This window comes from Electrophorus electricus, chromosome 4 (assembly GCF_013358815.1).
Source record: "Electrophorus electricus isolate fEleEle1 chromosome 4, fEleEle1.pri, whole genome shotgun sequence".
Taxonomy (NCBI): Eukaryota; Metazoa; Chordata; class Actinopteri; order Gymnotiformes; family Gymnotidae; genus Electrophorus; species Electrophorus electricus.
Genome location: NC_049538.1, coordinates 22,388,088 through 22,460,176, shown reverse-complemented (window position 1 = coordinate 22,460,176; position 72,089 = coordinate 22,388,088). Strand labels below are relative to the sequence as shown.

At 40.4% G+C, this 72,089-nt stretch overlaps 3 protein-coding genes across 6 annotated transcripts in view; all 3 read right to left on the bottom strand.

The window, feature by feature from the left end:
* The window catches only part of pclob (piccolo presynaptic cytomatrix protein b), a 59,768-nt gene extending 55,011 nt beyond the window's left edge, over positions 1–4,757 (bottom strand). For all 4 annotated transcript variants that reach the window (XM_035524975.1, XM_035524977.1, XM_035524976.1 and 1 more), the window contains exons 1-5: positions 4,683–4,757; positions 2,784–3,572; positions 1,641–2,552; positions 267–1,193; positions 1–175 (exon numbers count right to left, since the gene is read on the bottom strand). The exon at positions 1–175 is cut by the window's left edge and continues 542 nt beyond it. In XM_035524975.1, the coding sequence (XP_035380868.1) occupies positions 1–175; positions 267–1,193; positions 1,641–2,552; positions 2,784–3,572; positions 4,683–4,700 (2,821 nt within the window). In that variant the 5' untranslated portion in view covers positions 4,701–4,757. The remainder of the gene's footprint in view (positions 176–266; positions 1,194–1,640; positions 2,553–2,783; positions 3,573–4,682) is intronic.
* Positions 4,720–17,236, bottom strand: LOC118241220 (protein bassoon-like). Its single transcript, XM_035525442.1, has 5 exons — positions 17,098–17,236; positions 11,186–11,822; positions 9,102–9,953; positions 4,790–5,510; positions 4,720–4,730 (listed from the first exon to the last, which is right to left on the bottom strand). The coding sequence occupies exons 2-5, from the start codon at positions 11,621–11,623 to the stop codon at positions 4,720–4,722; spliced, it is 2,022 nt and encodes a 673-aa protein (XP_035381335.1). The 5' UTR covers positions 11,624–11,822; positions 17,098–17,236.
* An 8,455-nt stretch (positions 17,237–25,691) lies between these two features.
* Positions 25,692–57,418, bottom strand: sema3e (sema domain, immunoglobulin domain (Ig), short basic domain, secreted, (semaphorin) 3E). Its single transcript, XM_027009692.2, has 17 exons — positions 56,809–57,418; positions 44,153–44,313; positions 43,336–43,395; positions 43,054–43,173; positions 38,874–38,967; positions 37,998–38,114; positions 36,060–36,202; positions 35,732–35,846; positions 34,785–34,854; positions 34,479–34,623; positions 33,722–33,944; positions 33,540–33,631; positions 31,256–31,297; positions 30,889–31,055; positions 29,937–30,004; positions 29,633–29,760; positions 25,692–29,100 (listed from the first exon to the last, which is right to left on the bottom strand). The coding sequence occupies exons 1-17, from the start codon at positions 56,918–56,920 to the stop codon at positions 28,639–28,641; spliced, it is 2,319 nt and encodes a 772-aa protein (XP_026865493.2). The 5' UTR covers positions 56,921–57,418; the 3' UTR covers positions 25,692–28,638.
* Positions 57,419–72,089: the final 14,671 nt, after the last annotated feature.

Sequence of the window (72,089 nt, the reverse complement as noted above, 5' to 3'; positions counted from 1 at the left end):
GCTGTAGTGGAGATTTTAGGTCCTGCAACTGAGAGGGGCTTTGTACAGAACATTGACCTTGACCCTCCTCTTGTGGGGCTACTGGTGGAGGTACTTTGATAGGCTGTGGTTGCGTTAGCTGAGGAGGTCCTGATGCCCGCAGCATCTGGCATTGCAGACACAGCCATTGTTTTACCTAAAAAGAAAAAAAAAAAAAAGAGCAAACATTTAAATGATTTTTTTAACCTAATTTCTGATTAGATTTATTACCACATACATTTTCTTACCTCAGTGTGGTCAGGCATTGGGTTAAATCCACACAGGTCACAAACTGTGTTCTTGCACTCAATACAGATATTGTAGTTGGGAGGATCCTTCCTGAGCTCCATCTTGCAGAGTGGGCAGACTTTGGAGAGAGGCTGAATTGGTTCTGTTCCTTTGGTTGTATCTGATTCTGTGATATCCATTAAAATGGATAATGATGGTGCTCTAAGCTTTTCATCATCTGGTTTCTTCTCTTGTAAAGTTTTCTCTTGATTTTGTTCAGTTGGTGGTTTTGTTACATTTATAGGGTTCATCTTAGGAGAGTCCTGGGCAGATGCTTTTTGGGTAGTCAGTGGTGTGGTGGTGGATATATGTGAAACTTCAGATCCCTTACGTGACATGGGTGGTGTTGATAAAGACTTATCAGATGTTTGAGAAACTGTAGAACCCTTACGGGATGGTGGTGGAGTTGTAAAGGGCCCATCCTGAACAGCTGAAGATAACAGATTAGATGCTGAGCTGAGTATGGAGGATCCAAAACCTAAAACCTTCCCCGCAACAGCAGGCTGAGGGGATGTTGGCCGAGATCGTGTACCAAAACTAAAACCTAAAAAGCCTGTTTCCTCCTTTGAATGTGCAGATTTAGAAGGTTCAGATGTTTCATTTTTTGTCTGTTGATCTTTCTCAGGTAGCTCTTCCTTAGGGTGCTCTTTCTGAGTAGCCTGCTTTGTTGCAGGGCTTCCCAAGGGCTGTTTTTTCTCTGGATCATCTTTTTTGCCTTCTGGTTTCTCATTGGCAAGTGCTTTTTTATCTTTGTCTTTAGTTGTAGTGTCTTTCTTTTGCTTTGGAGACGATGGAGGATGTAATTTATTATCCTGTGGTTGATGCTCTACGGGAGAAGGATCTGGTGCTCGCTGCATTTGGCAATTCAAACACACCCATTCCTTTGCCTGTTGGACAATCACAAGTTATAAGTTCCTTTAGGGAGATTATTATATTATTATTATTATTATTACTACTTATATATATATATATATATATATATATGTGTGTGTGTGTGTGTGTGTGTGTGTGTATATGTATGCGTGTGTGTCTTTCTCAGACTCGAGGACACTTTACAGAGCGATATCAGCTTTTACAAACACATTATTTAATTAATTATTTTGTAAAGAAAGTGAATATATACAAGTTAACATTGCAATACATTTGTGCATTTTAGCTCTAGGTTGTAATGCAAGTTGTCTTTAATGTTTAATAAACAAACAACATGCAAATTATACTGCAATACTGTAATAGGTCTATTGAGCCCATATTTAAATAATCATATTATAATAAGTGACATGAATTTAGTATCATGAGAACCTGAAAAGTTGATATTACCAGCTTAGTCCTTTTACCTCTGTTTTGTGTGGAGTTGGATTGAATCCACAGCACAAGCATACAATTGTTTTGCATTCGGTGCATGTGCTGTAGTTGGCAGGGTCTTTTTTAATCTCCACCTTACAGAGTGGACAGTCTTTGGGAAGAGCATGAGGAGACTCCTTCTCTTTCAGTGGCTCTGGCTTGAAAGGGCCTTTTCCCTGATGTATTTTTGTATCTTTTTCCTCTTGTATTGTTTCTTTTTTATTCTGTTCACCCTGTGGTTTAATCTTTTCTGTTTGTCTTTTCTCAGAGTTTTCAGATACTTCAGATTTCTGAGGAACTGCTGAGCCTTTACGGGAGGAATGAGGTGGGGTGGTGATTTCAGTGCAACTTTGAGAGACCAATGAACTCTTCTGAGTGCTTGGTGGGGTGGTGGATGGCTCATCCAGAACAGTTGATGAGATGAGGTTTGATGCTGAGCTAAGGAAAGAGGAGCCAAAGTCTAGGACATTCCCAGCCACAGCAGAGGCAGCAGGCTGGGGGGATTGTGACTGAGTACACACACCACCAATGCCAAAAAAGCCTGAATTTTCTTGGGGGGTTTCATCCTTGAAAGTCTTTGAAGTCTGATTCTGGGACTTTTCAGTGTCTTCTTGAAGTCTAGGCTGCTGCTGAGTAATCTCATTTGCTGTGGGAGTAACAGTCACTTGCTTTTCCCCTGCTGGGATGGATGTGTCCTCTGGTTGTTTGACTGCATGAGCTGTCTGGCCTTTTTGAATGGTTTCATCAGGAATATCTTTCTCCTTCTGAGGATGTTCTGACACAGCACCATCCATTTTTTGAGAGGATGAGTTTGTGGAAATTTTGTTAGCTTGTGATTGAGACAGTACAGATGATGTGTCCGAAGCTCGCTGTGTATGGCAGCTTAGGCAGAGCCACTCCTGTATCTGCAATTAAATTAGCTCATTTAGTTAGAAGCCTTTTATGAACAAATAATGTTTACCTCAAACCATGATCACTTCAGGGATTTTAATGTATTTAACATAAATATTTAACAAAAAATGAAATGTCAGTGAAGAATTTGATACAGGCTGAGATCACAATTGTTATGTGAATTCAGTTATGTCAGCATGCAGCATTACCATGTACTCTACCTGAAATGTAGAAGTGTGTCTTACCTTTGTTTGATGAGGCATGGGATTGAATCCACAGAGGTTGCACACAGTATTTTTGCATTCAGTACAGGTGCTGTAGTTCGACAGGTCTTTTTTGATCTCTGTTTTGCAGAGTAAACAGGTTTGAGGAAGATGCTGGGATGATCTACCAACTGTTCCAGGTTTTATCACTTCCTGACCCCTCTTTGCTTGTGCAGGTGATTTAGGTGGATGTGATGTTTCCATTACATCATGGGAAGGTTCAAATGCTTTGTGGGAAGTAACCGGTGTGGTTGCTGCTGATTCAGTCTTGTGAGGTATATGTGAAACTGATGAACCCTTACGGGAAGTTGGTGGTGTGGTGGATGCATCATCCTGAACAGCAGCTGAGATCAGATTTGATGCACTACTGAGAAAAGAAGAGCCAAAGCCTAGAACCTTCTCTGACACAGCAGACATAGCAGGCTGAGGAGATGGGGATCGAGCTCGAGCACCACCAAAACCGAATCCAAAGAAACCTGAGTCATCCTTAATCTTTGATGCATCCACCTGAGGTTTCTCAGTTTCCTGCTGCTGTGGTTTGTGTACAGGGGGTGTCCCATTGGATGCCTTAGCTTGTTGGTCCTGCAGTTTCTGAATGTCCTTGGCTTTCTTATCTTTCTGTGGAGGTGTTGCTTTAGGAGAAGCTTTCTGTGGTGTTGAAAAGTCACTTTTTCCTGAATGATGCGGTTGCACAGAAGCTTTTTTGGGCAACACTGGAGAATGACCAACAGCCCTTTGTGTCTGACAATTTAGGCAAAGCCATTCTATCAACTGGGGAAAAAAGTTGAAATAGATGAGGAAATATGGTAAATAGCTTCTCATGTGGTTAAATTAACAAGTATTTAAATAAAAGTGAAGATAATTAATCAAAGGAAAATTTTGCACATTCAGCAGAATTTGAGCCCAACCAATAAAACCACAATATAAGATCACAACACCTTGTACTCTGGCTCACTGTGGTTACTGCAGTTGCAACTGTAATTGCTAAACAAAGGGATATTTGATCAATATAAATATTACATAAATGTTTTAAGGTATTTCTGTGTCGCTATTTCAGGATTGGTGGAGAAAATATAGTCCGGATGCAAATATATCTTTGACAAATTTTAATGCATTCCAATTTCTAATGTATTCAAGCATTGATCTCCACCAAAAAGGAATTAAAAATGGAGGGAAATGGAATAAAATCAATCATGACACCAATCAATAAAGAATAATGATTAGTTATTGTACTTTTAAAAAAAACTAAATTCAGCATAGGTTTCATCTCCCCTCTCTTCCACAGACTTTAGTTATATTTTGCACTGGGATTTGCAAACATACTAGTTAGCTCCCTAATTGCTGTGATGCCTTCTTGCCAAGGATTGGAAACATGAGTTAGCCAATGTCTTCCAATGCTGGGTCTAGGCAACCCAAAATATGACCCTTCGTATATCCTTTGAACCACCCATGGGGAGCCAATTATTACAGTAGTGACATCATCTATATGTTTTGTTTTTTTTTGTCTTCAAGGTGCCTAGACTGAGGCTCTGTTATCAGCCTGGTGACCTTAGATGGTACATAGTAGTTCGAAGAAGTTACATGGCATATTCTTATCTCTTTTGCCTAATATAGGATGAGAGAGGACAAGAAATATCTTAAATATGTTTCATGGTAAATCCATCATTCAAATATTCACACACCAAACTCTACTAATAATCATGCAAAATGTAATCACAATATTACTATAAAATAAGACCAGAAAATGTTTGGAATGAATGTGACATCAGGACCGTTTTCTCAAAATATGGTGTAAACAAAAGCATTAGCAAATTCTTGAATGCAGCTGTAAGGAATAACCAAAACATATTAATAGTAAACATAAAAACTGCATAATGTTACCTCTGTTTGATGGGGCATAGGATTGAATCCACAGAGGTTACAGACAGGCTTTTTGCATTCGGTGCAGATTTTGTAGTTGGGGGGATCCTTTTTGAACTCTGCTTTGCAGAGTGGGCAAGCTTTGGGAAGAGGCTGAGTATCCTTATCTAGTTTTGGCATATATAAGGAGAGTTCTGGCATCTTCGCTTCAGTTAAAGGTGTCTTGGGTTGCTGATCATTTTGCTGTCCCGGAATCTCTTCTTTCAGTGTAGTTGAGGGTTTGGTCTCTTTCCCAGCTCTTTGTGCTGCTGCGGATTCTTTGTGTGATGCAGGAGGTGTACTGGTTGCACTGGCAGAGTTTTGAGACACTGTGGAACCTTTACAAGAGGTTGATGGTGTGGTTGAAGGCTCATCTTGAACAGCTGATGAGATTAGATTAGATGCAGAGCTAAGGAAGGAGGAGCCAAAGCCTAAAACCCTCCCAGAAACAGCAGATACTGCAGGCTGAGGAGATGGGGATCGAGAACGTGCACCACCAAAGCCAAACCTAAAGAAACCTGAATCCTCTTGAGGTGGCACTCCCTTCTGTGGAGGCAGGTTACTTTTTGCTGTCTGATGAGTGGGCGGCTTTTGTTGAGCATTCTGGTTACGTGGGTCTTCTTTTGAGGTACTTGTCTTGTTGGTAGAAGTACTCTTTGATGGCTGGGCTGTGGTCTGTTTCTGTTTTGGACCTGCATCCTTCACTTGTGTTGGAGCATCTTGGGGCTGGGGCTGGGGCTTCAGTAAATGAGTTCCTTCTGATTGTAGTGCTCTTTGTGTCTGGCAGTTTAAACAAAGCCAATCTTTTCCCTGCAATGACACCACACACAGCACAGTTCAGTTCATGATTTTAAGGCAATGAATAAAAAAATTGTAGACAATGCCCTTTTTTCAGTGCATTTTATGCTTACCAAAAAATATTTTAAAAAGAAATACATCAGATGATGTAAAAGTACACTGGGCAAACGTTTAGGTGGGACTAATCACTCAAATATGTTTGTTTAGCTTGCAAAAATAGTAATATTTTGTGGTAGTAATATAGCAATTATCGAATGGAACCCATTTCTATTCCATTTAAGCCAAAACAGGCCTCTCAAAATGCATGTATCTGGGTTGAAGAACAAAACTAGCTAGAACCTTGCTTGATGTTATAGATATCCTGGTGTAGATTGTACATTTTTCTGTCAATGTGGACACACCACATCTTTCAGAGGAAAGTGATTGATCGCTTGATTAACTAAATAATTGATTTATTGGTTAATTGAGCTCAGTTATATTTATTCACAGAATATAACATTTTAAGTTGAATGGTAGAAATCACACAGTGATTGACACTTTTTTCTGTTTGGGGGCAATTATTTTCATATCCTCATCAACATATCTTTCTTCATTCCCATGGCATTTTTGAATGTAATGTTTTAACAATGAGGGTAAAAATCATCAATACCATTGTTTGACAGTACAGGAGATACTACAGAGCATCTTTTTGAAGTCCTCACTTTTGTTCAATTTTGATAGCAGCATCAATTGGTAAGCTGTGTCATATCATCAGCATTATATTATCCTTACATATGAAAAAAAAATCCAGAGCTGCAAAATCACCTGTCATAACATGCAATGTAATTTCTGCTTGCCCAGCGTGATGACACATCATAATGTCATCAAACATCTCTCACTTGACATAATATTTATGTCAGCTTGGCATCAAAGATGAAAAAAGCAGTTTTTATGACAGATGACACTTGTTGCAATAAGCATTTATGTTTTATATATATGTGTGTGTGTGTTAAGGTTTGAAGATTAAAAGCTGTGCTTTCTATTATCCCATATTTTTTTGAGCCATAGAGAAGCCCTAGATTATATGTTACTAGACTACCTCAATGAACCACTATGTTCCATGTTCTCACCGATCACCAGTGTGTGCATATGTGATCAGATAGCCTTGCAGTGTCCTTTATCTGGCTGCTCCCAAAGCATGAGAATTCAATGACAGCATCAGCATCAGGTGTCAACTCTTTAGTTATTGAGGCTCTCTAAAATATGAAACAACTATTTAAGGTCCAGCCCAACATTCTCCTGCATGCCAGGTGATGACCCTATGGGTGGTGGGCGCTGCCCTATAGTGGCTCCATCTCTACTGCACATTCTGCACTAATGCAAACCATGTGCTCTCTCAATTACCTAGCTTTTAATATCCACTGGAATTCAGAGATAAACACATCCATTTCACAATCAGGTTTTCAGTACTCAACAAAAGTCATCCTCATTAAAACTGAGGCACATTATTGTTTTGCCTTGACACTTCATCTTTTGAGAAGTTTTATTGTTATTTGCAGCCACAAAAGATTTAGACAACTATAAATAACTAAACTACTTACTTGAGCTAATATTAGTGGTAATGCTTGACTTGCTTTGCCTTGACTAGTAACAGTACTTTTGCGCAGATACTTTGTTTCGAAAAATTTGCACTATATGCTTTATCTGCTACAAAAACTTTAAACGGTATAATATTTGTACATATATTTTTAATTGAATGCAGATAAAGTATTACAAAATATAGAAAAGGCATAAGGAAATCTGCCAAATGAATATTATTAGAAAACGATATAAAGAAGAACACTTCATATTTTTCCGCAGTAGCTGAGTATTACTGGAACCATGCAGTTCTACTTAGTGACATCATGAGCTTTTCATCCTTAAAGGCTCAGCTAGTTCTCTGCCTCTTTGAGGGCTTGACTGTGAGCTCGGTGTGCTCAGTGGAACAAAGCTTTTGTTTCTTTGTTTCATTGTTTCTTTTCTTTCATGTCTGACCCACATGGAACTCTAGACAAACTGTGAGGAGCACTAGCCTCTATGGTTTTGGTAGTGACACTACAGAGAAATTTGGGAAAGGTAAGTATATGTTTCAAATACAAATTAATTCAAATACTAGAATTGTCATCTAGCAAGTCAAACAAGCACAGAGATAAAACCAATCATAACAGTATATTATTAATATATTATATTACTATCAAATTATGGAGGACACAAAAGTTGTGATGTGTGTGGATGTTTATTGAGTCTAGTTTAATAATTGCTCTCGCATTGTGTTGTATTCTATAGCATTTTATTGTATTGTGTTTCTCTTTCTAGGTTTCATACTGTAGTGTACTGAACTGTTTTACATCAAATGTACAAAAATTATACATGATGTATTACCCTGCAAATACCCCTTGCAGACCACACAAAATTAGAATTTCCCATTTTAAAGTACTTTTACAGTACAAATAAGAGAGCTGAAAATAACATTTCCGAATAAGAGAGTTGCAAATAACAATAACAGCAGGTCTATGAAAATGTAAACGTGAGGTTACAGATACAGAGTTAAATTTATGGCTGCTTTTTTTTTGCACCCAGCGCAAGTATAGAAAGAAGGCATAAGACCATAATACAGGCACATGTGGGCGAAGCAGAAATGCTGCCTGCTATTTTCAGGACCTGCAGCAGAGACACTAATACGGCACAGAGTGGCGCAGTTACAAATAGAGGTTTGGTTCAACTGAATATATGCTCAACAGGTGTGGTTACACGTCAGATTAACTCCTCTCATTCCCTTTAAATGCCAAGCGTGAGCCAGTGACACAGTGCAGTGACAATTTTGGCATGGTAGCAAGCATGTAGGAACTGCAATACCAAAAACAAAAATTAACAGATGATGAAATAGATATATTTGCCAGGGAAGTACAGATTTGACATGCCAAAATATATAGTACTCAATGATAATACGTATACAAATTATATATGTACATAACACATTATTATTATCATTATTATTATTATTATTATTATTATTATTATTATTATTATTAAAGTTATTGTTCACTCTGTTTAGAATAAAATTTATATTTACATAATAGTGATATGATTCCTTACTAAAATTATTTAATTTATATATGTGTTGTGTAATGACACAACAACTATCGGATTCACAGACAGTCCTTATGAAAAAAAAATTTACTAATTAAAACACTCATTGTATTTTATTAGTAAATGGGAGATCTGGTTTAGTGGTCTGTTGTTTTTGGTCAAAATCCTATTGTGAGAAATTGGACACCTCTTTATGTGCCTGCTTAAAGTGAGAAAAATACTGTTGCAGTTACATTTTGTGATAAAATCAGGTCCAAAGAAGTGATTGTACAAGTGTGATTTTAAGCCAGAATGGGTTCAAAACTAACTAAGTGGATTTTAAATGTCACAACCTCTCTTGTACCACTCCACCAACTTTGTCCCAGGCAAATTGGTTTCTTTCCACCAAATTAAAAAATGGTATTTGTGCCCTACAAAATTAGCAAAATGTGGCATTAGGTGGATTTAATGCCCCAGTGCAAACCACAAGACTAGAGCCTTATCTGCTTCACTTACCTCCGACTGATGAGGCATAGGGTTAAAGCCACACTGGGTGCACACAATGTTTTTACACTCAGTGCAGGTGTTGTAGTTAGGAGGATCCTTCTTGAGGTCCACCTTACAGATTGGGCAGGACTGTGGAAATGGTTTTGGACTGCTTCTATCTGCTTTTTGAGGCTGTGGAGAGGTTGGTTCATTTTTAGTTTGGGCTACAGTTGCTTTGGTTGGTTGTGTTTCTTCAGATTTCTTTTGCTCTGTTTTCTTCTCATCTGGTGCTTGGGATGCAAGGGGCTTAGTAGAGTCCTTAGAAGCTGTTGTGGATTTTTCATCCTGGACAGCTGATGAAATCAAATTAGATGCAGAACTGAAAAAGGAGGAACCAAAGCCTAGAACCTTCTCAGAAACTGCTGAAACAGGAGGCTGAGGGGAGGGGGATGTGGCTCGAGATTGACCGTGAGCACTTCCAAAGCCAAACCCAAAAAATCCTGATTGCTCCACAGGTGGATCTGTCTTAGTTGATAGTTTAGACTTTACAGGGGAAGGGGTTTCGTTTGCTGTCTGCTGCTGGGATGGTGTTTGTTGTAAAGCTGGAGCTGTGGTAGCACTGATTCGTTTTCCTATAGGTGAGCAAGACTGTCCTGATGGTTTCTGACTGTCAGATAGTTTGGTTTGCTGATTGGCAGATGACAACCCTTTACCAGGTGGAGTGTCTTTATTTGGTGCTGGGGACGGACTTCTTTTTCCAGATGGCTGAGATGGTGTGGAACCTTTGCTGGGCTGAGTTGGCAGTTTCTTTGTGGGGGGAGTAGGTGGTTCTACACCTCCAACGGCCCGCTGCATCTGGCAGTTGAGGCACAGCCACTCAGTCTGCACGAACAATACAAAGATGTCATCCAAATTCACATATCACCATTAAAACAAAACATGACATGGGTGACAGTAGCTAGATTTAACTATCAGTGTGTGGATATTCTATATGGTTACATATAATACATTTTGTTTATTTTAAGTAACCTCCTCCCCATTCTTATGCTTATGTTTTGTGTGTTTTTTAAGTGTCAGGATCCACTATCTGAATGCCATGATTAAAACAGAAAACTTTTATATTGTGTGATGCAGTACATCCTGCAAAGAAATGCCATTGGCTTCTATGAAAACAGATTCCATGTTTCTAAAGAGAATCACTTCAGTTTGAGGACTCAACATTTCTGTCTCAACATGCTCTACAAATGTTTTTCCATTAGCATTGATCACAGTGAATAATGCTATATAGGCATGAATAGACACATGCCAGTTTTGACTTAAGACTCACTGAATACTCTAAAACAATAAATTTAAGAAATCCCATAACATATGGAAATTCCCAGTAGCTAAATTTGTCGTTACATATAAATTTAGAAACCAAAATTACAATTTTTAGCAGATGGAAAACCTTGCTAGGATGGCCTCAACAAAATAAAATTGCTCGAATATGTGAAACCATGAATAGTAGCATAACCAATTAAAAGTAGGAATTCACCAACATGCATGTATGAGTTTGACTAAAACATAAACACTGGTAATGGCCCCAGGAAAGCTATAGAAGAGAGGAGGGAGACTCAGCTCTTTTTTCCAATGGCAAAATGTTACCATTACATCTTATACTATAAGCTTTTTTTTAAATTATCATTGAAGCTGCAAAAGTTATTCCACTGCTCTCATTTGAAATCTCATTTGAAAGGTTATGAATAAGGGCTTCATTAGGGATTCTCTTTATCCACTTTATTACAAGGGAATGTTAATAACTATAGACAGTTGGACAGGTGGAAAGTGTCTATATGTGCATATTGAACTGCTAAACAACCTTGTAGCCTTAGTATTCCATGCAGCTGTTGAACAATAGTTTAGAGAGTCAGACTTTTTTTTAATCACAGGCAGGCTTAAACTTAAGTTATTTGGCATCCATGGTTTGAAGCTTTGGGACCAGCCACTTAAACACTAAGTAAAAGGAAAGCTGTAACTTGCTTGCATCACAATAATGAATGTGTGCAATAATGTGCTAATGCATAGAAAGAGTATGACAGATAATGGTGAATGAGTGAGGAATAGGTATTACTCACAGCTGCATCTGGTGGACTAAACCCACACAAGCGGCAGACAGCTGATTTACACTGGGTGCAGGTGTTATGGTTGGGTGGTCCTTTGGATATAAAATTGAGTTCTGTATTTTTACAGATTGGACAGAGAGGGGGGTCTTGCTGCTGAGCTCCACCCCCATGCAATCCCTTTGGTGGAGGCAATGCCTTTCCCATGTCTTGTCGCTGGGGGCCTCCCATACCAGCTTCACCCATTCCCACTCCTGGCTGCTGTGGTTTGCTTTCCTTTGGAGGTCCTTGTGTGTCAAGCACTCCATCCTGCTGCCGCTTAGTGTCTTTCTGCTCTCGAGCTTCCTGCTGCTTGTCCTGTCCAGACTCGTCCCCAAATAGACTAAACTTGTTTACTGCAGAAGACATGGCACTCAAGGGATTACCCCCACTCAGGAAGGTAGAGGAGAACATAGTGTGCAGAGGCTACAAGTTTCTGGGAGCTGGCTATAGAGGAAGTTTAGGGTTGGGCTGGGGGCTCACTTAAGGGAACCTTGTTTTCATGCTTGCAGGAAGTGCAGAAACGGCATTGATGCTGCTCCTGGTTTTCTGGAGTCCAAAGAGAGAGTCTCTCTCCAGGTGAGTGTTTCCTTCACATCTGCTGCCACATTCCCTAGTAAACAGCACAGACATAGAGGACAAATTAGGGGAAGAGATGGAAGAGGGAAGGGGAACTGGAGAAAGAGAAAAGGGGAGAAAGAGAGAGAGAAAAGAGGGATATTCTAATCTACTGAATCAAATTATTGAATCAAACTATTGAATCAACATTAGTTCTCCTCAGTGACTGACCATTTCACAACTGATTGGCCTAAAGACACCTAATATTCTAATAAGGTACATGTGATCTTAATACATTATACTTAAGTTTCTGCCCACATGAACTAGAGGCCCCAAAACTATAGGCCTGTAACTACATTCCTTTTGATTTACAGATAAAAGGACAACAATAAGGCTTTTGTGAATAACCTTCTGACATGACCTAAGATTAACTATGAGAAATCTATATAAAATTGTCTTTATGGTGGCAATTAAGGAAACAATTGCTTTGCCTTACAGAATATCACATACTCATTGTTTTTCTCAAAACATCCAGTATCACCTTTTGAGATGCATTCACTGAAAATATCACCTACTATGTCATCATTTATTTAGTTGACCTAATAGCACGAGGTAGTAGTATTTTCTCTTTTATGACAACTGGTGCTGTACTAGGTAGTCTTCACTACCAATCCTCCACCCCAACCCAAAGAAGGAAGGTAAAGGTCAGCCATTCAATACGACAACTTAAATGAAATAATATTTGCATAGCGACACCTTTGATATTTTAGTTATGGAGTAACAATGCCTCACAAATCATGGCAGTATGGACAAGATTATATAACACAGTATAAGGTAGAACACAAAGGAAACTGGCACAGAGAGTTGCAACTTATGCAGACTCTAATATCCTTAAAGAGAACGACTGTCTCGCCGTTTAATATACTAATTGTTTCGACGGGTTTTTTAACGTCAGCACCTTGGACAGCGGTCTACAAAAGGCTCTTCGATCAAGTCTTCTTGCCAATATTATTCGTGCCAAAAAGGTATTCGGAGGCCTTCCTTTCGGTACGGAATAGGCTACAATGGCCAAAACATAAGTTGACGTGTAGTGAGTGCACCGTCATTCACACCCGTAACTGTGTAGCTATTCATGAAGAAAAAATCTCCGATTTTAATTTATTTTTCGGAATTTATCAATTTCACACTTCCACTGTCAATGACACTTAAAATATCATAGATTATTATAAACGATCTACCCTGATCTATCACATCAAAGCCATTGTGTCATGTGGTGTTTCGGGGGGAAAGATTCGAGTTTTGAGGTGTCCACTTCCTCCGAATTCCCATCCTAAATATTGTTCACTTCCTGAATATTTACAACAGGAGGCAGAAATGGTTCGGTAGAGAAATACTGTTGATCTAAACAATCTCTGGCGACCTTCCGTTGGCACATCCGGGTAGGAAAGCTTCTAAAGCTGCATGTGCAGAGCACTAACTGACATGCTTCAACTGATGCACATAGTAAAAAAGACAAAGTCGTGTTAGGATAACGTCTTGACTAAATATTCTGGTAAGACAACGTGTAATTTTCACCATCACTCGACAGCTAAACACGAACTCAGTAATTAACGTTATCAGTTGTTCGGACTACTATTTCATCAAATTTACACATTTATAGACTACATTCGGTTAGTTGTAGGTTATGGTGTACGGGTATGTAAACTTATTGTCGAGATACTACACGCTATGATATACGATCGCTACTGTACGAGTCACGATCTGCAGTGTAGTCTACTACGATTAATATGGAACTGATTTCACCGGGACTTGCTTCGAGGGCAAACAAGACCAATGTAAATATGGCTTGCTCTATCAGTGTGTTGCTGAGATTTAAGTTTCCCTCATTCCCTTGGTCACGCATTTGCCCTTGACAATTTATAGGTTACTACCGTGTCAGGTTGTTCCACTGCGCTCCCATCAACAACCGCATCCTAACCACGCGAAAGCGACAACCCTTTAATATAGCCTACAAAAAACCCTACCCCTTCTGCTTTCTTTAACCATTGCATATTTTCCCAGAAACTGTTACGCGATAGCAGCGTGAAATGTTAGAAATTCATCTAAACACCCAGTACAAACAGCAGCCTACCTCCCGCAGATGCCTGGTTATTTCCCCATTTCTACACGGTGGTATTCTGGTGTTGCTCTGTCTCTTCAGATCCCGCGGAGGATGGAGGTTACGAAGAGCAGAGAACGTATGCAACCGCGTCTCCCATGTTCACTACTGCGCATGTTCTGCATATGACAGGTGATCAGAATATCACCTCACGAAAACTAAAGTTAAAGGAACTAAACGTCTACATTTGAAAACGTCTAAATTCGTCTTTTGTACACTAATTCAGCTATTTTATATTTTATCCAGATATAACCTAATCTGTTTGCCACATAATCGTATCTAGTATGCACAGTGGGGGAAAGTTAAGGGCACCTAGGTAAAAACATTAATAGGACCTATTCTTTTAAGCTGTGTATATATTGATAACCATTTTATGCAATACTTTACACATACAGAATTATTTAACTATTTTCTCTCTTCAAGGTCAGTCAATCCAATTTTAAACCCAGAGCAAGTGCAAATGGCCTTGACCAATTCAACTTCAGGATGATAGTGGACATTAATGATGCATAACAAATCTGTCTCTCTCCTTTTCTTACTCTCTCATATATAGAATCAGAAGGCAACACCATACTTCTTAGTTTGCCTGGAAGGTGTCAGATAATGTCTGCAGAGAAATTGAATGTGCTCCTTGCTTCAGCTAATGGTAAATCCAGAAAAGGCAATTAACTATGTTGTACCTTCTAACATTACCTTTGGACCTCCACATCCTCCTTCCTACTTTTTTGTACCTATCTCCAGGCTGCTCAGTTTTTGTCCATTGATGGATAAAAACATTACTGAGAAAAATACTATACTAAAAATACTCTATCTTACTCCATTCTACTGAGACTCCTTGTCTCCTCTTTAGAGACAGAGAGGGGTCTGTTTATTGTCTTTTATCTTTCATCTGTTTGATTATGCGGTGTTGAAGAGCAGGGTATTAGGGAAAGCCCATGCTTAAACACCTCCTACATATACCGTCCTGCTTCTTTGGATGGGAGGTTGTCTGAGATTTTCTGAGATTGTCTGATTTAGAGCCCTGAGGCAGACAGCTTGGAGAGGTATGCTCTCAGCAAAGCAGGCTGTATGGCTGGATGGCTGGGCAGCTGGACAGTGAGTGCACCCTTTCTAGCTCTTAGCTCTCGGCTCACAGCCCAGATGAGTTTTTCTCTTAAAAGGCCCTTTAGGTCAGAGTTTTCTACCTGGGCCTGTCACCCTGCCACCCACTGATCAACAATGGTCCAAGCAGCCTGGCCTAAAACCAGTGGACTGCATAAGCGGTACACCCCTAGAGGCACAAATCAGTCAATTACTGTATTCTTTTCCAGCGCACAGTAAATCTTTGCCGAAATTAAAAGGAGCTCTTTCTAACACTTTGATAACACTGCAAAACTGCAGAGCTAAGTTTATGTATAGTATACTGGCAGACCTAACCACCATGTGGAGCCTCTTTGTAATACCATGTTGTTACTGTTGTAAAACATTAGATTATTTACTGCTGCTTTTGATGAGGCCTTTCTTCAAAAAGTTCAAAACAGGCACAATTACAGGAGCACCATAGATCCCACTTAACATAAGTCCCATAGTGACACATATGTGAAACATATGCCATTAATGACATAAGCCCTATTGTGTCACTGCAGTGAAAATGCAGCATTTGCCTACGTGTAAGTACCATGTGTCATGCACAGCCATGGCCATAATGATGACGAGAGGAAGCTGTGCTCTCACACCACCATGGGAAGGTAAGCAGGGAGGCTGCTCAGGCTGGTTGCACTGCTGGTGAGCAGAGAGGCTGAGAGCCATTCCAGTGGGAAGCATGAGCGAGGGCGAGACGTGCCTGGCGACGCTGCTGAGCCACCATGAGCCAGTTGAAGCGTGAGCAGTGAGTGTGCGTGGAGGCTGGGAATCGTGCAGGATGTGGAGCCCCCACACACCCGCTCCCATTTGGCTTGTGTGTCATTCACAGGGGGAGGCTGTGGGCTATGATGGTCATTTGTTGCGTCATGCGTGGGGTTTTGTGAACACCAGGAAGCTGGAATCTCTCTTGCTTTGCATTCATTTTTTTTATGTGTGTGTGTGTGTGTGTGTGTGTGTGTGTGTGTGTGTGAGAGAGAGAGAGAGAGAGAGAGAGAGAGAAAGAGAGAGAGAGAGAGAGAGAGAGAGAGATCAGACTGGATTTTATGCTCTTCCAGTTTTAAGTGAACTCATTTTCTGGATAGGAGGTCAGTACTTATTAGAACTCTACTAAATCTCATATTGAATTCTCCTTTTCTCTCTCTTTAGACACAGAGCCAGTGTCTGACTGTAGTTACAACACAGAATGTGCATTAAATAAACAGTTATCTCTCTATAAAAGATCCCTACAGCATAGTTTATATAGTCTACATGTGGTTGGCCAATTTGAGGCTTTCCATTGTACCTGTATTTGTAATAGTTACCTAAGATATACCTCGAGGAAGAGGATATAGGCTCATGTCTGGCTGTCTGACCCTGACAGTCTCATCAAGAAAACTATTCTCTATGGTCACCAATTCTTTCTCTCTCTCCTTTCCCTCAAAATACATACATAGTAGTGTATGAACATACACACACATACACACACACACAGACAGGATATAGGAACAGATCCTGGGCACTCACACTTAGGCATGTTCGTGTTCCAAGGCACAAATACAAAAACAGATGGACTCGCAGGCGCGCACACACACATGTATACACACACACACACACACACACACACAAACAAACATATGCACGCACACACACACACACACACACACACACACAAACATATGTACACAAATTCTTTTCAGCCAATACACACCCAATATTTATGACACTGAGTATTTCCTAAATTTGCTTTGTTACCTGTTCATTTCACAAGAGCTTATGCATATCCACATTGCTTTTCAGTGTAGAGTACAGCAGAGGGTCAGGCTGTAATCAATCCAGTAACTTGATCATGCACTGTTTGCCAATTTCATTAAATTTAAATAACTACCCTAGAAAGGTAAAAAGGAACCTGCTATCCATCCAGAAACAATCTTTACAGTTCACGCAGCTAAATAAACAGATAGATATAAATAGACTGGCAGATAGCTAATAGACATGTGTAAGGACTCACATGATATATCACTCAAAATTAAAGTGGAAATAAAGAAACGTTTTATAGATAATGGTCACTTACTTTCATTTAGTCCCAGAAAAGCAAAGAGCAAAAGGCTGAAGTCCAACAGCATACATAGAGTTAGGGGATGTCCTGTGGTGTGAAGCTATAAAATCCACATGCCCATCAGTTTGAATGTCTCCTCTTCAGCCATATTCACAGGCTGCTACTGCACTGCCACTGCTAACGATGATTTTCCCCACCACTGACCACTGCTAACAACTAGCCTAAAAATACTCTTAAAGAGACAGTAGCTCGCTCCCTTACTCTCTCTCCTTGCCTCTTTCACGCTTGCCCTCTGGCAGAGAAGGGACTGTCCCTCAATCTCCTGCACTCACAGACCAATCAGTGGCACTCAGGAATCTGTAGTGATGTGTAGGAAGTGGGTAGAGAAAGGACAGAGGGCAGCTGTGAATGAGAGATAGAGAGGGATGGGAAAAGCAGAAGGAGCAGGAGATTATGGGCTTAAGAGATAGAGTAGCATATGGTGACTATGAGGTGGGAGGGATATTACTATTACTACTATTACTTATTTGTATGCTTTACAAATCAGAAAGCCTGCCACCAGCTCTAGTTAAGCAGCAGCAAGGTCTGTAGCATTGTGCCTTCAAGAGCAAGCAGTGATATATGACTGTTATGAAACATAGCTGTAAATCATTGTCACTGGAGACCATAAAGGGCCCTAAGTTCAATATATCCCATCATCACAAATACAATGACTTTTGGTTATTTCCAGCAAATAAACATTTCAATGGCTATTTTGTCTTAAGAAAAAAATACTTTTAAATAATTTGCATTACGTACTTAAGACTTCTTAGACACTTATCTACAGGAAAACAAGTTTCCCCCAAAATAAGTCACTGTTTGAGAGGTTTACCTTGTATCATCTTGCTGCAGAGGTATAAATATCAGGCTGACATATAGGCTGTTCTCCCTCTTCACACATCGTCCTTGAAGTAGTAATGCAATAGTGAGGTCTAGACACTGAGTGGTGTATAATTGAAGAGGTGTAAAATAAGATGGGCTGGAAACCCAAGGAGTCTTGAATATCAATGCTGTGTGAATATTCACATAAAATGAAATGAAATGGGTTTATAGACAGCTTAACATCAAGACTGATGAAGACACAATATTTAAACTAAAGGTTTGCCCGATTAATTTTTTTTATGTCCCTTTTGCTTTTTGATGACTGATGTAACCACCTTTTTATAACACCCAACAAATTCTATTCAAAAAACATTGCTCCCAATTTAATGTTAATTTCCCATGCATTGGTAAGAAACCCATTGAATGAGTTATCTGGCATTTCTATTTGGGGATCAAACTTTGAGTCATTCACTCTGCAAAGGTTCTTAGTGCGTAAATCCCATACTTTTTATGATGTTATTATTAATTTTTATGATGCTGTTTTTCAAGTGAGATGAGTGAACTGTGAATAATTGATTTTGAAATCCATAATTAAAATAGGCTGTGCTTATTCATAGGTAAAATGATGACACGAAGCTATTCAGGCTGGTAGAGCAAGGCAGATATGAACCTTAAAAATACATTCATAAGTAAAAAAAAAAAAACCTTCAGAGTTCAGTTTATTGTGTATATACTTGGAACTTGAAACTTGTGCATTTTTCTTTTTTTTCTATTTTTCATTCTGGCTTTTAATTCTGTTTGAGATAAGTAATTTTAAAGGTTGAACTATAAGTCAGATCTAAGAAAAAGATAGATAGTGAGGAGGGAAGGCAGAGGGCGAAATCAATTTCCATAACAAGTCATGGATTTGGCCACCCAAGTTAGAATATTTAGAAAGCATATGTAAACTATAATTAATACATTTCCATGCTTTGATTTTATATGTGTATCTGACCAATACTATCCTGAGTCACCCAGTATGCTGAGTGTCTATGGCCTTCTCCTGACATTTCATACGACCATGGGGTAGGGGGTGAGGCATACCCCTAGCTGTCAGATATGAGAAGAATGCACAGAGAAAAACAGCATCGCTTTCACGGATGCATTTCATGAGCAGGAGAAAAGTTATGCTTCAATATCACCTTCACTGGCAGTGCGTGTTTACAGGGGTGTAAAGTTAGCAATGTTACTGTACTCCGGCATTACAATGAGAGATCGAGTCCCCCGCTCAAATATTCATGAGCCACCACGACCACGCAGCTGTTACTCCAACCATCTTGCTGTCTCCAGGATATGTGCTCATAGGTACTCTGCATCAGTATACAGTTACCTAACCATATTAATATATATTTACTCAGTGAGGCTCCGGGGTGTGTGCAAATGATGGAGGCTGTGTTAGAGGGAAAAGTTTTGAAAGTTGGATTCGGATTCTTGGGGGGATTGCCACAAGTAATCACAAAGATTGTCAGACACTAGCATCTACTTCAGCAGGAGCCAAATATGATATTGTGCTTATGTTTGCTCTTCTGTTTGCTCACATGAGGCATCGTTCAAAGCTTGATATTGCACTGCATGACAATTGGTTAAAACACAAGTAACAAGACACCTGCAATATCTGACACAAACCTCTGCGCCTTAATGTCACAGGGAGCTTGCCAATGCACTTTCCATCACTAACATCCCTGATATCTGAGACTTAGAAATTAGGGTTTGAGCACCTAAACTTACCAGATGGCTGGTATGTTAAAGATGGTAGCAGGACTGTTTTCCAGTCAAAACTGAACTTTTATTGTGATTTGGGACATGCTGACCACAGAAATGAGCAAAGGGCAACTAGATATGGCCTTTTTATAAAGACAATGTAATTGATTTTGGACATAATTTCCTCATCAGTGCGTATTTGATAGTAGGAGTGTGTTTTATGCAGATACTGTATGTTCAAAGCGCTGGGAACAGACGTTTACAGTGCAAAGATTACTGTTACATAACAAATGTATGCAAGCCAAGGAGATGACATTGTTGAACTAAACACAGTGAAATCCATACAAAGTGTGATTACTTTAGATTACAGTGTGTCTCTTCAGCTGCAATGTCAGCCCTGCGGTGCGTAGCGTACGAGTTGTCTTTCTACAGGAACCTCCCTCTCACCCAGGACAAGGGCCCACCTTAGAACTACAAACACTTAAATCCTTATTTTGAAAAAGGCAGCAAGAATTAACATTCTTTTAATGCCTGAGGTAGTGTTTAAGTTGTGTATTATATTCAGGTGCATAGATGATCAAAGTGGATTAGTCTTACAGTCTCCCTCTTGCTCTTTTCTCCTTTCTACACTTTTGACCCTCAGTGGCTCTTGTCTGTGCTAACACCAGCTGTGAGAATACTTAGCCAGCAAGGGCTCTCAGACTGAAGTGTTGTTTGTATTAATCTTACATCAGGGCTTCACAGACCCTGAAGCAGTAGTCTGGCTGAAATAGCCCCATGAGTGTGTTCTGGCGTGTGTTAACGACTAGTGTTCTGTGGTATAGAATCCTGATGGCACTGTGACCTTCATGTCCCCAATCAGTGAGTGTGTAGAATGAACCGCAGAACATACACAGCAAAGCTTTAGAATAGTACACCCTCAGTACACTCCTTGGATGCTTTGTTTTATAGGATAATCTCTGGATAATGACAAATGACAAATGACAGAAAAATGACATGAATATTATGAAAATCTAGGAACCCACCAGGTTTTGAAAAAACTGATTAATTAAAATAAACATAGTTTTTTCATGCATATTACATCAGTGTGTTAATCTATACAAATATATTTTGAAGAGCAAATATTTCATAACATTAAAAATACCCCTATTACATAAGACCACAGTCATTAGAAAAACTAACCTGATTACATAAGAAACTTATATAACAGAGTAAAACAAAAGCAAAATAAATAATTTAGAATCTGAATAGTGAAATTACTTATTATGTTCAAAAATATGTTGATAACTTCATTATCTTTAAAACATGGACACAACAGGCTTGCATAGTATAGAAAACTGCATGTGGTGTAAAATAACCGAAGCCCCTTGTTTGCAATGATTTTATGTAGACTAGACGCGATGAGTTTTTACCGTGCATTTCCAACATGCCATCCTCAGCTCTGGTGAGCATTCTTGCATGGGCTATAGACATCATTTTGCAGTTATCTGTAGTTGTCAATTTTAGACATCAATAAAACAAAATCACCAACTATAAAGAACAATGCTTCATTATCAAGATTAGCAGTGCTCTGTAGGCGACTCTGAAAATATGTCAAAGATGTGGGATTGCCAAGAACAAATCAGCAATAATGATCAAACTGTAGCTAGCTTCTCATAACACTCCATTTAGAATGTGCCTCTGAAAAACCTCTGATACTTTGCCCTACCCCTCTTGTGCATACAAGAACTGGTATGCACTACCCCTAACCATGAGCACACAAAATGGAGGGGTAGGGTTCATTGGTGGGGGCAAGGGGTAAAATGGAATTGGACCTAAGTAATGCAGTAGGAAGTAGATAATATATCATTTTTTAAAATGATTTTAAAGATATCATAATATTGAGCTTTGTATTATTATATTGCAAAAAACTGTAATATGTAAATGAGCCAAATAACATACTGTGAACATCTAATCCATCCTTAAATGTTCATAATGATCCTTCATTCTTCAAACACACAAAAGATGGATTCACATGATCGAACAAATATAAATAATTTTCACAGTATGTAGCAACATAATCATAGTAAGCCTATATGTGCAGTCATAGGGTGAGGTGTAAAAATAATTTTAAAAAGTAAATCAGTTCATTCATTCATCATTTTTGTAGGTGGAAAAACTGCCTGAACTGTGATCCCGCTCCATACCATGCATAGATCATAAAGTAGCGACAGAACATGGAATGCGAGGTCCAACCTGTCTGTATTCTCTTCCACAGTGCCTCAGTTACACAAACCGTGGCTTGGGTTTAAAATGTATGCGTGAAATAAACAAGCCCTACTTAAGAACCCATTTGGACTCAATCTGCCAGCATTTGGCAAGAGTGCACTTGTTCACCTGTGATTTTCTGCCCTCTTTTGTTTTGCACTGATGTCAAAGGCAAGTGCTTATTTGTGAGCTGATGAACTTTAATAAAAAGCTGTGAGATTTTGTGCCATGCCCGACATGGTGATAATATCAGCACCAAAGCACTGCACGCAGTCCTCACAAAGGACTTAACATGACTTGAGAAAGCTGAAAGGGAAATGCGTTTACTAAAGCAACAAACTCATTAATATTCAATAGGCCTGCCTCTGAACAAACTGAAATTATTTCTACGGGTTCAGTAAGCACAGCAGATGCACAACACAATGCAATACTCAGTGAAAAGCAAAAGCTGTGCACATAATCTTTTCCATTTAGTCAATACAACTAAGCATCAGTTTAATACCTGTATATAATGAAATAGAAGAACAAAACCTATCTGGTATATCTGATAGATTTATACTTCTATATTAAGAATTTTTTTGATCAGCTGACAATAACGGCATATAACATTCAAGAGAAAAAATGTATAATAGAACCTTTAACCATGATGTGCATATTTTACACATTTTTTAAGTTTTGGGTTGGTTTTGGATCTCTGAAAATGTTGCCCAAATTCTTACTATTATGACAAGCAGCTTTTTAAGCATTATGATTAAACAAAGTAATTGATTTTAACACATTTCATCTGTCTAATTCAAACCTCAGAAAAATTGAAATTGCATGTATTAGTAACTCATACTGGAAAAGGTTTGTGTGTGTCCCTCTGTGTGTGTGTGTCTGTGTGTGTGTGTGTGTGTGTGTGTGTGTGAGAAAGATGAGACACCTTCAGTGGCTGATATTATACTGTTTGGTGAGACTCACCATGTGAGTTGGTGTGAGTTGGTGGATTTCATCACACTAATGCATGAGTCTATTCTATGGATCCTCTCAGTATAACTGACTACAGGAAGTTCACTGTGTGAAAGAGGTATGGGGCAAGTCAAAGGTTTTGAGAGTATCTAGAGATGGAACTCTATTACCACAATGAAAGTGGTATTCAATCATTCTGTATTATGTTTTTTTTTTTTTTTTTTTTTTTTTTTTTATGGTGTCTCCACTTGATTTCAGGGAGGTTATAAATAAATAGCACTGCCTTAGAAGCTATGACACAAAAATCAAATTCCTGCAGGCTTCTTGTGGGCATGGAATAAGGGCTAGAGAGCTTGTGGGCATGGAATAAAAGCTGCTCCAGGACTATTGGAATCTTTGGTAATAAATGAACAGAAAGGCTATAAAAAGCCAATGTAGGCGTTGTCTGCTCTGTGGTATCATCTGGTTGTATATCCAAAAAAATAATAATACAGAGAAATGTGTATTCAATTTATTATCTACTTAACACAACTAAAATGAGTCATCTTTAGCTACCTCACACACTTTAATAGACAATGCATTGAAATTACTATATCTCAATTGAAAATGTACAGAGTAACCAAATAGTAACCACAGCTCTGACTTTACAAATAGAGAGCCTGCTAAACACACGCACACACACACACACACACACACACACACACACACACACACACACACACACACACACACATATATATATATATATATTATTGCAACATTATTTTTGTAAGGTCTCTACCACCCCTGCCTGCCTATTGATTCCTGATCATATTCTACTGATTATAGTATGAGCACTGGCATTACCACTGAGGTCAGTCTGGCAGGTAGTTTATCTTACTCGGCTATGGAACAAGGCTTTCAATTCAGCCTGGAATCCGGAGTTCAGTAGCAGCTCAGAGAGGTGAGAAAGAACCTAGGAGAAAGAATCACTCAGTTCACCCACATGGTTTTCAACTAAGAATTATCTGAAGACAAAAAGGGTTGGAGATTGAACAGGAAGTAAACGGACAGTGTTTCAGAAGGTGTTTTTGTTTGTTTGTTTGATTGTTTGTTTTTGCAAAACTGCATGTCCATTGTAATTATTAATTCCAGATGATTTCCAAATCAGCAATCTTACTTTACCACTAAATACATTTACCGAGATACAGTTTAGGTCAGATAAGATATTCCAAAACATATTGTAAATGCAAGTATTCAATGAAATGTGATGCAATGTTTGCTCAGGTAATTTGTGTTAGGTGTGGCTAGGTACTGGAAACATTTTTAATTACTTGCTTGGTTTACTTTATTAGTTTACATAACCGGGACAATACACAGTAATCAGCATTATTGTTCTATGATGTACATGTGCTAGATTGGGGTAAATGGCACATTACCATCTGCTGTCCTCGGGCAAAACATTAACAACACTTCTGCACTGGGACAAAACAAAAAGCCTGCATTAAAATAGAATTCAGAGCTCTTAAAGCACCAAAAGCACATACAGCCCACCCATCAAAGCTTTAACACTAATACAAATATGTAATATTATAATAAAATATATAATAATATAAATATGTAAATAAAACAAAAAAATCTAATATGATTAAATGTTGCTTTTGATTGTTCCACAACCATATATTTTACACATATTTTTTGAAGGAACCAATGGTTTCAGTATTTATTTAAGATAAACTGTATATTTTGAGTAACCAGTTCAACATTAGAATTGAATTAATTACTGATAGGTTAGTTAGTATGTGCCACCACTTCTTCTTAAATTTGAATAATATAAAGTATACATTACAATTTCTTATTAAAAAGTTATGTAAAAACACAAGAATGGATACTCATCAAAAGATTTGCTTTTGTTAAAAATGCATTAGACTCAGTGCAAAATAAATAACATGAAAGGAGATGCGATTTCATTGTACAATGCATCATCAACCCTGGATTTCCAAAACCAAATCCTTTCCACAGGCAGAATTAAGAAAAACATTTTGGCGAAAGAAATGACATTATCTATCATTTGCTTGGGTGAGAGCTCCACTCATAGAAGAAATACATTTTTTCCATTGCAGACTGGCACCTGTTTCACTTATTATGAGGCCCATTTGTGATATGAAACATAGGGAAGGATTCAGAGGACAGACACTCAGTCTAGTAGGCCGACCACCACCACAAAGTGCAGGTCAGTGAATAGGAAGTGTGCCCATCCATAAAATCAAGAATAATATGCAAGCACTAGTCTCAGCATATGTAGATCTCTTCAAACACAACAGAAGTTGAGTAAAGTTGAAAGTAGCTGATATACAGGCAATAAACTCAATATCAGATTATGCAGAAAAATCTGTAAACAATGCTCAATATGACCATTATATGTAAAGGAAATGTTCTTATCTTGGAGAGTTTGGACTTGTTGTTTTATTATACAAACAATCTGGATGTCAGTATACTTCTGGTCATCTTTAACAGTGAGCAAAAACTCTTGACTCTTTTCCATTAGCCTGTGAAAAGACATTGTGAATAATTACATCCTCCAGCTTTCTGGGAGAAAGTAGACTCTGGCTCAGAGCATCAGTAAATTGATGAGAGTAGCACAGCACGAGGTTTTCCATTAGTGTTTATATGCATTAATATACTGTCCTGACTGTCTGCTGTATGTGTAAAAATTAGAGGACAATAGCTCTAAATAAACGAATACTAACAGTAAAGACATGGCATTTTTGTTCTTATAACTGTTTTCTTATACTTATTCTTTGATTTCTTATATTTAATATTCTTATATTTTCTTTTTTTTCCAGTAAGCTAGGTTGATTCATTTCAAAACACAAGTTAATGTTTTATATTACGTGACATGACAGTACACATCAGTTGTTGAATTGTGGCACTTAGCAGCTCAAATGTGAAATAGAAATGAAGAGCACACTTTTAAAAACCGAAAATGTCAAAGTATTTGTAAACTTTGAGTCTGGATGCCCACCGGCTGAGGTCTTATTAAGTCCACACCAGTGTCCAAGCACAAATGGTATCTAAGCCCATGGTTCATGTATAGCTTCTTTACAATAAATGGAGGTCTGCTAGGGGTGGTTCTAAGATTGTTACCTTCTCTAAGCATCAGCACCTTATCTCTCACACTGCAAAAGGGCTGCTAGACTGCTCTTTTGTCCGAATGCCCTTTCAATTTCTACCGGGTCGCTTTCCCATCCAGCTGACCAGAGCTGATCTCTCATGTACCATAAGACATTAGCCTCTGTCTGGTGAGATGGCCTTGCGTCTCCTATCCAGCAGATGAAGCTCCCTGTCTGTGACTCCCTGAGACTGATAATGATATGGTGTCTGTGTTAGCAGTTGCAAGCCACTTAGATTGTCCTTGAAAGTGCATGTGATTGGCAGAAGAGGTAACCATGTTGATGCTAAGCCACATATTACTTCCTGAAAAAATCTGCGCACATCAAAGTACAGCCATGGGCTAAAGTAATCTGTGAATAATTATAATCAGATTAAATAATCAGATTAAAGTAATCTGTGAATAATTATACAAAATGACATAAACTTGACACTATTTCATGAAGAAAAAATAAAAATAAAAATAACATTAGCTTTAATATTTTGGGATCACAAGAACTTAGATGTGTCTGCCATTCAGCACTACCATCATTAAGTCTGGTTCATACTTTAGCTACACTTATGAAATATGAACTATTAATGGAATGCAAAATGGTGACTATTCCAGTTTAATTAAAACAATTTAAGACTGCAAATCAAATGAAGTTGAAGCAGTGTGTTTCCAACACAGTATTTAAAATTGCTGCACTGAAAAACCCTCTCAAGATCACATAAACTATTCGCTGGCACTCCACGATGCATGCTGGCTCTCAGATTTAAAGCTGTATTGATGGCCTGAGTGCAGCTCACTAGTGTGCTTCTTAAATTATGGGAAAATCTTGAATATCTCATGTTATGTTGCATCAGCATGATGCTAGCATTCATTTTACACTTGGTCAATGAAGAACAGAAAATAATATACAGTATAAACATCTATCTTAATTTTCCTATGCTATGTAGGGCCTAGCTTTGCAACAATAATTTATATAGAGTAAGTTTGTTTACAGGGTGATACAGCCATTAATCAGATCTATTTGAATTTTCCAAAATGCACATTTTAGGTTGTTTACAGATTACAGATGAATACCGATTACCTTTCCCACTTCCCCAAACTTAAATATCACTATTCACTGTCTCTTGTGATGAATGATGTCCCAGAAGGTTCTCAGGCAGAGAGGGACACTAACACCATGAGCTTATGCGTTCCACTTTGGTGTGTGATTCAAAAACATGCCTAAAGTACAGACTAGCCTTTTTGTAGAGAGGTTAGAGTTAGCCACATTGCTTAAACAAAGGAAAAGGAGCTGACTAAAGAAAAGATCGCATGAAAATGAGCTGGATTTATGGATTATGTTGGCCTTGTGCCTTGTGTTGAAGCTGCTGTGGGAAAAGGGTGGATGAATTCAAGTAAAAGTTTCTTTATTTCTAGCGAATGAAATCAGACATAATGGAACGCCTGCAGGTTTGTTGGTGAAATTATATCCAGGTGAGAATTCAACTGAGAATTTGTCTGCTGATACAAGGTTATTGATATCACTGAACATCTGAAAATATGACATTAAACATTATTGCTTCTACTGAGCATCAAAACCATTAAACAACTACAAAAAAATAATCCTATGCAAGGATTAGCAACATTTATTAGACTATATAAAAACTGATTTCTACATAGGTAGCTATCTATCTCCAAATAAAATAAAATGCATTACATTTACATTTATATTAGAATGGAGATTATTGTACTCTACTGCATGATGATGATAGGATTTCAGATTTTGTGGTTAACTGGGAAACTGATGCATGTTTCCAAATTTGCAAATGCTCTGTGATGGCCAAGTTGCATAAATTTATTCTTAATGCTGAGAGCATTGGCTCTATGAACATGGTCATTATGCCCAGTGATGTAAAAACCTATAAAAGCTAACCACAAACAGTAACATATTTCCAGTTCAAACTAACAGGACTCCTAAACCACTACCAAACACCAAGTACAATAATTTATTCTAAAATAAAAAAAATGCTAAATACTTGACAAATGTGCACAGAACCATGTCTCTCTTTTCTGAGCATGTTACTGTGAACAGTGTTGGCTCTTTTTGAAAGTGATGAGTTATATTATTCAAGAGGACATGATTGTTCTCAAATCCTGAAATCAGGTTGTCCAAAGAGGAGTTATTCTGTGGCTCCTCAGCCAACAGCTCATGTTGTGAATGGAAGCACCACGTGCCTCTGTTCTTTTGTGGTGTGAAAGGAATCAGTGTAGTCATTTTGCTGCATTTTGAGTCTCTTATTCAGAACACCAGCCAAGCTCACCCTCTGAGCAATACTAGAAGCTACTGAATCAGCAAATTCAGTACTGGCGCATTAAGGACTGAAATGTTCCCCATGTCAAAGATAACTGTACAACCATGCACAAAGGTTACACATATATATCAGTTCTTCTGCATGCCCTACTATCCAGCACATTCGACACCAAACACTGACAACCAGACTTCCAGACACAGTTTAAGTCTTGTCATAAACCAAAAGGCTTTTGTGTCTGGAAAACTATCCCTAAGTGATTTCATTGTTAAAGGATGTCTATTAATATTGTCTGAATGTGTGAGTGCAGGCCTGTTCTGGAGAATCAGTTCAGGGTGTCCTGCTGGCATTCGTGTGTCTGGGTGCCCGAGCTCTCGCGCGGCGCTCGGCACCCTGTGGGTGGCGCCACTTGGCCGGCAGGCCTTTGAGCTTCTTCTTCTTCCGGTCTGCTATGCACCATACCCTCTCACAGTATTGCTCCACCTGCTGGATGTTACCATAGCCAATCAGCTGCATGAAGTCCTTGTACCAGAGCTTGGTGGAAGGGGCCAAGGGCAAGCTGGCAAATGGGCATGGGTGAGCTCGGAGCTGGGCCTCGCCCTCACTGTACTCCCTACGCTGGAACAGGCTCACCACCCGCTCCTCCTCCAGCACCTCCAGGGTGATCCGTGCAACTGTCTGCACGAAGCCATGCTCTACCGATTGGCACAGGTACACACCGGCGTCAGACTTCTTTGTTGTCAGAAACAAAAGGCCATACGGTGTCTGAATAATATGCTCGTCACCTTTTATCTGAGAAAGGAAGAGAGAAAAATAGCATCACTGAACAAAAGTAGCACATGCAGTGTACGTAATGCATGATAATGCATCCTGCATGTATTCTATTCATTAGTATTGCTGGCTAACATTTGTATTTCAGAGGTGTGTCCAAGAAACAGAACTGAACACAGCACATGGACACGTGTTTCATGTTTATTTCTTTCACTTGTGCATTTAGCATTAGCCAACTTCCTCAATGATTACAATGTGCAGTCATGTCAAAATAGAGCTTGAGACAGTACTCCCAGTAATCAGAATGCTGTTAAATGCTTGTAATCCCTTTATTTCTAGATAAAAATCCATCTTTATCTAGAAAGTATATTTGTTTTCCTACATCTAACCTGTAATCAGGGACACATTTTAATGTTTGCCTCTAGTTAAAGTGCAAATTGTAATCAATTCAGTCCATTTGAATACTAATTTGTTAGGTTCAGTACAACACAAAATGTTATTTGTTTTGTCCTCAAATTTGAATTACATGATTGGTCAGTTCATGATTGCATACCTCTTCCATGTCTACTCCTTTCAGCATGTACCAAGTGAGTACAGCTTGCAGAGATCTGGGTCTACACTCTAACAGAGTGTTATTCTTCTCAACACCATATACCAATTTGTCTGAGATGCTGTGTGCCTCTGAAACACACACACACACACACACACACACACACACACACACACACACACACACACACACACATAATTATTAAATGATAACCTGTTGTACAGAGGCTATAAATAAAAGCAGTTCTGGCTTCAGTTCTCTGTAAACTGTCATCTTCCACATCAACCAGGCAACCTCCACCACGTACCATTCAGCTGGAGCCCTGTACACTGTTGAACCGCATTGCCATGACGGACGTCCTGTCGTCTGAAACGCCTGGCCACAGAGAGAGAGAGAGAGAGAGAGAGAGAGAGAGAGAGAGAGAGAGAGAGAGAGAGAGAGAGAAGACAAAAAGTGAGGAGAAACAGGAAGACTCCACTCAGCCTTTCTGACACATTTCACAGCACCCTATTATTTATCGCAGTGTGGAAAAAACGAGCAGTACAGGGTGAGGGATGAGAGGATGAGAGGTGAAGACAAAAGTACCGAAATCAAGCAAGGAACAAGTGAGAGGTAGAAACAGCGAGAAGACTGTTACTCCCCCACTGCATTTTCATCAGACAGAGAAATCAATTGAGAGCAGCTAATCTTTTCTGTCATCATCCTGACCATGACTGCTCTGACTGCTGCTTGGCGCTGATTATTTGCGATTTCCTCATCTGGCTGTACATGCCGAGTGAGGACGTGATGGGCATTAGGATGAGTGGGAGGCGTTAGCATAAAGTGCTGACGGGTTCCGGCTGATGGCAGTATAGAGGGAACTGACAGCACTTAGAGTCTGGATTAAGGGAACACCCACACTAGCTTTTCACTCTGATGAGCAGGGCAAACCACCCGCTCACACATGCACAAACACACACATGCACACACATGTGCATACACACGCACACACATGCTCACACTTTGGCAGGCAGTGTGAGACACTAAGACAGAAGGTGATGAGTGGGTGATAGCACAGTGAAGCTAAGACTCCATGCTCTCTCACCAGGAGCACATTTCTATACTGGCTGTTCTAAGCACCGTAATTGAAATCCTGTCTGCCTTTTTCCCTCCTGTGCGAAGCACAGCAGCGTAGCATCCAGAGCAGGGACCCCCTTCCATCTTTCGTGCTCATGAGTGTGTGATCGAAATGCATGCATGCACATGTGATCTATGCGTACCTTTTGGTGTGAATGCTAGCTGGGTAGTATCTGGAGCAGGTGTGCCCGTCCCAGGCGCAGTATGGGTCTCTGGCTAGACAGCAGTCAGAACAGGCAGAGCCATACAGCCCACACTGGTGCATGCGGACCTGAGTCACACCCAGCTCAGAGCCCACATACAGCTGTTGCTATGGTAAGGCAAACAAACTTGGGTTAATGTTACAGCATTCGACAGCAGCCTACAAATCATCTTCAAGGTTTGAGACTCAAACTGTCTGCTCAATATCACCATCTAGTGGCAGATGGGAAGATTGTATTCTACACCATTTTATATAAAATTTGATGCTCTCTGATCCGAAAGAGAAAACTGATGGTCAGAGTGTCTTACCCTTTTTGTTGAAATGACGATTTCCGTGATGGGTACAGGAAGCTGTGATGAAGGAGATCAAATGATTTTTCATAATCAGATGTACATAACATTATCCCAGTTCTTACAGATTTTTACATTCACTTTCACACAATACCATGTTCACTTAACACATTCACCATATCAATAAACTATGTGAATTAAGCTGTCTATATTTTGCATTGCTACAAAATGCAAAATATTTTGGCATTCAATCACCACTTCTTCCATAATTCATGAATACCTCTCTGTCAGTGTTCACTACCAGCAAGAGTCTGTACAACTAAAGAAACATTTGCAGACATTTAGATACTGTTCAAAATAATTAACTTCAAAGCAGTTTTTAAACTCTGCTACATTCTGATTACTGCAGATGGAAATATTTTGGCAGACAAATGAAAGCATACACTTATTGTATGTATAAATACATAAAACAGATTATACTGACTTTAGACGAAAGTTTATTTGGTTTATTTGTTTGCAGCCTCATTACCATGAATAGAAAAGTGGTCAAACTTGCATTGAAATGTGCATGTATGAAAAGAAAATATAGAAAAATACTGAGATTTTTCCACTATTACTGCAGTATTGCACAAAACATTGGGCTGTCATTTCACCTAACAACCAAAACAGTTTGGTTGATTTTGGTTGAGCCCTGTTACCATATATACAAAACTGGCCATCTCTGGAATGGCCTTTGCATTCTTTAGCCTTATTGAAGATGTCTATTGTATGTAGACAGAGACAGAGGCAGAAACAAAAAGAGAGGCCAAAGCAGAGGCATAGACAGAGGCAGACACAAAGACAGACACATAGACAGAGGCATACACAAAGACAGACACAAAGACAGATGCATAGACAGAGACAGACACAGACAGAGGCATAGACAGAGACAGACACAAAGACAGACGCATAGACAGAGACAGACACAAAGACAGACGCATAGACAGACGCATAGACAGAGGCAGACACAAAGACAGAGGCATACACAAAGACAGACACAAAGACAGACGCATAGACAGACGCATAGACAGAGGCAGACACAAAGACAGAGGCATACACAAAAACAGACACAAAGACAGACGCATAGACAAAGACAGACACAAAGACAGACGCATAGACAAAGACATACACAAAGACAGATGCATAGACAAAGACATACACAAAGACAGACGCATAGACAGACGCATAGACAGAGGCAGACACAAAGACAGAGGCATACACAAAGACAGACACAAAGACAGACGCATAGACAAAGACAGACACAAAGACAGACGCATAGACAAAGACATACACAAAGACAGACGCATAGACAGAGACAGAAGACGTTTCCTTTTTTGCATGGAGACGAAAGGTTTATGACCACCACCCACATGACCAGATGTCACTTCTAGATGCAATGGCTGCTGGGTGTATGGATATAACAGTGAAACACATTCAGGGCTGAATAAGGCATTTGAAGAGATTTTTTCCATGCTATATTGCAAATGATAACATTCAATGTGATATTGATGAAAATCAATGGCCAAATGCAGTGGACACGATGGTTGGAACAGACCAACGGTAGATGTCTGATACTGATGGGCAGACTGTGTGAATTGTGTTATGTGCAAATTTGTGTATATAGTGAAAACATTGATTTGTTATTACAGTTCTGTATTTGTTATTGATTGTGTATATTTTTCTTTTCTGAACTACAGTATATTGCACTGTGAGATCAAATGGCAAAATATAGTAAACCCCATGAAGAATACTGTGGCTGTTGTGATTTGTTTCTTTATCATAATTTGTTTTAGATTATACAGTAAATATTGTTATTCTGGGTTTCCAATACAGTAAAACATGCATTAATTTACAGTTTACAGTAAATATACTGTAACACACAAGTCATTAGGTAAATCAGCAGCCAGTCTTTAGCTGGCTTGACATATTTGTAGATGCAAAAATAGAAGAAGGTAAACACATAGTATACGTATTTTGTTGTGTAAGTTTACATTTTGAAGTTCGTTGTTCATTGAGTGGTGGGGGAAGGCATTTGTTATAGTTATGTTATAGTTATGGCAGCATGAGTCACTTTTGGATGAAATATTAAGTGTGTTTGTGGTTGAAGTGCATTTTGCACCACAGGTGCAACTGATGTGCTGAGGTGTATGGTTCAAAGGCACATTGTGTGAAGAGTTTTGAAGAAGTAGACATTGTATTTAGACAAGTGTGAAAACATTTGTATAAAAAAATTTAAATAAATTTTAAACTGCTAAAAATTCACCTTAAAAACCTGCAGTTCCTCTAGAAGAACTTCTTCTATTGTGTTAGCCTCTTTGTTGAAGATGGTGATCACCTTTAGCACAACAGAATCATCTGTGGAGGAATTAATACTATCTGATTAGACCTCCGTTAAATGAAGAGTAAAGCTGGTGTCGATAAGGTATGGAGACCAAATCACCATACCTGTCCCAATGAACAGGACATTATAATGTCCATCCTCAGCCTCCACCCTGTCCACAGCGAGCTCAGTGAGTCGACGTCCTCCATCTGTGTCCAGCAGAATGGGCCGATGAAGGACCGGCCGCACTGATTGGAACATGAGGGGGTGGGAACGCACGAAGCGCAGAACCTCATCTGGGTACTCCTTAGAGCTGGAGAACTGAGCCCCATTGATCTTACTGGCACACTGAGAGAGTGAGGTAGAGAGAGAGAGAGAGACAGGCCAATAAGGACATTGTTCAGTACAAAACCTCCGATTAGTCCGTCAGATTTCAAAGTGAGTCCCCTCGCAAATCCATCTCTTCTCCTCCTTTCAAACACCCACAGCTAAGCATCACTCCACTCAGCCACTTTTTCCCTGATGCAGCCACAGAGCCCCTTAAAAAATTACAGTGTGACCAACAAACCCGAAGAATTTAATAGTGCTATTTAAAAAATGAGAACAAGCTCAATGAGATTAAGATGTGAACAGCAATGATTTTCTGAAATTTTCATTCTGAAAATAGTCTCATCATCCCACAGACTAGTTCTGCCTCTTGCAGGTGACAAGACCTTACAGAATAAATCCTTACCATTTTCTGTAACTGGAGTATGATGAATAATATACAGAATAGTTATTACTGGGGGATACAGGTTATCACATCACTAAATGGAGTGATAGATGTGATGACTGGTAACCTAGAGGAAGCATGTAGCCTTTAGGCAGCTGTGTCTGACTTACAGATCCTGGACGTGGGTATGGGACCTTCCCATCATACAAACTCCAGTGGTGGTCGCCGTCCTCACGGTGGGCAAAGGGCCCATTAAACGCTGCCCGGATACCCTCCATGTTGTACATACACACAGCGTAACCTTTAAACACAGCGCTGGGAGGACAGGGGAGAGTCAAGGGACATACCTTTACACCTCAGACAGTCCATGAGCTAGTTGAATGCTGCTAGATTCGAAATGTGATGCAATATCTTTAAATGGATCTGAAATGACTGAGTTCTACAGTTACGCAGAGCACATACTGTTCTGTGCTTACCTGGTGGTACTGAACAGACCAAAGATCTCCGGATTCTTCTCATCCTTTTTGGTTAGCACAAACACATCCTCTACAAATACACAAATTTTTGCATACACACATGCACACACATGTACACGCACACACGGACAGACACATGCGCGCACACATATACATACACACACACACACACATTTTTCAAATAAAAGTTTCATAAAAATATGGGGCTTTATTGGTCCAGTAATAAATACATGTCCCCCTCCTACAGACAAAAATGCACACATAAAATGCACACATAACAAAAAAAAAAGGAGAAAAAAACTCAAACTAAGGCTTTTTAAATGTTAGGATGCTCTGATATATGGATAAATGTCTGCTCATGCAGATTACATTAGATTTAATCTGTGGCATGAAGACAAGAGGCTTTTGACTCTTTAATTCTCTGCAGCCCTGCAGGTGGCATGGCTTCTCTGTGGGCGTGATTTCCCACAGGCGGGTCGTGGGTTTCGCCGCGCCCAGAAGTGGGTTGTGCTGTGACTGTTCCTGCCAGCCTGGTCGGGAACAGTGCTCAGTGGCCAGGAACAGCAGTACCTTCACTGTGAGCCACACAGCACATACTGATGAGGCTCTACTCTGCAATCATGTAGGCACACATTCTCGTGGGCCACGAATCACCCCCTGCACTGACGTGCACAAACAGCGAGTGTGATTGCTTCAAAATGTCAGCTAATACTGCCCACTTGCTTGCTGCCTTGGAGGGAAATGGCTTTTGATGAATATCCCCAAATGTCATATCTTATGGGTCATTTCCTCAGAGGTGCAATGCGTGGAATAAGGCATTAAGTCAGTTTGTGGAAAAGACCACAGGGTTGATGATTCAGGTCAGAATCACTGACTGAAATATGTTTGCATAGGGAGAGGGAGAGAGGGAGAGATAGCAAGGAAAGCAGCCTGTTGGCAGGTCTTACCCAGCTCATCAAAATGGGTGTCGATGCCATTGGGACCCGCCACTGAACATATCAAGCGAGCCTTAAGAAAAGATGTCCACTTGTTTACCAGCATCCTTTGACCACCCTGGTCATTCTAAGGAACAATGTAAAGGAAGAGCAGCATCATTAACCGTGCCTGTTGCTTACTGACCTATAGATGGTGCAGTCGTGCAGATTTTGAATGACAAAATGATGTGGTAGCTCAAGCAAGGTTCTTATCTGCAATGGCATTATCACTTCACCATATTAAGATGTCAATTTGGATCCATATTTGAATGTCAGTCCCATCAGCGTTCTCGATACGTACGGCACACACTCTCGCCACCCTGCTGAAGACCGCCTTGCTCCCCACCTCTGCTGCGGACACTCTCTCAGTGAAGAAGAAGTAGACTTTGTCATCAGCAGGGTCATCGTTATCGGGGACCACCATGGACCCTACGAACTTGGGCTCTGAGGAAAACAAATCTACCTTAGTGTAGCTAAACCAATGATGGCTGTGTCCATCGCATGGCACATATAGCATTCATGGACCATAAATATTATAACATACCATCTATAAATAACTGCTTAGTCATAATGGTTCTGTAATTAAATTAAAGTTATGCTAATTGATTTTTCCTAGATGCAAAGAGTGGAAGGATCAAGCTGAATAATGGAGAAATGTGCATGAGGAGAGTATCTGTGGGGCACATTAGCATCATATTATTTTAATACATCTTAAAAAAACATTTAACAACTAATTAACACCTTTTAGGATATTTTCAGGCCCTAGCCTCAGTTTATCTGTACAGCACATGTGCAAGCACACCCCCGCACCCATGTGCAGCACTGAGTAATGGTTTCCATGGTGCTGCGAAAACCTTCTGCCATGCTGTATGACAGGCAAGTGGGCCTCTCTGGGATAGTGGCTGACTCTGCTTGACCATATTTGAGCAGGTCTGAATGGCTATGAATGGCCGTGTCTGGGGCAGAGCGGCTGGAGATGGATGGGACCTGTCACTGATGCCTTTCTGCCAGTCTCTATGATTAATGGTGCTCACTGGGGGGCTGAGACTGCAACTGCCCCCCTACAGGTAATGAACTTTATCCCTCTATTCTCAAGCATATGCACTATCTCTCTATGACACACACACACACACACACACACACAAACTATAAATCAAGTATAAAGGCAGTATTGAGGGAAGATGGCTTTGCTATGTTTCTGTTTTCTATGTTTCTGGTAAATGTATTATTGTGTGCTCTACTGGAGCTCAGAACTCCTGTGTGTGTGTGTGTGTGTGTGTGTGTGTGTGTGTGTGTGTGTGTGTGTGTGTGTGTGTGTGTGTGTGTGTGTGTGTGTGTGTGTGTGTGTGTGTGTCAGGGAGGAGAGCAGGATATATGGTGGAGACAAGTATTACACAAACTCCCCACATGACACTGCTGCCCTTTCTGAACTGTGCACAGGATGGTCACAAACTCAATCAACATAAGGCCTACACCAGTGTTGACTGATGACTAAATGTGATCTATATGTAACTCTGTGTGTGTGAGCCAATGTGTGTGTGTGAGCCAATGTGTGTGTGTGAGCCAGTGTGTGTGTGTGTGTGTGTGTGTGTGTGTGTGTGTGTGTGTGTACCAGAGATAGCTGGATTCCCTCAGTGTACAATAATATTGTATGGGTCTCTATATAGGTATTTGCATGTGGACTAGGACTACAACACCTTTTAACATTTAATTGTCTTTAATTGTTATTTGCTAGCTATTAGCATTTCCATAGTGTTTATATAGTGTATAATTTACTGTATAAACACAGCTAATCCCAGTCAGTAGTCTATGGTAGCAGTGGTATCTTAGTGGTTAAGGTACTCAACTAGTGTTACTCAACTAATCGAACAGTTCAAGCCCCATCACCAAGGTACCACTCTTAGGCCCATGAGAAGGGTCCTTAGCCCTCACTTGCTCAGCTAAATGCCATAAAATGTCAAATGTATTCAGGTAGGTTAAGGTTTGGACCAAATCTGGCAGGAAACCTAATCTCCACTACAGGTCTGAATATCCTTCAGTGTGGGTGTGTAAAATCAAAGGTAAAAATCCAGTTCTGGAATTTAGAAACACCGCATAGTTTAGTGTTTTCCCTGTGTCAGCATCCATGGTTCATCTCACAAAGGGCTTGATATTTCAAATGACCCTAGATGACATGTGAGGGTGTGTGAGTTTGTTACAGTGCACGGCTGCTCTTAGTGCTTGCGGTTGGTGCTCTCACCATTCAGCTGCCATCTGTCGCCCACCTCGGTCCTGCTGTAGCCGTGTCTGGCCAGGCGGTACACAGCTGCGTCATTCTCCCAGTAGTCAGTGTAAAGTCCTACAAACAGCTGACCTCCTGTTGGCCAAAAACAAGGGCACAAATAAGAATTTCTCAAAATGACTAGACTTTCTGTTTGTTATTGTGGATGATAATATTCATATCTGAGGTTAATATTTTACTTATGCTCTAAATAATACACCTTTTCAAATCTCATTTCAGCTACTGGCCTCTATTTAGCTTGAGTACACTCTAAATTCATATTGTTACTCTGCTCTTCTTTACTGAACCACAAGGTGGCAGAGAAAGGACTAACAACGTGTTTTTCCTTCTTTTTTTATTAATAAGAAATAATATGACACCACTCAGACACAACACCATCCAGGGAGATATTAATTCAGTAGCTAAATCTGTAATATTATGAATGACGATATAATGATATAATGATATATGAATGATATAAAGGCATATAGACTGGAATATTAATTTATTATTAGGCAAAGGCATTTCTGGCAGCTGCAAGGGCAGAAGAGGAATTCTCCATTATTATCATCAGCCTGCATCTCCCTCTGTTGGACAGAGTACGCCGATGGATCTTTCTGGAAGTGTGGGTGATTGAATGCAAGGGAGGTGGTGATCCTGAAGAATCCTGAATAGCTGAAAAGCTTTCATAGTCACTGCCAAATGCCTCAAACACACAGCACTCTTTATGTTGCAGACGCAAAAAGCACACATTTTGAGACGAGACGGATAGATGGGGTGGAGTAGTGAGTGAGGGAGAGAGACAAAAAGAGAGTGAGAGAGAGAGAAAGAATTTTACTGATGTTGAGTCCTTACTGAACACAATGGATGATGTAGGGCTGTTGGGATGGAAAGGAGATCTCCCTCGGCCACCTTCTATATGCTCAGACTCTAACTGAAATACTCGATCCTGCAGACACACACACACACACACACACACACACACACACAGAAAGTGGGAGAAAGCGAGAGAGAGAGCATAAAATCCCATTAAAACACTTTTGAATATTTAGGAATATAATTTACTTTTGTGAAAGAATAATCCAGCAAAGTCATAAAAAATGAAAAAGCAATTTCAAGTCCATGGTTTCTGCTTCTCCTGCCTTATCTGGTTGAATCTAGCACCGGTGTGCCTTTGTGGTGTGGGGCCTGTGTCTGTTCCCATTCAGATCCCTGACAGGGCAACATGGGGGATGGGGAATCTCACAGACAGCAATTCATCAGTCAATCTACTAGAGTTATAATAGAGGCTATCATACAGGCTAATCTGTTCACACAGATGAGGCTGTATCACACCACCCGCAAACCCCTTGCCGCACATGCACATACACACACACATACACACACACACAGAGGAGAGAAAGGGAGACTCAATTTCACACTTACCCACTCAATTTTTTGGAGGGGAATACATTACCCTGGTGAACCACTTGATGTTAAAATAAGAATCTAGTAAGAAAATGAAGACATATACTGCATGTACATACACACACACACACACACACACACACACACACATACTCACACACTCCTGCAAAAGTTCATTCTTCAGTAAATGTACTATAAAATTCAGTTTAACCACAGAAATATGGTGTTAGCTGAAACATAACTTTCCTGGAGTAACTGGAGAATATGATCACTGCTCACACATGAAGAACATTTGTGATTTATGACTACATGGACTGTATGACTCCAGCTCTTACCACATAGTGAAACAGGCAAACACCACAAGCACGCTAACCCACCCATGGCAGCTGTCTGCCCTTAGAATCGCTCAAATTCAGACATTTCAGACATTCCTAATCCTGCTGTCATACTGGAAATGGAGAATGTGTGAAAGGCATTTAAGAATCAAATCTGCAACTTGTGTTCCATTTAGAGCAATTCTGAAATTCAAGGAGGTTAAGAAGAGGCATCATGGCCATGTACTCGCTAGCTATAATGCTCAAAGCAAAGATGGTTCAGGGCCAGGGCAACACTACTGTGGAATATATCTCTACTATCAAAGACCTCACTGTTCCAGGTCTCATGTCTTCAGCACCCCATTTCCCTAACTGTGAAAGTGAATAGTGGCATGCAGGGTTGAAATGAATACCTGCTGCTGTTATGGCCCTCCATTTCTAGAGTAAAAAGAACCATAAAAGCCAAAAGAAGAATTCTAAACACAATGGAGATGACAATCATACACTGCACATGCTTCCCATACACTTCACAAATCTGCTTCACTGCTACTGTTAGTCCTCGGGGAAACAAAATAAGTAAACCTTGAATGAGCCTCTCACACACACACACGTAGACACACACAAACAAATACAACCTAACATGTGTTTCCCATTTGCGGTGCATATGGCCTTAGTGTGATCAGATTGCCTGTAGTTAGAGGGATCCTTGGAATAGAGTGTTAGAGAGATCGTCTGTTGTAAAACCAAACTTTGGGTAGAATGCAGTGTGTGTGTGTGTGTGTGTGTGTGTGTGTGTGTGTGTGTGTGTGTGTGTGTGTGTGTGTATGTGTGTGTGTGTGTGTGTGCTTTATTTGGTAATAAGTAAATGTCTGCAGAAATTTCTGCATGTGTCTCTTGTAGTGATGTGTGCTGCTTGTATGTGGGTCCCATGGGATTGGCAGGGTGGTTGCTGATTGTAGGATATTTACGTCCAGTGAAGTGTGTGAGATAAAGGGTTAGTTATGAGCATATGCAGGAAGCTGATGCAGACATGATTAAGCCTGTTTAAAAGAGTAGGGAAGGAAATAGTGCTGTGGTGTGCCATGTTATGGCAGAAGTCCACAGTGCTTCTGTGGGTTTTAAGGGAGAGAGTTGTAGTGTGTGTGTGTGTGTGTGTGTGTGTGTGTGTGTGTGTTGGTGGGTGGGTGTGTGTGTGTGTGTGCACATATGAGAGTGTGTGTATGGATGTGTGTGTGTGTACTCTACTCACTCTACAATTAACCTGGACAGAATCAGTGCATCTCGAAGAGAGGTGTGTGTGTGTGTGTGTGTGTGTGTGTGTGTGTGTGTGTGTGTGTGTGTGTGTGTGTGTGCGCGCGCGCATGTGTGTGTGTGTGTGTGTGTGTGTGTGTGTGTGAAAGTGTGAGGGAGAGAGAGTGTGTGTGTCTGTATGTGTTTCTCTCTTACCCTGGTTCTGTTCTGTGTCTGTGGCTGTATCAGTCTTTCTTGTCATTACATGCACAGCTGCAGAACATCATCCAGCAGAACAACAGCAGAACAAGAGCAGCTTCATCTCACTATGTCAGTGTGCGTGTGTGAGCATGTGGTAGTGAGGTAAGCATTAATGTGTCTTTATGCATATGTGGGGTTGTGCATGTATATCTCCATCGTTTGTGTGTGTGTGTGTGTGTGTGTGTGTGTGTGTGTGTTCATATTGGAGGCCATCAGCCTAAGGATACACACTTGCCCCTCATTCGGAGTTTTTAGCCTGAAGGGTATACCATTCACTTGAAGCTCAGCACTCAGGGTTATCAACTGCCCTGCTGAAACCTGTCTCCTCTAATTATTCCCGCCCCTGATCTCCTGCCCCTTAACCCCCCAACACCCCAACTCCTGCCTGTGGCTGTTCCTCTAACCTCAACTCTAGGGTCACAAAGCATTAACTTCCAAGCCCATCTCTAGCCATGCTTATCCAAACTCAAAGATCTATGTGAGCACAGGACTCACCATACAAGAGCTCCATGGGTGTAACAGAGAGAGGAAAAACAAAATACAGTATAGTCAGACAGGGGAAAAAAGATCAGTCTTAGATCAGCCAGACCACTCTTACATTTGGAGGAAAAAACTTTTCCGACTTGGTCATTTTTGGCTTCTTTCAAACAGACTTCTCTTCCTTGGCTTTTATGCTCACCGCCTCCCTCACACACCTCCGTCCCCTGTGATTAGCCACTCTGTAATTAGTCTGGGACTCTCCAGGGAGGATGAGACTGTTTGTTTTTGCTTGTCTGTCTGGCTGGAGGTCGCAGATTTGAGGACGATAAAATGTCCCCTCAAACACAAAACAAATACTTTCCAAGACCAAGTTTTCTTTATGTATGTGAACAGATGACTGACATTGCTGTCATTCCTTTTTACATTAAGCCTTATGTGGAATGTCTTAGGCCTCAGGATGTGCTTTGCAGAAAGCAGCACCTTTAATCAAGTTTCATTTTAAAATGAAATGCAGCTGTAAAACAGACCACAAAGACCACTCCTAAAAGTCCTCGCTTCCATTTCTTATACATTTTCAATGCTCCTTTTCATTTTCTGTTGTATCCCACCATACTACCTATCCATCCATTCTACCTTAGCTTTTCCAACCATCTCTTGCTTTTCACTCTGGAGGAGTCTTGCGTTCTCCTTCACAACAGTAGTTTTCCAACAGCTCCCGGGACATTTGAGCTCCAGCTCAAAGCTCTTTCTCCCTCACAGTTCCACAGTCACTCCTCAGTCATCGGCATAATCTGGCTCAAGCACTCAAAAGAAGAATCTAAAGTCCCAAATTACAATCCTTCAGAGATTACTTGAAATTTAATGAGTGACTGCAAATGACCCATCTAAACACAAAGTGTCTGAGCTGAAGAAGGAGGAACTTACATGAATGTTTTTCAAAATACACGAATAGTCTTCCTTTATGAGTCACTGTGACATTCTCCAGCAGGGGAAGACCAGCTCATCTCCTCCTAAATTCAGAGCCAGCGTGGTTCCACATCGCTAGCCCTCCCTTGGCTGTCGGCCTCTTGTGAGCTTTAACAACTCAGCGGTCGCGTGTTGAAACCAGGCCTGGGTGTTTGCATCCTCTTGTGATCCTTACTTTGGTCTTAAACCAGTGTTTGGCTCACTAGTTTTCCCATATTTCTCTGCCTTTACCAAATAGACTCTTTATGTTATGTAATATGGAGAAGTGTTAATGGTGCAGTTCAGAAGTAGCACATAGAAGAGTAAAATACAGTAAAGTAAACATACACCACTCTGGGGTACAACAGAATAAACCTACTTAGGGAAAGCTACTGTACCTCTTTTCCTTGGCCAACTCGGATGTAAGCACAAACTGGGCTGAAAGCTCCGGTGCCGCACACCAGGAGGTGAGTGCTGTTGTACGGTTGTATCAACCTAATGTAGTTTGCACACTCCGGCTGCGATGCAAATGAAGACGTTACTATGTGCAGACGATTCATTACTGAATATCATCCGAGCACAAGCCAAGTGCAAATTTAAAACAAAAAGCATTACGTCTTTGCAAATTGTATGCTAGCTAAGCATTGTATACAACATTGCACGGTGTAAAGAGAATTTACCTTCTCTCTGCCCTGCATGAGGCAGTCCTCCACTTGTTCATCTGAGCTGGCCCAGGAAATCTGAGAGAGAGAGTGAATGGCAGGGCAGGTTACCATGGAGAGTGCTGGCGATTTCCTACCAAGTAAAGTCAGGTGAATGAGCTCATTGTGACCAGTGCCCAAAGTTTATCAGTGGAGCAGTGGACAGTGCACATATTCCAGACTTTCATTCCTTATGGAACTCATGAATAAATAGGGACAGAACAATATAATTTTCAAGGCTCTGAGGTTATTGGGCCCACATACACAGCAGTACTGTCTATGGTCATCTGACCAAAGTAAAGCAAACAGCCTTTCTCTAGAGCATGTAAACCATGTCTGACTTCTAGTGGAAAACATCCTCATTAACCTTTTATGTGTGTTTATGTCTGAGCTGCAAACACCATTTCTGCCCCCTCTTACTGTCTCTACTCTCTGCTGTACTGAATAAAGATCAAGCTAAAGGCTCATACTGGACCATTAAAATAACTGTGAGCCAACATGCAGAAAATTACATTCCTTTTTGTGACTTGGTTGAGTATTCTGAAAGGAAGCTATTAGGATTCTATAATATATGGTCATTTGCTATTTCTATTCATTTTAGAGACCATTTGTTCATATTATGTCAGCGGATCTTTACTTAATGAAATTTTGAATAAAAAGAACTGACGTATGTCCTTGGCTAACCTATGGACAAAAACAGAGACTCAAAACACCCCCATCCCCCCACCACACACACACACACACACACACACACACACACACACACACACACACACACACACACACACACACCAACCTCTCTGTGAGATGCACTGATTCTGTCCAGGTTAAGTGAGTAGAGTGTGTCTTTCCCTCCAATAAACAGCCTTTCTTGAGACTCATCCAACAGCATAGTATAGTGCTGCAAAGTGCCCTCTGGAACCTGGAACACCCATGTCCTGTTCAGCTCCCACAGTTCTGTACACACACACACACACACAGGAAAGGAACGAAGAATGAATTGTAAGCGACATTGCAAAGGAAGTAACAGATGGGTGAATGAGCAAACAGGATTCTGGAGGGAGATTTGATGGAGCTGGGCCCTGGAGTATTGTCTCCAGACCAGGGTACTCCATCTCTGCTCTGACTAAAGTACTTCATGACCTGTTGTAGGCTTCTGAGCAGGGTTATGTCTCTTTGTGTATTGCTTGATCTGAGTGCAACATTTGACACTATAGATCACATTTTACTAGACAGACTCAAAAATGTTTTTGGGATTAGGGGACTAGCCCTTTCCTGGTTTAAATCTTATTTAGCTGGTCTCTACCAGTTTGTTAACATAAATAGAGATTTCTCAGCATACAACAAGGTTAGCTATGGTGTCCCACAAGGATCTGTTCTAGGGCCTCTGCTTTTTTCTTTATATATGCTACCTCTAGGTGACATTATACGTAATCACTGTGCTAGTTTCCAATGCTAAGCTGCTGATACACAGCTATATGTCTCAGCCAAACCAGAGGACATTTATCAGTTTAGCATGATTGAGGAATGCATAAAGGCTGTCTGACAGTGGATGTTGAGAAACTTTCCCTCACTTAATCCTGACAAAACAGAGGTGTTCCAAGGAGCCCTCACGCCTGTGGTTCCTTGATGGCGCTATCCTTTTTGCTAGGCTGCCATGGCTAGATCTGCCGAAGTCCATCTTTGCACATTAAAGTTCCCTAACTTATACATCCTTGTACCTGGATATGCGTAATAATCTATTATCTCTTTCTGCCGAGGTACACCTGATGTAATGATGTTGCTGAGCCTCAACCCGTCTCAGTTGCCATGGCTATTCCCACCACCCCCTGATGTCCCTTGCTGTAGCCCAGCACACCTCCATCCCAGCCAGTTGCTTCTCCATTGCCCTTGACATTCTCGTGCAGGATGAGTTTCGGACATGCGCAGAGCATAGAGACCAGACTAAGACTAGAAAACCGAACTAGACAATTGCTTATTTTTTCATTTTATTATTATTCATTTATTTTTCTCTCTCCCTATTTATTCTGCTCCTTACTGTCTATGTTGTTACTATTGTGGTGATCATAGTCGGCCAGAGGAGAATGGGCCCCCCCTTTGAGTCTTCCTCATGGGAGTTTTTTCTTGCCAGTGTCCTCATTGGCTTTCTCACTGGGGGGCTTGGACTTGGACATATGTAAAGCTGCTTCGTGGCAACATCTGTTGTAAAAAGTGCTATATAAATAAATTTGACTTGACTTGACAAACCCAGGCTGTGTTACCACACGGCTAGAGTACCAGGAGGATTCAGCTGGTCATATCTATGGCCACAAGTAAACCCAATACTTCTCAGAGGAGCATCTGTGAATGAGACAGATCGAGTGTGAGGAATCAAAGTTTAGGTGTCAGCAGTGTAGGTGAGTTTGGCCTTACTGAGTATGATATCTGTATAATCAACAGTGCTGGTCAGTTTGGCCTTTCTGGGTGTGATATGTGTATATATGTGCAAAACTAGGCTTCCAGCAGGCCTGTTATATAAGATGCTCTAGTTGCAACCGTCTGGTTTTGCTTTGAGTGTGTGTGTCTGTGTGTGTGTGTATATGTGTGTGGGTGTGTGCGTGTGTGTGAGCATGAGCCCTCTGGTTAAATACTCTACTCTAAAAACCTGTTTGTAATTTCAAAGTGTCTCTGGTCAAAGTATCCTAAAAAATGTCGACCAGATAGCTCATTGGGCCAGGCACATGCATATCCTCACACATATGACCAGGGGCTACTCCCCACTGAGCCGGAAAGTTCTTAGGCTCACTGCTTGTTTCAGTGGAATGGATGGATAATGTATGAGATACCTTCAGGGGACAGAAAGGGAAGAGAGAGAATGAGAGAGAGCGAGAGAGAGAGAGAGAGAGAGAGAGAGAGAGAGAGAGAGAGAGAGAAAGGCAGAGATAGATAGATAGATAGATAGATAGATAGATAGATAGATAGATAGATAGATAGATAGATAGATAGATAGATAGATAGATAGATAGATAGATAGATAGATAGATAGATAGATAGATAGATTACTGGATTAATTCTTTTTAGAATTAATTTTATTCATTGTGAGAGATTGTGTGTTTGAAAGAGCAGTGATGATTTACTTGACTGTGAGCAACGACTAAGCATGTGTTTTGGAGGGAAAGTGAAACAGTTATGCCTACATAGGAGCTCAAGCAGTTAGAATACAGTCACCCCACAGTTAACAGTTAACCTCTGACATCTTTCCACTGTAACCCTCGAGCATATGTTCTCTGAGTATGTGAGATGCATGCAAATCTGGCATGGAGAGCAAGAGAGAATATCTAATGAATATGAATATGAAAAAAAAAGATATCAGCAACACTGAGAGCCACAGTGTCATTTCCTGCTCATTTACTGTGATTAATCCATGTTGTTCTTTTCTTTGATTTAAATGTCCCATTCATGTTATTTGATATGGCATTTGTTTTATTTATGATGAGTCTATAAAATAGGGCACACATGCACACATGGAAGTCGGCCTTTCTTTAAAAGGATTTCTATCCTTTTAGTTTTCTTAAACCTATCTTAAATCTATCGGTTCTGCCTCATCCTTGTGGTTTTAATAAAGCAGAGCACAGTAATTTAAGGCAGATAAATTAGACATGCTCTGTGCTAGGCCCTGAATCACATACTGTCTTCCACCTCTTCATGACCTGCAGTAAGTATTATGTTCCATTAATCAGCTCAAGCTTTGATGAAGAGGCGTGTGGGTCCTCATTGCTTGTGAAGGAGCCATGCGGCTAGAACAAACAACAAATTACAAATGTCCCACCACAAGCCAAAAGCTAGCATTCAGCATCCCCTGAGGCGATGAGTGGTTGATCCTCCTTATAATACTAACTCACAAAGAGCCTCTGACCCTGGGCAAGGGTCATACCATTAGGTTCTATTAGGAGAGAGAGACAGCAAGCTGAAATTCAAGAGGAAACCCAACACCATTCATTAAAATCAGCATCAAGACCACAGTGTTTGGTATGATATACCCTTTGAGCAGAATGCTTAAGAAATTTTGTGAAACATCACTTATCTGTATTCCACTTTTGTCATCAGAATAAAAACAACAATAACAAAAAAAAAATTTAAAAATCAGATTTCTAAATTTCAAAGCAAACAAACAAGTAAATTAGGAGTCATATATCATGCAAGCCAAACTTTGTTCTACAGCCAGAATAATTAAAGTGTTTTCAGCTCTTCGATGCCTGTCCTCTTTGACATTCTGTATTGTTTTGTGTTGACAGCTTGTGTTGATGTTTCTTTTTATTTGTTTTTATTTTCTTCTCATTCATTGTTATTTTGCTTCTTGTAGACTATAGCATGGATTTATTCAGAATAACTGTCATATATCTTCACATTGTCAGTCACCGGAGCCGATAGATGAATAAAAGCCTGCTAGCCATATGTGCACTAAGGACACTATGACTGGGTCAACCCTCTCAACACCAGTGTAATAAAGGAAATGCATATAATGCCTAAAAATTGAAGTGGAAATTGTCCTTCCCTCAAGTGTATAGCCACATGTGCTGACCAGATCTCTCTCTCTTTCTCTCTTTCTCTCTCTGTGTATTTCTCTCCCTCTTTCTCGCTCTAGTTTATTTTGAACTAAAGACCCATTTCCTCCATCTAAGCCCTCCATTTGAGAGGAGTGAGTTGGTCTAAAGGCAAAAAGACCTGCCGGATCTCCCCAAAGAAGAGTCCCAGATTTTGGAAAGCGGAAGATGAAGCGATTGAGGTGATGGATGTCTCCTCCCCTCTGTCGGGGGCTATCAGCTCTCAGAAATTGGTAGGCACTTTCTGGCCAGAGGAAAAGGGCCTTTCTCTTTTATGTGTCACTTTGAGTTTACTCCATCTCTCAATCTACCAAGTAGCACATTATCATAGATCTGGGTTTAATGACTTTTTGCACTGCTGATTGGTGTGGACTGTAGGTCTCTAACAGAAAAGCCTACACAGTGCCTTAGTAAAGATTAATGTGACATGAGATACAGTAAAAGCATGCTAATTACACTTAATCAAACAGACTGATTGAAAACGGAGATTATTTTGTAACCAAGGTGACAGGCTGCGGCTCCCCAGGACTCAATGCCCTGACCAAGGCCTGCTGCCTTCCTGAAACTCGCATATTGACTGTGTTAACCCACTAACCTTGGTAATTATCATAAGGCCGATCCTGCATCGGGAAACCTGATCTCTGCTTTCTCTTTTATGGACCAGAGTGAACAACCTTCCTGGACCAAGCAATAACTCTCTTAAGAGACAGCACAGTATTCAATATGCCTGTTCACTATGCCAGTGGAAGAACACGAGGGAAATATTCAGTATCACAAAGAAGCATTATGATACATTTTTAGAAATCAATACCCATATTATTCTCCTCTTCTACTCCAAAAGACATTCTCTTTTTGCCTTAATAATAGAACATTTCCCTAGATTTTGAATGTCTTTGCAACAAAACCAACATATCTGCATTTATAAAATAATAAAAATTTTAATAGCATTTAATATTACTGAATGAGTTGTCTACTCATGTACCCAAATGGATATTTAAATGGGTCATTTAGAGTTTAGCCTTGTCACTGCACACACAAAGAAAAGCCAGAAAATGAGAGCTAAAGCTTTCTTGTGCAGTTATACCAAGATACCTTACTTTTTTTTTTTCTAGGTTGACTTCTGGATTAGTGCCTGATTAAAACTGCATGTACCTATAAAAATGAATAAATCCTTCAAATGTATTTGGTACCCTCATGTACACACCTGACATATTTTCCCCTTAATTAGACTGAACAGCATGATAAACACTATATGTGTCTTTCTAGCTGCAGGTCTTGGGAGGTGAAGGCCCTTTTCTCTGATCTGAAGCCCAAAGGAGGGCACTTCCTGTGGCCTGACTGGCAGGGGCATCTCCATGGTCTGGAGACCAGATGGCAGGATGGCCTTGTACAGATGATGCCTCTGGGGCTCCATATATCACCAGCAGACCCCTGGATGCCTGTGCATGGCTTGTATGGATCTCAGTGACTGGTATTAATCAAAGACTGTCTACTTGTGCCAAATTAGGGCTGTCATGGTGCCTCATCCCTGAGTGCCCTACCAAGTGCGGAGGAAATTAACCTGGCCACCACCAGCCAATCCACTCTTTGTCTCAACTGTACTGCAGTGAGGCAAGACAAAACGTGCAATGTCTAATTTCCTATTTTAAATTTTTTCTTGTTAAGCGTGTGCATGTATATGCATGTGTTTGTATTTAGGAAATTTGGGGCAGCTAGAACTGTGAGTTTTACTGTGACTAAGACAGTGATTATGCAGTTAGTTAATGCAGTTTGTACTACACACACAAGCCTGTGCAAGAAGAGAAATGGCATTTTCCAGATTCAAAGGCTCACACACCATAGAGGCTCAACAGTGTCCTGAAAACTCCTGTGTGGTAGATATTAAACTGGCTGTGGCCTGAGATCTGAAAACATTACTGCAACCTACTACTACTACTTCTCAGGTCCTGTCTACTAATTAGAAATTAGAAACACTGATTTTTACACATTGTTTCAAGCAAAAACCTTCCTACATGTAAGAATATCTTGATGAAACAGTGTCTGCATGCCGAGTTGACACTGAAATGTTTTGTCTTTGTGTCATGTAAAACCTTGATAGAGAGGCTGAGATTCTAGCCCTTTCAGTCTCTTTAAAAGCTATAGTGGTAGAGTTAAAGAGTAGAGCAACTCCTTATGCTGATACCACACACATCCCACAGATATGAGGAGAGATATGAGTGCAGAACAAAGAGATATGTGCAGACACTGCTAGATATCGTGAGATGGAGCATTCATTCCCAGTGGTCCTTGGGTAAAACATAAGTGTGTGCTTCTAATTTTACACTGCATCAGGGTTCACCTTGTGTGTAGGTTGTTTAAAATTATTGTGTAGTTGAAAATATGCAGAATGAGACAGAGTCAAGCATGAATATAATGAAGCAAAAAGAGAATAATCACAACTGCTTTTGAAAAAGGGCAGATTTTATGCTTTACTGAGCAATAATTATCCTGCAGTACCATGATGTCTCGCTCATGCCTTGGACATCTTTCTACAGAGCTGTACTGGCTTACAGAATTTCATCGCTCAAACCACTGAGGTTTATTCCAAATGTCCTCTCAGCAGACTCAAGCATTTACTCACCAGACAGGCAGGACACATGCGGCTCTTTCAGAAACAGGAGGCATGTGTCAAGCAAACATCTACAGTCAGGGGAAGAGGGGTTGGGGACTGTCTCTTACATGAAAGTATATAATGGGACATATGTAATTCTACACTACACAGGACAGGTTTCACCCAGCACAAAACTGTAATTAGACATAATTACATTTGTTTATATAGCATGATTTTTCAGAAAATGGAAACCTTGCTGACAATAAGAAACCCAAGTCAATGAAAACCAGTTACCGCATCCAGAGAAATCATGCTTTAATACAAAATTATCTTTTTAAAGAAAAACAAATAGCATGCAATAAACCTAACCATCTACATCATCTTACCCAAAACTCTAAGGTGACAGTAATACTTTTATGACAATTGTTTATATGGAAGAAATCACATTTTAGGTAACAATATAGCCTAAATCCACAAATATGTTTGAGATGATTCTGAGGCAGCATCTGGAGGGAAATCACTCTTACTTTGGTATTTTTCCTCTTTTTGTACTGACAAGAAAAATGTACATATAAGTGGACATATTACTCAGTTGCAGAAAGACCCCTGAGTGTTTGAACATAATGATTGTTTCCACTTACAGTCAATGTCCATACATGTGTAGAACTGCATGCTTTGAAGATACGGAGAGGGAATTTCCGCTATTTAAATCCTATCATTTTCCCCACCTGGGATAAACTAAGAATTCCCTGTTATCATTGAGCTGAAGACAGAATCTGCAATGATTGTAATACAAAATATACAGTAAACAGGTTTTGGAAATGTTAAGGTCTCTTGCACACTTACTTCACAAATACTTTTAACACATGAATAGAGGTGTAGAAAGAAGTAAATGGAGAATTAGCTTCATAAATGATAATAAGCTCTTCACTCTCATATATAACCCTGACTGGAAAGTTACAGACATGTGACATAATGATACAGACTGGGAATGAGAAAGAGAGAAAGAAACAATGATTGGTGTAGCAGAGAAAAGCAGAAAGCTTTAAATTAAAATTAGTTATTGATTCTAGAGCGCTAAAACAGTATTGTAAATCTTTGTGAGTCGGGATGAAAATAGCCCTCCGCTAAGAGCAACTTTGTGATTAATGTTACACTTTAATTCATTCCCAGGCATTAGAATGATTAGTTTTGTTTAAGCTCCTTCCCAGGGGGATGCCACTGTAAGTTAAACATGAGGAGTCTTGAAAGGTGCATAAACTCTTAGCATTACTCAACAAAATGGCGTGAGTAATCTTCCACAAAAGAAAATAAATATAGCCTAAAATCAGGATATTCACTTCCCACTGGTGGAGAAGACAGACTGGACCTTTTGCGAATAACAACAACCCCCATCTTTTTTGGCCCTGTTGTTTTTGTAAATTTGTATGTGATGTCACTGCTCAAATGCCACATGAAACAGTGAGGAAATATAAAGTGGGGTGTTGTTGACAATGTCAAGAGAAAATTAAGGAAACGTGACCTTTGGGGTATCCAGGGAAGAAGGTCTAGTGCAGAAAGGAGCACACAGACTTCAGGATGCACACAGCAATCCATACTGTGGATCATTTTGAACTGTCACGGCTGTTCAGTGCTAAGGATAAAGGCACGTTTATGCTTGCATTGTCTCCACTAGGAAAAACAGTTTCAGAGATCTAATTCAGAACACATTTTTGCTTCTAGGAGAAAGTGTATCTTAAGTATATGTATGTGTCCATTTTGTCCCCTACTGATTGCACTGGCTGAGATGTTTTATTACAAACTCAGGAGTCCCCACCACATTCTCTCTCTCTCTCTCTCTCTGGAGAAGCTGTCTCCATGACAACACCTCAACTCCCATATTTGAAAGGAAGTGATGGGTTTATTGGGTAAATAGACCTCTCTTAGATCTCAGGAGAAATACTAAGAAAAGAAGAGTGGGTGGTGTGATGAGAGTGAAAGAGATATATATGCTGAATGTGTTCTGTTGCCATTCCAAGTATATGAGGTCAATGCTGCAGCAAGACCAGGTTTTTTCTCTGTCCTAAGTACATCATTAATTACCTAACTTACTAGGAGCACACACAGCAAAGCCAGGGAATAACAGATCTAATTAAACAGCAGACAGCAGACACCAATAAATCCTCCTCCTTTTATGTGCTGAGTGAGTGAGGGCATTAAAAATCGGCTATTTAATTGCCAAATAGTGAAACTGTTATCCTGGTTATACCAGAGACCAACACATGAACAGCCTGTCATGAAAAGTGTTTATGATATAAAAATTAATAAACATGGCAGAATTGAGGGGAATTTATATATTCCCTCCCTCATATAAATACACATAGACTTTGTTATTCTGGCACTCCCACATCCTTTTAAGTAAATGACCCTGAGCAAAATCATTTAAAGGCATCGGTAGCATAGATGGGCTCTTTCTTCTGCTCAAAGGCTGGTTTAAAATTACATCTCAGGCAGGGGTGGCACACTAGCAATTACAACTTGAACCTTCTCGCAACCTGAGCTGACTTTGGGGCTGTTGTACTATCGATTTAAAAGAGAGCATTAAATTAAACACAGACTTCAGTGCTACCGTCTATCATCTGCATCCTAGGCAAAAGCTGGTAAAACAAAACCAGAGGGCAGATTGGGGAGGCTTAAAGGTCTTGTTGTTTAGCAGCAGGTGGTGCTCCACAGATTTAGAGGATTATATGCAATCTTTTAGTTTGCAACTATATAGGTAACGATGGATAAGCCAGATATTAGGAATCAAGTAATTGGTAAAAGGCTGATTGACTGGATTCCAGTCAATATCTGGATGCACAGAGTCCCACAAAGACATATATCCTTAAAAAGAATTAATCCAAATTGTTTCTGTATCCGGGTTTAGACCACTAATTTGATCAAATGTTATTTTAATACAAACAGTGCTAGGTGAAACTTGTTATTGGACAGGTATATCTGAATATTTATAAATTCATGATAAGAAACCTTCTGCTTTTATACTAAAAGCTCTTAAGTTTGTTTGGCAGCACATGTTTAAATTTTGGCAAATGTAAATGTTCTGTGATACTATGGTACATGCAGAGACGTTTATTTACACAAGGTAATGCACGAAACTCTAACTCTGTCATAACACTGTTACATCATTTAAGAGTCCCATTCTCTAGGACCAGGTGGAAGTGTTTTGAAATAATGTTTGGAGATGATTTAAACTAATTTCAGGGATAGATATACAGCTATTGGAGATCATGTGCCCAATGTGCTTTTTAACCCCCCTGGTCACTGCCATAGAAGAGGGCAAAATTGTGGTTGCTCTGGAGAAGTGACTTCAGTAGGCTATGGATAATCCAGTGGCATAGTGTGACACTCTAAACAATACCTGAGTGTAGATATGAGTTGGCTGTCTGTACTGGAATGCATCACTGGCGTAGACTCAAATATCTCGGGCAGGCAATTTTCATACCTCAATAAAGGGTGGTTTATTCTTCTTCAACATAACACTTTCCTTCTCTTAACTACAAAGCATATCCTCTAGTTATATCTGGCTTCAGAGTTATGTTTTAACCATTTTAGATTAAAACTGCACACCACATAGTTTTCAATGTGTGGAACCACCCAGGCAGCTCCACATAAATACACCCCCAAATTGTAGAAGTATTTAAAATTCAACTTCCAAGAAAATCCAGAAACAATGGATCAATGCTTCATGCAAATTTGCTTTTGAAATGTTTGCCTCACACCACCCTTACTACTGAGCCATACCTATAAGGTAACTATCTTTTCTTTTGGATAAAACGTTTAAGCTGAAACACATGCTGGTTGTTGGAGTACTCGGGTGTTGGACATTTTAAATGGGAGTTGCCCATATGGACTCCATAGATCTCCAGACAGCTTGTAATGTGGCTATGCCTTAATAATCAAAGCCACTGGGCAATGGAATCTTTGCAATGAGAAGTTTGATTGTGGAAAGCTTTGCTCAAACTGGAGTTATTATATGACCATATAGCAATTTGGGGGGCTTTGGAAGAGCAGCAGTCAAATCTTTTCTTTTGGTCTTTCTGTCCCATTAATCTGCCTTTGTTTGGTCAAATTACCTAAGAAGAGGTTCTCTTGAAGATCGTGCTGAGTAATGAAACTTAATTGCTATTATCCTCTGCCTATTGTGACATCATTTAACACTGCAGGACAACACACCCTAGAAGATTTATCTTAATAATTACCATTTTCGAAAAGACACATGGTGAGAGAATCCTTTGTCAGCATGAGTTTGAAGTCATGACAAAGTGAAAAAAAACTGTTATTTTGCAGCACACTCAAAAGTGCAGTTAAAATATAACATTTAGCCAAATTTAGCAAACAAGTCATTCACCATTGCAGAGTGCAGAAGGCTGTAAAATGGCTAGAGAAACTCAAAGAGCATTAAAATCACCCAAAGTAAAGCTATAAACACATTGCCACAGGTTCCTGCTGACCTGAGAACCCTAAACTACACTTCTCCTGGAGCAACCTGTATGGCTGCTGACAGATCAAAACAAAGCTGACTTCAATTGCTTCCCTGTTTTCATGCTGTATATAATTTGACACGTTAATATCTCAAGGGTGCAAGCCATGAAGCTTAACCGCACACCTCTCTCCTGTAACTGCCTCCAAGATCAACGAATGCCTCCGCACACACTGAAGCATTCAGGCTGTTAACACTAGCAACGGACTGACATGTATTAGATCCAAGATGTTTTTCATTCCATAATGATAGGATGCACATAAAAACACGCTTCCCTGCCCTGTATGGTGAAGCATGATTTATCAGTCCAAACATGCAGGAAACAGGGTGACAGAAAGAGTGTGAGAGAGAAAGCAGGGTGTGAAGTAAACAGTAAAAGATAGACTGCTTGAGACAGAGAGGGAGAGACTCGGTGTAGATGGCTGATCAAAAGCAGAAACATGGAGGTGAGAATCACATTGCGGGTGATTGTGTTAGGAAAGAATCCAAAATTTAGAGCAAGGAAATAGAAGCATTTAACTAGAAGGCTATTTCTTTTGAGCATGTCGATCATGATGCCCACCTACCATGAGTAAAGTCATCAATATGCCTTTGTTATACTTGTCATTGTTATTTTTTATACACTGTTATACTCGTTATATTATGATGCACAAGATTGTAAAATCCAATCATATGTTTTACTGATTGCAGGCCAGGAGTAAGTGGAAAGGGATACAGTTTACAGAAGGAGGTAAAGCGGTAAAGAGACCAGGCTGGCAAAAGAACACGCAGACATAATTCCAACTCTCACTGTCTTTTTGAGGATGATTCTTATATTGTCACTGTGACCAGGTCAAACTAATCAGAAAGAGGGGGTGGAAGGTGGAGAGATAGCATTTTCCAGGGGTAGGGTGTGTAGCTATCTACAAAGGGTACCCTCATCTTTCCTGCATAACACTGCAAACAGGCTGACACCAGCATAACAAAATGAGTGACTGATGCTCTTTCACTGAACCTCTGGAGTTTAAAGAAAGCCACATTGTAGTAGATCAGTCACCGTAACATAAAGGAAAAACACTCGTGGACAGGAGTTGACATGTTTATTGAAAGCAAAGTTTCATTCTCACTTCTCAGTAAGAGCTCCAGGTTTGAATAAAGTCAGCAAGTGACCTCATTTATTAAATCTAGTATGATAGAGTTTTTATATTAAGAAAATGTAAACGTCAAAGAATGTAGTAAAAACACTTGTGGCTTTTCAGATGGATTTCTTATGACCTGACTGCTGGTTTTAGCCATTTCAATATATTGGATCCAATATATTGGATTTTATGTTCAATTGTCTGCTTTTTTGTTAAGTGACCCTTAATTAGTGAAGAACATATACTGAAATTCAGTTTAGATGCTTTGTATTATTTAGACATTTTAAATGCAATTTATGTGTATTTACTTTAGTTTTACTGTGTATTACATATATCCTGATGTGCTGACTGCTAAGTCAACCTGTCTCTGATAAAGGATTTTTTTCTGATACTTGTAATGAAAGAATACTGGAAAAGCCTTGTAAAGTATGCACCCTCTTAATCTGTTCAACATGCACTGACCTGCACACTGAAGTGCAGCAACTCGGCATTAAATCCCACTCAGCCATATCATTAGACTTGATGGACTGTTGGCCAACTCACATTGCATGCAGCTACAGTTAATGTGGCTGTACAGTTTTAATTTAATTCACTCTTGAGTACACACACCCATGATCTCAGCACCCACACCTGTTGCCTTACCCTTGTGGGACAGACGCAGTCGTGGATAGTTGCTTCTCGCCCCTTGCACTGCCAAGTTGCTCCCCAGTGCCATGTAAAGTGCGAGGGTGAGGGTCCACGCACACAGCGCCATCCTCGCCCTCACTGCCCCTCCAGCGCCTTTCACACTCCCTCTCTACCACCCTGGAGCCTCCATCGTCCAGCTGGGAGACAGCAGACTCTGATCCAACAGGCGTGCAGTCACCGAGGCATGGTGGCAGGGCTCAGCTCATAAATCCTCAAAGGTGGCGCAGGCAGGCGGGCGTGCACGTGTAGCTCCCGTGGCGTGCCTGCTAACGAAGCCTTCGGCGCGTGGCTTTCAGGGTGCAGCTGGTCTCAAGAACGCGCAGAGCTGTGACTCAACCCCTGGCTGTCTGCCTGACAGTCCCAGCCTTCCCCAAACTCACTCCGCACAACGTGAGGGTGTGCGTGCAGCACCACGTGTCAGTCGAGGGCCGCGTGGGTTTCGCAGCGATCCAGGCACACGGCTCCCTCGGAGAACTAAGAAGAAGCAGCCCTTGTCTGCTTCCCTCCACCTTCTGCTCTCCCCCCTCTCTCCTCTACAGCTCTGTGAAATACTGCCTCTCCACGTGCCACCCAGCCGTCCTCCCCTACTGACTGCTCCACTCCCCTGCTGCTAACATGGATTCCAGCCAAGCTCTCGCCTGCCTCTCACCACCCCCTCCCCCTGGCTGTTCTGCCTCTCTCCGTTCAACCCTCTGCTGCTGTTTTTCTCTCCTCTCATACATTTCATCCGTCACCTGCTAGACCGTGCGCATTTGCTATGGTTCTTCATTTATTTCTTTGTTTTCCTTGGATCTTTCTTTATCCCTGCCTACACTCATGTCAGCGTTTTTAGAACTTTGCCATACGTGACGTCAAATACAGGCTCCCAATCTACTGGCGTCTTTAATGACAGGGAGAGAGGGACCTTCCTTACCAATCCAAATGTGCTGTTGCATAGCAGTCTGAATATCATTCCTAGGAATGAAGTTGCTCTTCTGATTGGTGGCCTACTCCAGGGGAATATACAGTTAACACTTGAAAGTACTGTGCTGCTGCTCAAGGGCCAAGCATTCGAAAACAAACCTTCAACACTGTTCCCTGGAGAACTGAGGTCACGCAAAGAGTCATCTCTTCCATCTGTTACAGAGCTTGTAGTAGGCTTGGCCAATGCTGAATTCATTAGAATGACTAACCACAAGCTATTGCTCTATGTACCATCTAAATTTTCTCTTCTCTTCTCTTCTCTTCTCTTCTCTTCTCTTCTCTTCTCTTCTCTTCTCTTCTCTTCTCTTCTAATTTACCCTTATTTACAGGTCTTTCCTTCTTCTCTTCTTCTCCTTTTCACTGTCTGGTCTATGTGGGTCTTTGTTCTCAGGCTACAGAAACCCTCATCATGGTTCTCATGGCCAGTCTTGCTCATGAGGCTCCGGCTGTGTTCCCTGAGTGGCTCTCCAAACACGCCCTGAACATGAGCAGCCCACCTGCAGCCACAGCCAGGCCGCTGGGACAGCTCCCCCTTCACGCGTCATCGGACTGTAATCCAGTTTACATGTAAGACGGGAGGACATGAACACAGCGAGTGGAGAACACCGTGATGCACTGGGACATTTCCTAAACTGATCACATATCCATATTGAATTTCAGTGTCTTCATTCTCACGTTGTTCTCAGAAAGGTTGGCTATACTTGCCAAACTGCCTGATGTGTTTCATGCATTTTTAAATAGGGGTATAAAAAATAACTTAAAATAAATCTATATGATAACCTAAAAATAATTAAACTATATAAATTAATCAAACCAAAGTTCTCTACTCTAAAAACTTCAGCACGAACATTTCACAGAATGGGCATATTGTCAGCACATCTGCTCAATCGTGCACATGATATACTTCACTTGTCTGTAAATGCATTATATCCTTGGTTTGACCTATTACCATACACCTCAGACATGCTCTCATAGCACATATAAACAGTTTGGGAATCACAGCCAGTATGGGGAGTCCTTCATCTGTATCTAAATGTCCATCAGTCCAAGGAATGTTTATACTGGACTGTGAGACAAAGGGATCCAGAGCCCTGTCTGTCCTCTCTGGGGAGAAGGGCAATTACTCATTTTCTGCACCTGTGGTCCTCACGGCTCTACATAAACTAAACAATTCTGACATTTACACTCTTGCTGAGTAAAGACATTATAAAGATACAGTGGGAGGAACAGTATTACTTAAGAAAAAAATAAATAAATTAGTATATGTAAAAATGTCAGTATAACTTCTTGCATTGTATTCAACATTCGAACCCAGCTCCAGGAGATCATCCAACCTATATGGTGTTCAGATGCTTCTGCAAATTTTGGCTAGCTGGTTGTAAGATCAGGGCACAAATTATATGAAAGGACTGGGCATTTTTGTAAGAAGCTGAGTCACTAGGGGTCTCCAAAACCAAACTAAAAACCATGATTCCAGTAATTAATAGCAATGATCAGGACATCTTGGGAGGTTGTAATGAAGGTTTCTAACAATCTTGCTATTATCTGTGAATATGTGGCTAAGTCTTTATAGAATGAGAAGTCAATTCATATAATGTTAGATAGATGTCGATCATATAGGAGTTTCATAGTTTGACAGTTTGAATGGTATGTCTTATTTGACTTTCTTGAATAAACCAGTTCAATCTATTTCCATCTTCAGGCTATTTATTGCACTACCCCTTCATTAACCCTCTCCTGTAATAACAGTGATTCCACACACAGACACCCTGCAATCCACATCATGACAAAAAAACACACACAAAACCGCGCCGGGGGGGGGAGAGTGACAGGGAAACGCATACAGAGAGAGGCAGAGAGGGAAAACCACGGAGGGATGGACACATCTTTATTTCTTCAAAATTATTACTTATAACAATTATTAGAGAGGAAGGGAACCGGTTATTTCTATTTCATTTCTATTTCATACCAGCCATACAGTGCCTCATTTTATCCAGTCATTGTAATGTCTAGTGCTATAAGGCACGTAGAATGTGCAGTATGGTCAAATATTTGGTCTTTCTGGACAGGTTTTCTTTTTCTTTCTAACCACGAAGGCCTTTTTTTAGTTAGAGTGGTATGAGACTTGAACTTTAAAGGAACAAATACATTATGTGAATGTGCAGATAGGCTATAGCTATATTATGTTTTAATATATTCAGTAGCATGCTTTATATTACAAATCCATTAACCTAAGCAGTAAAATGTCAATTTGCCATAGTCAAAGGTCAACACCAGGTCTCTGCCCTGTCAAACTTCACCTTTTCATCACCCGTCAATCATCTCAAACACTATCTCTCTCACTCTCTTTCACTCTCCTCCAGTCTATTTAGGACAGTCTATCCCCAGTGCTTCACAGACACACACACACACACACACACACACACACTGACACTTCTCTCACCAGCCCAGTCAGCCAGCTGAGTGCAAAAGATAGTTTGATGTAGTGTTAATATCACCTATTTGTTTTATCTGGCAGTGGGCCTTTAATGTTCCTGTGTAGGAGAGAAAATATTTTCTTTCATGTTAATACAATGAAAACATCCTGGGCTGGCAGAGAAACCCAGTGCTGGGTGTCAGGACATGGGAGCTAGCTGAGAGGAACACACAGCCTGCGTCGGGCTCCCAAGGAGCTGGCATGGCCATAGCCATGGGGGGCTTGGCTGTGAAGCCAGCATCCCAACGTTCCCAACAGAAGCGCTGTTTATCCCCTGATGGAGTGCTCCCGTCTGCCCGCACAGTGAGGAATATGGCTCTGATTTACACAGCTGCCTGTCATATTGCTCTGTGAATACCATGCACAAGCACATACACGCACATACACATACACCATGACCATACACATAAATGTGCCAGACACATTTACTGCACTGTGCAGATGTTAGCTTTTTGTTTGACATGCTGATGTCTAGCATGGTTTCCACAGTAGGCCGTGTTTGCACCAGAGGGGGGAAACGTGGATGCAAGTGGCCTTGTATTGAGATGACTGGATCAGAAAGCAAGGGTACATACTAAAAATAGCAGTGTTAACTGAGGTCTGGCAGGGTGCACAGATACCTGCTGACTCACATGTTCCCTTAACAGTTCATTTAACCTTGGCAAAGTTAATTACCACTGCCATTTTCACTGTGCAATGGTTGACTTGCACATGTCAGCTGGCTTTTGTTCCAGGTGTTTGACCAAATACTCTTAAAAACAAACAAACAAACAAACAAACAAACAAACAAACAACAAACCCAACCACCCATGGCCATATGAATGCGACTTTATAGGGTGTGTGTGTGTGTGTGTGTGTGTGTGTGTGTGTTTGTGTGTGTGCAAGCAGCTGCTTTCATGCCATGCTTGACCAAGAAGAGCAATTTAAGGGCCCCTCATGCACTGGAGCCACACTACACTGCACTCAGAATGAGGTGCAACTTTCCAAAACCCAGATTAGGAGAGCAGACTGGGAGATTAGTGCAAGCAATAGTTTCACCTAAATCCAGTTTGACTAAACCGCCTCTCATATGTCACATGTCTAGACCGTTTGAATGAAGAGCTTGTTCAAGGCTCCAGACCGGTGTGTTGCATATTGCCGATCATGTGTCAAACTCTTGAAGATCTGAGGTCTAAATCTCAACACCTTTTAATCAACAGGAACCTATTGTTTTAATTTTTACTAAGCATACCACATCACTGGTAAGATAGCAATCACAGAGCTATGCAATAACACTGACTTACCATAACAGAGATCTCACCACAGGGAGCTTACACAGGCTGTATTTCTTGGCCAATGAGGCTAGAAGAATGCTTCATGCTATGTGATATCTGATAAAGATAAAAGATCATCCAGATCACTCACTTTGTAGATATCTTTATTTAGACACAGACAGATGCTTTAGAGAACAGTGCAGAATAGATTTACAGACCATAAAGGTGCAATTGCAGACACTTAATCAAAAGTAGAGCACTCTGGTACATCAGAATGTTAATGCAAGGCTAAAAGCAGCTATTCTTCTTCAAAACCTCTCTTTTTTTCTCATAGTTATGGTATTGCAGAATCTGTAACATTTTATAAAACTGCAGTGCCTGAGTCTTTGAGCTACAGTATCTTAGTTCTGGCACATCTGAATTGGACTGATAAAGCATTTGAATTCACATGGATCACACACAATGTGCCTCTGTCTATATGCATCCAAGGCATGATAAGTACCGAATCTAAAAGATATCAGTAATATTTTGCCACCACCCAATATTAAAGACTGTTATCTTTTCAGTTATGGGAACAAGACACATTATCAATATCTGACAATAGGCTAAGTGAAGCCACATGTTAACACAAGAAAGAGGGTCTTGGCAAATGTGTTTGTGCTCATGTGTTGTTTTGTTCCCTATCTGTGAAAGGGTCCCAGAAATGTTCTGGTCAGTTCTGTGGCTGAATTATTGAAGACTCGCAGTAACACTAACACTTGCCAATAAAATATAACCAACCTGCTTTTTTTCTTATATAAGAAGTAGGGTAATGTTACAGTAAACCCTAAAATATAAATAAATAAATAAATAAATAAAGTGAGCAAACCCATTATCTTTAAAATGTTTTTAAAGGCATTAACGTTCCTTCTAAGTGGTGAAGTCTTTTTTCTCTCTGCACCATTAATTAGGGTTAAAAAAATACTACTGCTACTAGTGCTATTTGCATACACTTATTTAGGATGTGTTGTGACTCCAGAAATGAGGTTTGATCACTGTTTGGAGTAGGCCAGCTTGAAACTTATGATTTGTTTGTGTGTGTGGGTGTGTGTGGGTGTGGGTGTGTGTGTGTGCATGTGAGTTTGCGTGTGGGTGTGGGTGTGTGTGTGGGGGGGTGTGTGTGTGTGTGGGTGTGGGTGTGTGGGTGTGTGTATGGGTGTGGGTGTGTGTGTGTGTGCATGTGTGTGTGCATGCGCATGCGGGCACGTGCGCTGGTATACTGCAGGTGTGTTTGAGTTGGATCATGCTTCATCACACACACAAACATCAAGGAATTTTATCTGGATCCAGAGAGGTTATAAGAATGTCCACCACATCAGCATGTGCATTCGCACACACACTCAGGACAATACATCTCCTTGGAGAGCGTTACTGACCTGCAGAGCGCTTGGCAGAAACCAGCTGGTGAGAGAAAAAAGAAATTGATCACACTGTTCCAGAACAGTCCTCTCACAGACTGACTCAGCTCGCCAAGGTCAAGACTCCCAAAGGAAATGTAGAGTTAAGCTCAGATGACAGACTATTTAAAGTGAAACTCTAACATATACAGGAATGGCTTAAGGTTTGGCCATTAACCAATGCTGAAGCATAGCAGTCATAACCTTAGCAGATACACTTCAACAGGAGGTACTAAATGGATTGGTGTGTAAAATGGTTTAGTATTTTTATCCAAATTTGATTGAAATAATCCCATAATACTGGTGTAGTAAATCTCTCCTCTGGAAGATATCCCTAATACATTTTGGGATGTTTTCATACTTGTTTGATTCAGTGAGCTCCCCAAATCCATGCAGACACTGGACAGTAGGGTGTCACCTGAAGGCCAGTGGCAGTTCCCATCAGAAGTACCAGGCAGCACTACTGTATGCAAGTCAGCCAAGGACCACCTTGAGTGGTTTACAAACCACCTCGAGTGTCTTGAGAAGACTGGTCCATTGGAATTGACTGCAAAAATGTATTAAAGATGAAATCCTCTATGAATACATTGTCCAAAAGGACAGCTAGTTGGTTGACTTTCACTGCAGATTTCAGCAAAATAGAAACTTTGAGTTGCCTTTTAAAATGTTTTCTAATCAGGAAGATTGCCCAGATCAAATTCCTGGCCTATGCTGTTATTTGATAGAAGTTCCTGGCACCATAAGAAATGCTTCATAAATGACCTGGCTTGATATTGCTTCATCAGGAAAGTGAGTCCAGCATCATGGCCCTGAACCAAGGCTTGTGTGTGTGTGCTTGTGTGTGTGTGTGTGTGTGTGTGTGTGTGTGTGTGTGTGTGTGTGTGTGTGTGTGTGTGTGTGTGTGTGTGTGTGTGTGTGTGTGTACGTGTGTGTGTGTGTGAGAGAGAGAGAGAGAGAGAGAGAGAGAAAGAGAGAGAGAAAGAAAGAGAGAGACGATCATCATGATGATGAATGCAGATGAGAGGTCTACAGATGGTGAGTGGTTTAGAGAGGCTTACACAACTTTAGTGATGTGTGTATCTGGCCATGATGCCTCACAAGAGCCTCATCAGTCATACTGATGGCTGCTAAGTGTCTTATTATATATTACTGATTCCCCCAGGGATTATGCAATTACTTTTCTAAACCAGCAGATAACTGAATGGATTAAAATAAGGAGTCCATCTGAAGCAAAGATCCATGTAAATTTCATGCTCAGAGACACCAGTCCTCTGAAGCAAAGATGCACTCAGTGGTGACCTCTCACTCTCCATCACTACTTGAAAAGGTCTCATCACTACATGTTGTGTTCGGTGCAGTTTTGATTTAATGCCTACATTTAACACGTGGTTTTGGTACATTCGCCTCTAACCAGACAATTTCAAGCAAAGTTAGTTGCACAGGACTAACATGTCAATGTTTCAGGACTGTAGCATAAGAAAGAAAGGCAGAAGAAGTCTGTTGTTGCAGAGAGTAGTAACATATATTTTGCCCCCGATGCCTTTGAACAAATTAAGCCCCCCAAAAAAGCAACAGGAATAATGAGAATGGAAACCATCAACTGGCAGTTATGCTCCAGTGCTTAACAAGACATGCTCAGTGATGCCAGGAAGCCCAGAGTCTGTAAAGTGGAAATGAACTCCCTGCTCATTTCCATTCTACAGAGGCAAAGCGAGGGAGAGACAGAGGTACTGCAAATTTAAAGTGACATTGCATGATTGAAGAGACTAGTCATTTTGTGACAATATAAGGAAAATCATAATGGTAGTTATGACAGACTCCAAGTTCCGACTGGTTTTCCTGAGATTCATTACAGTGCTGTCAAACCTGGGTAGGGTTAGCTGGCAGTAAACTACCAGGATTCAAGGCATTCCCTCATCTCCGAGGCATATGCTGTATATCTTACTGGTGGACCATAACTGTGAGGTAGTGCACGTCCATCTGAGACAGTTAAACACTGTCACTGGCACTGCACGTCTTAAAACACCATAAAGGAAGTGATAAACAAAAACAGAAATGTTGACATGAAATGGGACATGTGGTGAAGTGATGGAGACACCATGTCCATCTAAGCAGCCAAGCACAGAGAGACTAACAGAGGATCTCTGCTGTCTAAGATATGACAACCAAAACCAAAGAAAAAAGAAAATTAAAATACCCTATATAGACACATTGCTGAGTGTGTGTGTGTGTGTGTGTGTGTGTGTGCGTGTGCATGTGTGTGCTTGTTTGGGTGCGCGCATGTGTACATGTGCACGTGTTTAGGACCATTCTATGAGTACATTAAGGAAACTGAAGTAATTTGATTTTGTAAAGTCTGACTGAGCTTCTTACAGAACTGCACCAGAGCCCCCACATCATCTGAAATGGTCTTTGTACTGGTTTGATTGGTGGTATTGAAATAGCAATGGTTTGTTATCCAATAGCCCAGCAGGACTACCATGAGCAGACCAAAGAAATCCACTACAACCATCTGAGCTGCCAGCAAAATTATAAGAAGAACCAGAAACCAGAAATGTGATTATTACTGGTGAATGTCAAAGAAACCAGGCATTTTGCACTATAGAAATAAACTTCCAGATGTTAATGGAAAATTGGGCTGATTTGTCAATAAACAGTAAAAAGATATTGTCTTTGTACTGTGAATATAATTTGGTACAAAGACCGTGTTATGTTTGTATAGCCTTTCAAAGTTACTCACTTTATTTTGTGTATGAAACAGCATGGGTCTGAATACTTTGGATCCATATCTAAAGTTCCAGTGATTAATCTGACCTTCATATATTCCATATCCTATCTGAGGCCCATCCAGCAGGGTCGTTAAGGATTTCTGTTCCCTTGTTGATTCCATACTCTTTTTGCATAAAACTGCCTCATTTTTAAAAATGCCTGAAAAGGCATTGGCCAATGGTTGCACATAACTTCAGTTTTTATTGAAAAAGAGAGAACAAGAATGACATTCCCATTTAAAGAGACTAAAATGATAAACAAATGCATGCATTTCCATTGATCACACTAGCCTCTGCCAGAGCATACACATTCCTTACCAATGACATGTCCTGCCTTGCTTTCATTAGTGACTCTTTCTCTCTCTCTCTCTCTCTCTCTCTCTCTCTCTCTCTCTCTCGCTCTCTCGCGCGCTCCACTCTCTCTCTTTCACTCTCTCTCTCTCTCTCTATCTGTCTCTCTCTCTCTCTCTCTTTGTCTCATATAGGTGCACATAATATATTTAACGAGATATATAAGAATCATTTATTGACACTGCAGGGCAGTGATAGCTCAGGGGTTAAGGTACTTGACTTGTAATCAGAAGATTGCTGGTTTAAGCCCCATCACTGCCAGGTTGTTACTCTTGGTACCCTGAGCTAGGCCCTTAATTGCTCAAGTTGTACTTGGTCATAATTATAAGTTGCTTTGAATAAAAATATCAGGTAAATGTACATTTATGACATTTAGCAGATGCTCTTATCCAGAGCGACTTACAAAAGTGCTTTGTCATTTACTCATAAAATACATCCTAGCCAATACAGTAGGTTAGAGTCCAATATACCAATGATCTAGAATACTGTAGAAATACAGGCATAACTGCTGATGCCTAGAAGTAAAAAATACATAAAGTCTATCTTAAACAATGATAAGTGCAAAAAACAATAAGTACTTTAATAATAATAAACATATTTTTAAAAAGCTCACTAAATTTTGGATGCATTTAAAAACTAGGCCCAGAGAAACAATGCATTTTACGCTGCTACCGATGCAAGACCTGAACCTGGAAAAGAGATCTTAGTAAGTTTGTTCTGAGTCTGTAACAATTACTAACACAGACCAGAATCTCACCAGCACTGCTTTACATCTAAAACTAAATTAGATTATAAAGCAAAGTAAAAACAACTACTGGAAAAATTGGAACTGTGAAACTAAACATTGGAAACTGTGAAAGTGTGAAACTTTTATTGGGCCCTAAACAGAGCATAAGAATTGGCAGCGATACAAAGCATGACTGATCCAAACCAAGACCTGGCTGCAAAAAGAGGAAAGAATATGTTGTCATTGTATGACAGGAGTGGTTGGTACAGAGATGCATGTTATCTTTTCTTGTAAAAAAAATATAAAAACCTATGAGCTTTTTAGCATTACAAACAGAAAACACACTCCTGAATTTCAATATCGTGACCCAACAAGAAAAATTACACATTTTTCTTGGAGCTGGGCATATATCAACAAATCATGTCATCACCTGAGAGACACACACACACACACACACACACACACACACACACACACACACACACACACACACACACACACACACACACACACCCTACACACGCACACACACACACACACACCCTACACACACACACACACACACACACACACTCACACACACACACACCCTACACACACACACACACACACACACACACACACACATACACACACACACCCTACACACGCACACACACACACACACCCTACACACACACACACACACACACACACACACACACACACACACTCACACACACAGGCACGCACACAGACACACACACACACACACGCACACTCACACACACATGCACGCACACACACACATGCACACACACACACACACACCTCTTTGTTAAATGTGTTTACACATTAACTAGTTATAATTTCTTATTAATGTGTTAATGGATGGTTGGATATCATTAATACTGCTACATATATTATTGTTATTAATATTGTTATTATTATTATTTTCTAAAATGTAAAATGTAAAATTTTTTCAAAGCTTTGGAAATATTGTACTTCATACAGTCAAGCCAGTTAAGCCATCTATAGAACACCAAGCCTTTTATTGCTATAGATTCCTGTCTGTAGCAATATACATATTTTCATGCTAAGATAAGTCTAGTAGTGGCTAGCAGCCTCTCATGTTCTCTCCTCTGGATGGGACTCTAGGAGATCTCACTCGGGCTTGCTATGAACTTTATTGGTATACGTCCAGTGTGAAAGACTCCGGGCCACACATTTGCAGTTATTTATGGAGGATCTTTCTCTGTTTAGAAAGAAAGTGTCTGTGATAACCTCTGCCACTTTCCACTGCCTGGTACAAAAAGACTGAACAGGCTTCCCAACATCATGAGAGAGATCTATATTAGAACAACAAAGAAAGTGTGATCGCTTAAATGGCATTTTGTTCTATTATGGTTATTTTGAGCTCTGAACATAGAGAATTGAATATTGTCCAGTTTTTTCCCGATGCCTGGAGAGAGAGGTCTCCCTTAGCCTGCCCTGCTCTATCAGATGTCAGGAGTAGGTGCCATGACATAAGGATTAGCCAGGGTCAGAGGTCAGATGAGAGTTCTTTTCTGTTAAGTTTTAGTGACCTTGAGCTCTAAAAATGTTTCACTTTTGTAGCTCAGACATTTCAATCTTTTGCTGCATCATGTTATGTGCATTACAGTAAGCCAAGTGTTCTCATAATTTAGTAATAACATTGTAAATATAATTTAAATTATGACCAATCTAACCCTTTATTACATTAACCTCAAAGTTACCTTGGCTATAATCTTAAATTCCACAAAGACTAGATTTGAGAAATGTGCTCAACTCCCTAAAATGTAATATTTCTCAGCTGCATTACTCACTCAGACAGTTCTCCCTTTACATCTCATATTCATTCAACCCTGCGTTGTGGTCTTCTCTCTGTTGCAGTGGCCTCATTCCTGGGAGCAGTGCGCAGTGAACTGTTTCAGAGGCAGGTGCAAAACCCAACAGGGATGAAGCCCTACCTGTTAGCGCCCAGTATCCAGAACACAGACCACCGAATCCTGGCCTCTGTCTTCTCCTTCACCTCGTCCCAGGTAAGCAGGCCTTCCATCCTGGCCAATGCAGGCCTCACTACTCACGCAGGAAATAAGGAGGGTCTCCCTGCTCCGAGTGTCTGGAACACATTAGCCAGTTCCTCTCCTCCTACACCCCACACAAACACTTCATGTGGCCTTTCTAAGGGCAGCCCTTTGCCAGTGGAGAAAGAAGGAGAGATTTCCAATTTGGCTGAGCTTCATTATGAAATGAAGACCACGTGTTGCTGAGCAAACACTGGAAGGGCCGTTTCTCCAGAGTTGGTGGGGGGGGGTCACCAAACCGACTCACTGCATAAATAAACACTTAATAACTACTAATGCCAAAGCTAACATCAACCTGTCATTGCACGCACACACACACACAGACACACACACACACACATACACAGTACTCCACGATAGCCACATTCCTGCCGGAGGTTGTCCACAGGTGATAGCATGTCACTGCAGATGCTGCTCCAGGTCACACACAACACGAAGGTAAACTGGCATTTGATTGTACGTCTGCTCAGTAATTTTTGAGCGTCACTCAGAAAAGGAAGTCAGTGGGCAGCGTGTGGAAGGTGACATGGTCCAAGTTACTGGTGAGGAAGGGAACAGACACTGTGTAAATATACAGAGTGACCTGGCATGACACCACACTGAGGACTTAGCATTTTACCTCAGCCAGCCAACACACACACACGCGCACAGCATACTTCTCAGACACAGACCAGTGGCCCAGAGCTGGGCTATGCTTACTCTCCAATATAATTTCAAAGCCAATCTCTGTCAGCACAGGGTCTGTGTCCATACAGGGGCTCTGCCACATTCACTGCTCAGAAGCACACATACTATGGATACCAGAGAAAGCCAATAAAGAGTCAGAATACTGCACCTCACCTATTCATGAAGCCATATTGTTGTCATGTTTCCATAACAACCAACATGTCCGAGATGGGGAGCCTGTAACAAGGCTTTATTCATCTGTTGAAGTATGCATGAAATGAATGCATGAATTACTGAGTAAGGCAAAAGCTGCCAGCAGGTGAGCTTATAGAATGCAGTATGTGTCAGTGTGGACTGCTGGGATTCTGTCTTACAGTATGTGTTGTGTGGACTGTTTGCGAGCTTTTGTGTACATACTTTCTGATTTTTTTTTTTTTTTTTAGTAAAAACATCTATACCCACTGGGTTATCCCTCCACGCCTCCACTGATGAAACCGATGCAGCTATAAATGGAATTTTGTATGAGACTGTGGAGCTTCTCAAAAACATGTGTTCTTACAGGTGTGTAACCTCTCATCCATGACACAAAAACAATTACGCATCATTATTAATGAACTGAACACTCTCTGTGTATGTGCTCTGCTGTGTATAGGTGACCCCAGTTCTGCTCTTCTGTGTATGAGATATGCCAGTTCTGCTCTGCTATGTATGAGTGACCACAGTTCTGCACTGCTGGTGGTGATCAGGAGCTGCTGCTCTATCTCACTGAGATTCCCTTATGCATGTAATAGGACTAGAGGGCCTGCCCCCCAAATCTGGATACTACACTCAGTAAATCACTCTCTAAGTATGCTTGTGTGTGTGTGTGTGTGTGTGTGTGTGTGTGTGTGTGTGTGTGTGTGTGTGTGTGTGTGTGTGTGTGCGTGTCCACGTTTCAGCAGATGTTAAGCACATGCCCATATAACACTGTTCACAATCTTTTGTACCTGTTGACCTGAATCATAGTGTCAAAGGACTCTCATGAGGATACATGCACAAATGTAGAATCTGAAAAACCATCTCAGTGAATGGACACTAGCATGCTTTCAATCTATAACATCTCCTCTATTCTATATCAGCAGAAAAACACCCACTCTGCAATCGAAGATTTACAAATGTGAGGACACATAAAATCAGAAAATTGTAAATGAGAGAGTTACCATGACTTAGGATCTAAAATGATTTGGTTAATGTAAATACCTAGAAGCAAATGTAGCTTCATTCGAGCCTACAGGGGGCAGCATATACATCATTTATTATTATGTGGTCTCAAAGCTTGCTCTTTCAGCCATTTCTGTATTTCAAGCTAAACATTCTACACTGCCGATGCAGATATTCTGACAGCGGTTCATAATCATAAATAGACGAATTGTTATTTGTTTTCTCTCTGTGTCTGCCATGTGCCATGTGTGTGTCCATGGATTCGTGTTGGATGTGCTCTCTGGTATGGAAGAGGCTGACTCTGGCCCCATGGCTGTCTATACGGAGAGGAGGAATGAAGTTGCCGGTACTGTGCAGGGCTTTCTCTGAACTGTAGCATGGGAGGTCCTTTCTCTCGCACACACAGGCCTGCACACTTTGATAAAGCTGTGTCAACACAGCAGAGACAAGGACCACTCTGGGGAGGGAAACGTATTCTCGCCAGAGATATGTGCTAAATGGATATCATTTGCAAAGAGTATTGATTTATTTTGTGACATGCAATTACTGCAAAGCATGCCTCAAAAGAATATTAAGCAAGGCTGGAGATCGATTTCTTGCTGTGCCACACTCAGTTTTAACACTCTAATTAGAATTGCCAAAGATCTCTCAGAATATTCATCCAAGCAAGACAATATTTACTAGCACTGACAATTTTACCTTTCTTACTAAATATATTGCAAAAATGCCCTACTTGAAACTAGGCAAAATAGATGGTGAAAATACACAAAATAACCTGCAATGAGATGAGCACAATTACTTATGAGATAGAAGATTTTCTTTAAGCTAACATAATCATATAGTCAAGTAACAATAAATTAAGTCAAATTGAATACAATTTAAACTGCTTTATTACGCAGAATGCTACGACAACACACATGTCTCTGATTTAGAGACATAGTGACAAGTTATTATTTAGGAGCTCACATTTGTTTGCTGTTTGTTTTTCATAAATGACTTGTTTTTTGGCAAGTCATTTTGCTTGGTAGGTCTCTCGCTATCACACAGCTGCCAGCTTGCCACACCAAACACTGGATGGCAGTGGCAAACTAGCTGTGTCGGGCAGAGAGTGAGATGTACCACATCACATAATTTAGAATGAGTCAACCTCTTTTTATATTTAGGATGTTATTGTGACACAATGTATCCATTATTTTTATTTTCTGGTCCAAAATTTGTTTGGAAAAATGTTTTTAAATGTTTTACTAAGAAAAAAATTGAGCAGTTATTTTTAAATAATATATTTTGTCCAATGCATAAAGTGTTTAAT

Bases quoted from the DNA above. Each gene is read 5' to 3' on its own strand.
- LOC118241220 (XM_035525442.1), bottom strand. From the start codon at position 11,623: ATGTTCTCCTCTACCTTCCTGAGTGGGGGTAATCCCTTGAGTGCCATG. The intron at 9,954-11,185 runs GTGAGTAATACC...TTGTTCGTGCAG, and splicing joins TTAGTCCACCAGATGCAGCT to ACTGAGTGGCTGTGCCTCAA. The intron at 5,511-9,101 runs GTAAGTGAAGCA...GTGTCATTGCAG, and splicing joins CTATGCCTCATCAGTCGGAG to GGAAAAGATTGGCTTTGTTT.
- sema3e (XM_027009692.2), bottom strand. From the start codon at position 56,920: ATGGCGCTGTGTGCGTGGACCCTCACCCTCGCACTTTACATGGCACTG. The intron at 44,314-56,808 runs GTAAGGCAACAG...GTGTGTGTACAG, and splicing joins ACTGCGTCTGTCCCACAAGG to AACTGTGGGAGCTGAACAGG. The intron at 38,115-38,873 runs GTAAGGACTCAA...TTTGGCCAACAG, and splicing joins TACATCATCCATTGTGTTCA to GAGGTCAGCTGTTTGTAGGA.